Raw genomic sequence first — 72,089 nt, 5'->3', positions numbered from 1 at the left:
TCAGTATGCCACGCTAATCCTTAGGGTGCAGTAGTGGCATGCAGAACTTGGCAATAACTAGCAGCTCTCTAATTAGACTCAAGGCCTACTCAATAAGAGGGGAATCATGCCTGGTACTAAACACCTCGCTAATTTTCCAGGGCTAGTGATGCCATGGATCTTGGAAGAGAATCTTCAACCATTACTTTACTAAACCAGCATAATCCCTCACTACATTCTAAATATTTATCCTTATGCCCACAGGTAAGTCTCATCTTCCCTCATCAAGGAAACTTCTAATGGTAACAGAGACAGTTGCAGAAAATCACAACCAATCAGAACGCAGAGCGGTGAGCCAAGTTCCAGCTAATACATGTACAAACATAACTCCTGCACTTTAGGCTCAGGGGTCATTGTGGGTGAGAGGAGGAAAAACATGTAAGAGCCAGAGGAACAGGAGGTTTGCTCTAAGCCTCCTAGGAATGTCAGAGAAACTTCAGTCATGAAGGGCTCCAACATGGCTTCCTAAATACAACCTGAACAAGGATGAAGTCAACAGATATGCTAATGTAGAAGAGAGAAGGCTCTACAGGCAAAAAAAAAAAAAAAAAAAAATAAAAAAAAAAAATTACAGGCACCAAGGGAATGCTGGGAGATGACCAACTGATTATCTAATAACAAACTTCAGCCTTAAAAACATATACATATAAGAACATTATAGGAACTGAGCAGGTTGCATTTGTATATTTAGTGTATATAGTATATATACTAAGCACACACACATATATATATACATATACATACATACATATATATATATATATATAGCATATACACACACAAAGCAATTAAAGAAAAAGTAGCCATGAATTTGAAAGAAAGCAAAGGGGGTGGTACATAGGAGGTTTTGGAAGGAAGGGGGAGAATGATGTAATTTTATTATGATCTCAAAATATATTTATTTCTATATTCTTTCATAGTATTTGTGCGGGAAGTGCTGCCAGCATCCTTCTGGCCTTCGTTTTTATAGAGGAGAAAATAGAAACGCAGAGAGGGTCACAGTGATGGCTCTGCACTTCCTGTCTGCACAGTTTAAGGTTACAAACGATGATGCCAATGTGCTCAATGTCAATTTTCTTGCTACTGTGACAAAATAGGTGCCACACGTAACTTAAAGGAGGAGGAAGGGTTTGTTCTGGCTCAGGTTTTACGGAAGGATGCAGTGAACCACGGCAGGGAAGGCACAGCTGCACAAGTCTGAGGTGTCTGAGCTCTGTGTCTACAGGCAGGAAGTGGAAAGCAAGGGCAAATAAACCATCAAATCTCAAGGCCTGTCCCCGGGGAGCTCCTCTAGTGAGGTGCCCCTTCTAAAGCTCTCCAGCTCTCAAAACCGTGCCTCCAGCTGGGTACCAAATGCTCAAATTAGTGAGCGATGGGGACTTTTTTGCATTAGAACCATGACACTAATGTCACTCGGTGGTGTAGTTTCTCATATCACTCAGCACTAACTGTAGATAGCCATCAATTAGGAAGTAGCTTTGTTGTGACATCTACTGAGTACAGTTTCAGGTTGACTCAGATGGATGCCAGGATCTGTCATCCAGTCAGAGTATGGACAGACATTGAAGAAGCCAAGTGGGGCACCAGAAAAAATATAGCGATACAACAGGGTGCAGACCTCATTGCCTCTAGAAGTGTCTCAAATGGGGGTGCCTGAGAGAAGATTTAATTCACAGAAAGTAAGATGGTGACTCACACAGACTTTAGGCAGGGGAAAGTATTTTCTGTTTTCTTAAAGTTTGCTCTGAAAGAAAGGTGGAAAGCATACCACACTGAAATACAAAACCAACTCCCCAACCAGAAAGAAAGAAAGAAAAAAAAAACCTCTGCAAGAAAGAGGCCACCCAGAATGTCTAGTCTCTCCACGGTGACCTGAGGGGGAGCTGTTCAACTTTCAAAGTGCCAGGTTAGCTTTGGATGTCCCAACCCATTCATTTTGGCTACAATGATGATCCCAGAATTTTATCAGTTTGAGATGTTGGCTCAATGGTGTGGGAACCTGAAGCAGTTTGACTACTCAGAAGATTTGGGCATGCACACACACATGCATACCCACCCACCCACACACACACGCACCCCTTCCCCCAAAACACACACACACACACATCCATGTTCTGACTTGTTAATATTCTTTGATTTTGACTGCTGGGATTAATGATGGAAATATTAAGACAAATGCAAATTGGAGCAAAATAGCTAAATCCTTTGGAAGAAGATGTCATAAAAAGAAATGAGACATTTAGCTAAGGTTCTGGGGATGTCTTTAGACCAAAGATGTAAATGAAACAAAAGCGATTCTTATTTCTAATAGTCTTTTGAAACAGGTGTTTTTGTCAAATAGAGTATTTACAACCAAGCATTTCAATTTAGAAAGACACAGAAAAACATGCTTATAAGTTTAAGACTGTTTATTTGGTGATTTGGTGCCCCCTCTCCCCGATGTGTGTTGCCTCTCTATTCAGTAAATATATTCCAGAGAAACATAAGTGATCTCCGCTTAGCTCATGGGTTTCATGAAACAGTTGGTGTCTAATAACTTTATCCTCGGCAGAAATAACTTCCTGCTTGAAAAGAAAATAACTTAAAAGTTCTTATAAGGAAGATTCACAAGGCTTCTTGGAAATCAAGCAATTCTTACAAAACATTTTGATGTGTTTAGTACAGAAGAATGAGGAACATATGGGTTGCATTTTCCTTAAAAAGCACATGGTTTTTAAAAATTAAGGAGTAATGTTCTTGGTAAAATAGGTTTTGCCAAACCCAAACTGTTTAAAAAATGGTTCAAGATGTTCAGTAAGGCCAAAAGGCCCCAGGCTTTCACAGTCCTAATAATAGAATCAATCAGGAAAACCAGAATGAAGTCACTAAATTCATTTTAACAGTGTCTTGAAATAACCAACCAAAATAAATCTCAATGTAGTAACAATCACAAGCAATTAGAATATAATAACTTTTATGCCCATACTGAATAAAACCCCAAGCGAGTAGTTAAAACCATTCTAGGAATTCCGGAAAGTTGGCAGCATATTTTGTTTGACTGAAATAATTGATTGCATCTATAAAAGTAATGAAGAGACTAGAAGGGATTGTACAGATAAATTACTTTACCAGAAATAATTGAAGAATTTCACCGTGGCTTCTTAAGGGATGGAAGCGGACACGATTGTTTAAAACCCACGGATTCCTTTGGAAGATGATGTATGTGGATGCAGTGACCATGAAATTTCATTAACCCCGAATGAGCACCACTTGCCTTATCTGGAAAGGAGCCTACTCCATCGATTTGTGGATTTCCTAGAGGTGATTAGATAAAACAGTTGGAGACATCAGACTACAGACTGTATATGCAGGATCAAGCGGACCAGCTTTTAGGATGCAATCAGAAAAGGACTTCAGTGCCTATGCTTGATGAATACATTTCAAAAATACTTCCTTTGAAATGATGTACTAGGCTCACCTACAGTGGGAGTTCATGACATTGCGCTCACTGGATCGTGTGTGAGTCAACTGTGTCACTATAGTACGATACTTGAAACAATTAGCTTCTAACAACAAAAAATTTATCTGTCTCATGGTTGTAGAGGCTCCGTACCAGATGGAGCCCATTGCTTTGATCCTTGGTAAGGATGCTGGGTAGTAGTGGAAGAATGTCCAGAGAAGGAAAAATGCTGGCCTCATGTCTAGAAGCAAAAGAAAGGAAAGGAGTCTGTAGGGACCACAATCCTTTCCAAGAGCACTCATTCAATGTCCTAGGGACCTCCTATTTGGCTCTAGCTAAAAGTTCTACTAACTCCTAATAGCAACACCCTGGGGAGCACATCTTTATTATGTGTGCTTTTGGGGGTCCCTTGCCATGCAAACTAGAGAAGATCTGATTTTCATGAAGACATTTTCACATTCTCTTTTATTGCATGGTGTGTGTGTGTGTGTGTGTGTGTGTGTGTGTAAGTCAGAGGATAGGTTCCAGGAGCCCTTACTCCTTCTACCATACAGGGCTCTGAGACTGAACTCAGGTCATCAGGCCTGGCAGCAAATTCCCTTATGTGCTGAGCCATCTCACTAGCCCTCTTTATAAAGGTCTTAGTTTCTTGGTCTTGTCATGCATGTGGACATTATAAGGAAACCAATAATGTTTCCTGCCTTTAGTCAAATGTTTCAGGTTTGAAGACAAATCACTAAGCAGTATTAAAGTAACATGTTTATTTTAATCCCCCGAATCAGACTCAATATAATAATCATTTACAGCTTAAGGTATAACAAGGCGATCAGCACTAGTTGAGTCAATAGCGATTGGAGTTTGGCCTTTTCCAGTTTCTTCTTTTTCTCTCCAAGTTTGTGGTGCTCCCTCTTGTTGAGCAGAGCTCTAGCTCCTGAGCAACTTGACTGAGGTGGCTCCTGCCTTTCCATGCCTCTTGATCTCTAGCACACTGTATGTTGGTATGGGGAAGTCAATGGAGAATGGGAGGCTGCCTAGTTTGCGTTTTAAGAACTGTAGTTTGGAGAATTATTGAATCTATGCAGGGCAAAGGTGCTATTCTGACTTACATCTAAATTACTCAGTAATGGTGTGGAAAGAAAAGACCACTTTGGAAAGGGAAAGGACAGTACAAAAGAATAGAAGATTAACTTCGACATGTGTTTCAAGAGAAATAGAATCGTTTACTAGACCAAATTTTTCTACTTGGACTTAGCAACATACCCAAAGAAAATTTGTATTTAGAATGCCTTTGTAGGATTATTTTTCAGTCTTCCTGCTCTCTCCCTTACACACATCCAGACAGGTCATTTTCTTACTGTTGGCTCTCACCTTGTCATTTTCCACAAGCCATAGAAACTTGGCCATGTGGTTCTTAGCCCTGATCACGTTTTCTATCTGCATCTTGCAGTATTAGCTTTCTCGTAAGGAACTGCTCCATATCTATCTCTTGCATGACAGTGACCTTAACATCTTTTGTTCATGACCCACAATAAGAAAGACCTGAGACCCAGGAAGTACAAAGAACATACAGACTTGGGCAAAAAACAAAAACTATTAAATTATACCCTTGTGCAATGCATTTGATATTTCCATCCCATTTTATTTTGCTAATCTTGGCCAGATATCACTGAAATAATTTCATGGCCACCACTGGGGATTCATTTGATATTCATAAAACATTTCTTTGCAAAGCCTTCCTTGACAATCCCAGTACACTGTTCCTTCATTTGTCTAAACTCAGACAACTTTTATCACTTTTTCAACTTGCTTGGTTTATACCAATAATGTACATTGTTCATTTAATTTATTTTCCTGTCACCAATTACATTATAAATCACTCAAGGGAGAGAGTGTTGTGTATTTCTTTGTGTTTCTCTCAGGAACTAGCATAGCATCTCAATCAATATTTGTTGAGTGAATTAATTAAATTCGTACATAAAAATATCCACATATAATCCTAATTGAGAGGGACAAGAAAGAATGGGAGAATTTGAAAGTTATGAAAAGTAATTCTTTTGTTGTCTTAGCAATATTTTATCGAAATTCTTTGCATTCAATCCGACCACACTGTCCCTTGACATTCAAGGAAGCCATTCAGCAATCAGCAACTCAGATGTGTGAGTTACATATTTTTTTTTCATTGCCTACAAGTCAATTTAATTTCACTTCAAGCACAAGTTTCAACTCTATAGTACACATGTTTCCCTGCTTGACCTGGTGTTTGTGTGGTCTCAGTTTTCCTTGGAGTTCAATGAAATACTGTATAGTTCAGTGGAGAGAGAGAGAATTCCGTGCAACTCTTGCATCTTCAGGGTTCGTAGTTTATTTTGCTGTTTCTTCTATGCCATGGCAAAGCAGATTCCATGGGAGTGACCACATCCCACTCTCCATTTGGCTTGTTGGATTATTCCTTCTCTGAAATTTTGCCACCTTCTCAGGGTCCTGTCTGGCTGTTGGGATCCCCTTCAGGAGTCAACATATATCTTCTCTCATAATTATACCTTCACCTCAAAAAAAATGAATCTAATTGTTTTATTTGTAATTATAGTAAAATCTAATTTTTCTCAAACACCTTGGTACAAATTTGTGACTCACTGGAGCTAGCTTAACCCCTCTTTTTCTGAGGGTTACTTTTTAAATAAATAGATCAGAGACAGGAAATAAAGTGATGGACCCATATGTTGGCCTAAGCACTTGAGCAGGACCTCTGACACTTGTGAAGGAAAAATTATTAATATTTTCCAAAATGTTTTTCCTCTTATACTTAGGAAAATGAAATAAGGCACTCATATATGCCTTTGTTACTCACAGAAGGTCATAGAGGCAGAAGAACTGCTTTTTCCCAGGGCTTTGAAACAGAAGGAATGCTTGCTTTGAAAACCATCACACTTAAAGGACCCCCTGAGCCCAGGTAGGAGAGAGGAGTGGGATGGGTTAAAAACTGTGAGCACAGGCCTCACGTGAAGTCAACATGCCTGGCTGCTGAGGGAAGACAGGGCAATGATGGAGCAGTGTAGTTGTAAGAATTTTGCTGAAACAAAGGAAGAAATCTACTTTGTAATAAGATCATTATCTAATATTGAGGCTATGGGGCTAGAGATGGGGTTCAGCAGTTAAGAGCACCTGCTGCTCTTGCGGAAGCCACAGCTTTTGCTCCCAGCACCTGTGTGGCTGTGTGGTGGCTCACAACCATCCATAACTCCAGTGCCAGAGCACTTGGCATTCTCTTCTGTGGGCACCCAGCAAGCATGTGGTGCCCATACAGACATGAAGGCAAAGCACCCATACACATACATGTACACAAAATAAAACAAATAACAAGACGGCAATAAGTCATGTAAGTCATGAGTAGATTTTACTTAGTTTAAGTGAGGAAGGTTTAAAGTACTCATTAAAAATTGCATTTGTGTGACACGTAACTTAGGGATTTCCTAATGTATGTATGAATATATGTAAGTAGGCCAAAACATTTGCCAGGTTTCACTAGTTTACTAGAATGGATGGTTTTGTCAATTTGTTGGCAAAGAACTTTTGAGTGGTGAGCATGTATGAGCTAGAGTTTGGGTTTCCAAAACTTGCACCAGCGCAAGCAGAATGCGTCTGTCTCTGACCTCTTCTAATGCCTGTGGTGTTCATTCGTCTTCTTGATTTCTTCTTTCTGAAAACCCCGTAATATTTCAGGAGAGATAACTGACGCCTGGGTTTTGATGCTGGTGGCTACGCGGACAGCACCCTGGATTGATTCCTCTGCAGGAAATTCTGATTTGTGCTTTCTGGCAGCGAATCCAAATGTAAGACCCACTTAAACCACTCTCGTCAGACACTTACCAAGCGCTTGATCCGAACATCTGTTTCTTATTCAGTGGAAAAGGCGTCGTTCTTATTGAGCCATTTTGTAGGGTTGGTGGGCTGAGATCATTTCTAAACTAGAAAGTTATACAAATATTGCTCCACTTTAATATAATTAGTGCATTCCCATAAGCAATACTCATTAGCTAAAATTATTTGAAGCGAGATGAAATCTCCTCCTGAGTGTTATCTGAAGATTTTCTCATATAATTAACGTTGTTGTGATCCCAAACTTGTTTCTTGGAACCATTCAAAATAGAAAAAAGCATGACTCGTGTCATAGCTGCGTTATTAATATTTGTTAAGCTTACAACCTGGCACACTTGGTCTTTGAAAAAGAGTCCTATTAAATCCAGCTTTCTTACAGTTCCCAGGAAGGGATAATTTGTTAATTATACTTCTCCAAATGGCGATGAACTGAGAGGAAAATGTCATAATCTTAAATGTTGGATAATTTACAGCAACAAGACATTTGAGAAGCTGTGGAAGAAATTCACAAAAATGCAATACTAGAATAAAACTTTTTTTAAAAAAATCAGATCTATTAAATAAGCATTCTAAAACTACTTGTTTTAACCATGAACTTAGATACATATGCCTCTGGTCCTTTCTCCAAACACAATTTTATAAAACTAGAGTGCTCAAATTCTCAACCTTCCTGATGTTAAGGTTTGAAGTTCCTGCATCCTGCTAGTTGAATCAAGTGGTTAAATCTCTTGCATCTTTGTGGAGCCAACTTGACAGAATCAGTTTGAACAGGGCAATCTCCTAATGACTTTTTCCAATATAATATTTTAATTAGTTATTTTTTAAGAATAAACTGTTTACAGTTTTTATACTCATGGAAGGGGAGCCATCCACTGGAGTGTGGTCAGCCTACCCGGGACCACATTCTAAGAGGAAACGAAGGCTTCCTTTTTCCGAGAGCCATTGTCTGTTAACTGCTCCTCAGTGAGGGTTGGGACTTGTGAGCCTTTTCTGCCTCAGTGCTGGAAGGTTGACTGCTTTGGTTAGATGCAAACAACTGCAGCGCTGTGAGTTGCTAAGAGCAGAACCCTTCTCAAGTCCAGAAGACCCTGCTTCCCTTAGGCTCTCCCTGACCTCGGGCTCCTACAGGCTGCCCACGCCCTCTTCTACAATGGCTCTTGAGTCTTGCATGGGAGGGTGCTACAGGTGTTCTGGATATGGCTGAGCACTCCACTGTCATTGACTCTTTATACTTTAACCTGTTGTGAGTTTCTGGGTTAACCACCATCCAGTGCACCGAGGAATCGCTCAGATGAGGTCTGAGAGCTGCACTGGCCTGCTGGGCGAAAGATACAGATTTAGAGGGCAGTTTGATACTATGCCCATTTAGTAGACTAATAGGAGTCGGCTTATCTCTGGGGCTTGTGGGCTCCACAACCGTGAGTTGTTTGAAACTTTGTAGTACTACCCATGCATTTTTCCCCTTGTGGAGAGGATCTTAAATCTAAACAGAATGTGCTTGATTATTCCTAAGACATTTGGGTCACTATTCCATTCTAACCTCGCCACTCCCCAGCAGCCTAACATAGCCCCTTACAGTCCTGTGAAAGTCAGCCAGCAGGGAAGAAGCTTCAGGTCAGTACTAACTTGATCTCTCTGGAAAGTGTGTGTTCGATTCCTCAGTGATGTCTCATCCTCAACTGGTGGGTGATCTAGAACAGTCATGATAGCCTGTGTTTGGAGGTTTTGTGGAATTCTGACAACCAGTAATTCAAAAGGAGGTATTTTGCATCTACCACTGGGTTCAGCGAAGAACACTGTCCCTTTTTCAGGGTAACTGCCGTTGAACTCCTATATGAATCTATGTATCTATATATCTATCTGTGTATCTATCATCTAAATATCTGTCTATCATCAAATATTTTCTGCATATTTCATATATATATGTTTATAAAGTAGTAGATTTCCATATGTCCTTTTCAAGCATCTTTAGTGTTATTTTTACTCCCTGTTACTCCTTCTTTGTTCTACCCTCTCTTACCTCTGTTTACCCATGCTAGCCAAGTATGATAAGAAGAAAAATTGTGTGTGTGTGTGTGTGTGTGTGTGTGTGTGTAAAGGATGTTGCTCTCAGAAGACTGTACAGAGAAAAGACAATACTTAGATTGAGAAAAATGTAAGAAATCAGAATTTAAGAGTATACTTGCTTAAACCTCGAATGCTCCCTCCCTCCCTCCCTCCCTCCCTCCTTCCTTCCTTTCTTCCTTCCTTCCTTCCTGGCTCTCTATAGAACATAGCAAAATGATTGCTCTTGTTTCTTACATTCTCAGTTGCCCTAAAAATTTGTACCAGAGGAAGAAAGCCGTGTTCATTGTTCATAGTTGTTCCACTCAGAGCTTTAGCTTTCAGTCATATGGATGGTTCCTCATTTCCTATAATTAAACCACTTTAGACAGAGGGGTGGGATCTACTGGTGAGGTTCGTCACTGGTCTTCTAGAACCAGCAGAGGATGAGAATGAGGATGGAGGATAGAGGAAGTTGTGAAGAAATGGTTTCCATTTCCAGAGCCCCAAGAACTGAGAGATAAGAGGTCAAGGTTCTGTTCTCCTACGGAAGTAAGTCCAGCCAGCTGAACACTACAGAAGCTCACTATGTGTGTGAGAGTGTGTGTGTATTTGTGTATGTGTGAGAGTGTGTGTATGTATGTGTATTTGTGAGTGTGTTTGTGTATGAGTATATATGTTTGTAAGTGTGTGTGAGAGCATGTGTGTATGTGAGTATGTGTGTGTGCATGTCTGTGAAAATTACATTAAAATAATATATTTACATAGAAAGGCCATCTTCACAATCATTTCAGTAAAATTATGTAAGAGGTACTAAAAGATAAAAGAGTAAGTGTGAATGCTATTTTGCTCAGGTTGCTTAGAAACAGAAATATTTTGACATTTGTAAAGGTCTTGTCCATGAAAGTTCTGTGTATAAATGAATTGTTTATTGCTTCTCTGTTGTGGGAGTTCCTTCTGTATATGTGTTGCTTTTTTTTTTATTGAGAATAAGAAAAAAAAAGTATCCGCCTCCTCCCAGCCTCCCATTTCCCTCCCCCTCCCCCCACTCTTCTCCCCCCTCCCCCCACTCTTCTCCCCCCTCCCCCCACTCTTCTCCCCCCCCCCCCCACTCCTCTCCCCCTCCCTCTCCTATCCAAAGAGCAGTCATGGTTCCCTGCCCTGTGGAAAGTCCAAGGTCCTCCCCCCTCCGTCCATGTCTAGGAAGGTGAACATCCAAACTGGCTAGGCTCCCATCAAGCCAGAACATGAAGTAGGATCAAAACCCCTTGCCATTGACCTTGGCTTCTCATCAGTCCTCATTGTTCGCCATGATCAGAGAGTCCGGTTTTATCCCATGCTGTTTCAGTCACAGTCCAGCTGGCTTTGGTGAGCTCCCAATAGATCAGCCCCACTGTCTCAGTTGCTTTTTTTGGTTAATGAATAAAGAAACTGCCTTGGCCTGTTGATAGGGCAGAGTAGAATTAGGTAGGGAAAACTAAACTGAATGCTGGGAGAAAGAAGGCAGAGTCAAGAGAAGCTATATAGTCCCACTGGAAGACAAATGCCAGAACTTTATCCGGTAAGCCACAGCCTTGTGACAATACACAGATTCGTGGAGATGGGTTAATTTAAGAATTAGCTAGAAATACGCTTAAACTATTTGCTAAACAGTATTGTAAATAATATAGTTTCTGTGTGATTATTTCAGGTCTCATCATCAGAAACAAACTAGAGGCCTCCTATTACACTTCTCTGCTATTAATTATTAAATGGCATTGTAATTAATTAACATAATCATAATCAGATATTAATCACTCTCGTGATTGCTTTATAGAAAACATCCTTATACGTGGAACAGAGGAAGTTATTCTCTTATGATGATATCGAAGCATGATGAAATCAAGACCCTGAAAGTACTTAATTGGCTCTTATATGAGTTACTTCTATCATTGCTGACCAAAGCAACGTAAAGAAAGAGGCAAAAGCTTGTTTCAGCTCACAGTTTGGGGCAATATAGTTCCTCAGGGTGGGGAGGCATGGTGGCAGTAGGGTGAGCTATAGTCTCATTAAGTGTGTCACTGGTAGCAGAGCGATGTATGTTGGTGTTCAGGTTGCTTTCTTTAGCCTATGGGATGGAGCCCTCCATACTCAGCGTGGATCTTCCTACCTTTGCTCAGCTTCTCTGGAAATATCCCCTCTTCCCCCCAGACACACCAGACACACCATACCCTAGGAGTCCTAGTTGATTGGAATTCCAGTCAAGTTGACAATGGAGATTAACCGTCACACATGGTAACAAGTCACTGCATAAGCCCTTGTCTTTGAAGTGGTCTCTCATCCTGAGACAGAACCACGTGCAGATGTGCCATTTAATGTTACAAAGTCTATAGGGAGGCATGCATATAAGTGTGTGAAACCGATACAGGGAACATTGTCAAGTTTCAGCAACATGGAGCATATTGTATTTCTGTTAAATTTGGAAAATAAATAGAATGTAGAGATAGTGATGAAAATAAATACATGCTGTGTGATTTTCTGTGACCAGTGTTGTGTCAATTTTTTTGTTTTAATAAAGAGAAAAACTGGCTGTGGTCCCATTCCCATTCTGTCTCTAGTTACTTGTTACCTAGGATTAAGACAATCTCCTCAGGCCTAGTTTCCTCATCTGGAAATGGAAGAAATTTAATTAGATGTTAATGTGAGGCTGCCTCCAGCCCTGCAGTTCTACAATTTATGCAATCATTGGAAATAGCAAGTCATCATATTCAGAGATGGTGCTCTTTGGGAGCGAACTAGTTAAACTGCTTGGAGCAGGAGCACATTATTATAAATGATTTCTTGCCTCTAAATATGGTTACTTGATTCATCTCAATGATTGTGAAGAAAACCAGGTCACCATGTGGGTATTTCTTTGACCTAAATGTTGAAAGCGTTGAATTCTCAGATGGTCCATGAGTACCTATGTGCTTTGGGATGGGAAGTTTAATAGAGATTTTCTTCCTGATGAGTATGCGATTTGTTTTGGTGCTGATGGTGAGGGGCAATATCTGCATCAGCTTCATGTTTTTTCTCAAGCACAAGACTAGATGCCTGGGATTCACTTTATGGCACTGGCCATAAAGAAGTGGTCCACCACTTCCTGATGCCCTGTGTGCCAAAGACCATGCCACCTTTCTTGCCACATTCTTCTTCTCTCCTGCCAGCTGTGCCCCAATTCCTTAATTGTATGTGAATTACAGTACTGCAAAGCTTTGTTCTTTGCCCCCACCCCATCCTAATTGTCTCTACCTGCTGCTCTCCAGACACAGCCTTTTGAAAACATTCCTAACGGGGAAAAAAAAAACCCAATAGGAATGGCTACAAAATATAATTAATTTTTCTGTCTATTAATGCAGGAGGAAAATGTCTAATGGGCTACAGATTTCTTCCTATTTGAATAGCGTGACCGTGACGGATTAGAGAGGAACTCTTCCGTTGAAGCTGCATTTCCTCAGCTCGCCTCCATCAGAGCAAGGCCTGGTCTTGAGTGATGGTTGCCTGGTGTTTTATGCATGGAAAGAGAAATGATGTGTGAACCGGTAAAGGCTTCACTGATGGGAAGGAGAAGGGAGGTCTTTAAACCATTATTAAGGGTACGGCAGCAGGCTTCCACTTGCCTGGTTAAGCGGTAAGTATTTTGGGCTGTCTGCCAGCATGTTTTCAATATTTCTTTGAAGCTCTCTTTTACTTACTACAGTGGGGGTAATTAAAGCGTACCTTGCCATCTGTGCTCAGATACACACGTGCACTCACATGTGCACATACACACTCCGACACACTTGCAGGGTTCATCTTGCTCTTACACAAATGGATTGGGGGAGCCTGAGTTCTCTCCTGAGCCTTCCCCTTGAAATCATGGATATCTAGGGAAGGTGTTGGGAGAGCCAGTAGATATGATTTCCTGGTTTAAGGAGGGTGTTTTATATATCTGAGGAAGTGTCATAGGTGACTGGGAACTGTTCAGATTTTGTGAAGATGCTATGTCTCTTTGAGAATATTTAAAATACAATAATACCAGGCATAGTAGTATTTATTAATCGCAGTACTCAAGGCAGAGGTGAAGAGGCAGGGGCAGGGGCAGGGGCAGGGGCAGAGGCAGAGGCAGAGGCAGAGGCAGGTGTATCTTCCAGTAAATTCAAGGCCAGTTCCAGCCAGGACTACACAGTGAAATCTTTTCTCAAAGAATAAAAATAAAAACATGAAAATGAAATGGACTAATATCTACCTACCCAGTCAGACATACAGTTGCCATTTTTTTTTCTTCCTACTTTGGCATTTTAGCCTTCTAGACATTGTAAGATATTTCTTTTGGGCAAGAACTCAATGAATGAGATACACGTCTAGCCCTTAACCTATTTCTATTGGAGAGCTAAAAATTAAACTTCTTATAAATGACTTTTTATAAAGTAGTTAACACTGCTGGAATATATGTATATTTACTCCAACTTGGGGTTGAAGAGATGGCTAGGCAGTTAAGAGCACCAACTACTCTTCTATATTGGACCTGGTTCAATTTCTTATAGACACACATGCAGGCAAAACTCCAACAAACACTAAATAGACATAAATTATTTCTTAAAAAGAATGGCCCACCTTAAAGGGTGCTCTTTATCATTTTAATTTGAGCTGTTGGGTGCTGCTGTGTGCTCATCCCACTGTGTACCTGGAAACATCCTTTATTGACCTAACATCTGAGGCAAATCGTAGAGTTTGGAGACTTGTACCCTGTGCTTGAACCTGAGCATCGGGGTTGCCAAAGAGGGTTTGTAACTACAAATGCCAGGCTGAGAAGTATTTTACATGTTTAATGCACACTGTAAGCCACCACAGACGCACAGCTTAGCGGCAGAAACTGTGCAGGAGAATTGCTACAAATTAAAGACCAGCTTGAGCGACAAGTGAAACCATTTCTGTTTAAGATCACTTAAAACTATTTTTAACTCCAACAACTATTGAACTCTAATAAATTCTGATCTGAAGTCTGATGCAAACTACTCTTTCAAAGTCATTATCGTTGCTTGTTTGTTTCTGAGTAGGGTCTTCAACTGACTTCTCCTTCCATCTTCTGCATCTCAGGAATCACAGGTATATGACAACTGCCTGGTTTGAAGTTGGCTTGTTGGTCTGAAGTTTCTGTCTCTGTGGCTACCCAGGTGAATGTAGCCAGATTGATTTCACATCTGTCAATTCAACCATGTCAGGGTGAAGGCTGAGAATTAAGCCCTTCATAAACTTGTGACATTGAGAATCAAGTAGATGCACAGATGTGCTGAAAGTGTTTTAAGGGGTTTGCTTTACTTAAGATGGAGATGTGGGGCAGGGGCATTGGCTGTTTTAGAGCAGCTGAAGTATCCAGCCAAATCAAGCAGCCACATCGGATCTCTCTGCACGTCTTGCAGTCACTCTTGTCTACCCATCCAGTCACCAACACTCCCAGCAGGAGCAGCCCATTTGCCACATTCAAGGAAACCATATCGATGTGTCATGACCATCTAAAGTCCATACTGGTGTTACAGTCACTTTGACAGCTGTATATTCTATTTTTGTCACGTGTCTATCCTTACACCATCGTATGGAATAACTTCTTTGTCCTGAAATACTCTGGGCCCTATTGACTTTCTTCCCTAACCCCAACACCAGGCGACCGTTGACCATTTTGTCACCTTTTCATCTTCTTGGCAGTGAAACCCTACAGTCCACTGGCCTTTTCAATTAGCGTATTTTTACTATTTGATGTGCATTTGCAGAGCCTGCCTGCCTTTTCAATGGCCAGATGGCTCTTTTGTCTTTAGCACTGAATAGTATCCTACTGTGTAGATAAGCTATAGTTCATGTACTCTGTTACTGCACATTTGATTCCTTTCTTTGTCTGGCAGTTATGAACACAGGTGCTATAAATATCTATGGGAGGATTCTTGTGAAGATGTACATTTTCAACTCATTTGAGTAAATATATATATAAAAGTTTACTGGGTCATTTGATATCTTTCACCTTTCAGTTCCATGCCATCACTATAGACAAGAAAGATGCCCCCAGGATATGAATCTTGCCAAGAATTCAGGAAGCCTGCAAGGGTCTCCTTCATGTCAATGCTGATTCTTGGAGTGTAGAGGACAACCTCATTAGTTATAGTTTATAATAACTGAGAAGCAGGTGTTCAGAAATGAGACAGCATTGGCCTGGATTCCCAACAATGCTCTGATCCCCAATCAGCATCTCATAGGGAAGGGCATGAGCAATGGGTACTGGTCAGGCCTGAGCTGCTTCACCGGCCTAACAGTCTTTCTGCATTGTAACAATTCACAAGAATATTCTAGAGCGTTTGATATCATGATTTTTTAATCCTTGTATTTAGATATTAAACATAGCAATATGTTACTTGAATAGGGAAAAAGATTTTAATATGAATGCATATGCAAGAAACAAACTTTGCATTAAATGGGAGCCCTTCAAGAGTCATTGATTTTATTAAATCTCATTGAGATGAGTACTTTAAACCATTTTCTAAATAAATTTTTGTAAGTACAAAGATTATTAAGATCATTTCTTTCTGCTAATTCTGCGGCCACCTTGGATTCTGAGATGACTATATGGAACTCAGAAGCAAACAGGCAACAGTGCCTCAGACGTTTTTCCAGGAGGAAGAAGTCTAGAGTAATTCTTACACTTTCTACATATCGCTGCTCCTCTTTTCTTTTATCTTTCCTTCCTCTTCAGGAAAAAAAATATACATTGGAACAAATTAATTTTGTTAAATAGAGCACTGGTCATAGTCTAGCCTGAGGGAAGTGCTAACTTCCCAGACAACAATGACCAAGATGGTCATCTAATTTTACTGAAACAAAGGTGAAATTGTGCACTGCATAGAATCATCACAGAGAGTATTGTAGGTATATTTGTACTCCTGTTTTATCCTCCATGGCACACTAATCTACTAATGCTCCTCTCTCGATTTTTCTCTTTGCAATCTGGAGGAACAGATTTGGCAATGACTGTGTTCATTTATAAAAGCATCCCGAACAAAATTGAACCCCAAGGCTGATAAACCATAAAGATGCTGAACAGAGCTGAACGGAATGGACCATGCTTTGGGGCTTGCTCAGCTGAAGATGGTTCTAGAAGACTGATGGCTTTAAGCACACAATTACAAACACTACAGCTCTGTCAGATGGATGGAAACTTATGAAATATGGGGATTGTCCTTTATTAAGTAAAGAAAGGCATTTTGTAAAATGCCTGTCGAGATTCAGCAATTTTCAGAGGTAATTAAATTCCATTTATTCCTCAGCATAGGTAATAATCAAATAATCTTACAAGCAAAAACAGTTCAATATGATATACACAAGATAGTTCTGCAAAACAAAGAATAATTGATTTTTGATGGGGAAAATGGAAAGAGGTGAATCTTGTCAAATTCATGCAATGGTTAGTCATACAAACAGAAGTCATAATCAATGAGGAAATAGGAATGGATTCTTTCCAGAAATATATATATATATACACACACACACACATATATATATGTAGAGAGAGAGAGAGAGAGAGAGAGAGAGAGAGAGAGAGAGAGAGAGAGAGAGAGAGGAAGTTTTCTGAGACAGTGCACTAAAAACAACTTGGTCTTCAATAGGAGGCTGATGCGTATTTATCAGGGAAGGTGATCATCTGTGAAAGAGCTTGAGTGGTTTTCCTCTTGGTTACTCCACTCTTGCGAGCCTCATGGATTGTTAGACTCATATTACTTCCTTTCATTTATTTTATTTTGAGTGGTCTTGTCTTTTGTGAACAGGATCCTTTCTAATTAGAGCTTGTACTTAACGTATGCTACTAGAAATACTTCCCACCGAATTAAAAATTCAGTTAGTTGACCAAATGCTGAAGTATCTGAAGTTTCCTGAGTTCTGCAGGTTTTCTTTCGCAATCATTCCAGTGATGTTGGGGGAGCGGCCCCACTTACCCTTCCTGCTTGTAGTTGCTCTGTGAAGTCTTTATGCTCAGTTCATCAGCGGGCCTCAGAACTCTCCTGGCTCCTATGACTTCCCATAATCAGCACACTACCTTGAATTCCCACTTACACAGATATACTTTGACAATAGCAACTTGTAGCTAGCCCTGGTGGTACATGTCTGTCATCCCAACATTTGGGAGACTGAGGCAGAAGGTTTGTTGTGACTAAGGCCAATGTGGACTAAGCAGTAAATTCAAGTCAGCTTGAATTATCTAGTGAGACCATGTCACAACATACTAACCAACCAACCAAAACCTAACTTCTTATAGTAAATACTCCTCCTCCTCCACTACCATCACTGCCACTACTACTACAAAGCAGCTATTATTTAAATATTCTAAACAGCAAAATGCCCAAACTTTGGTAATCTCATAAAACAATTTGAATTTTAAGAAAGGGAATGAGATCTATTCTATTACATGTCCATAACCTGACAGTTTTTGAGAGATTAACTTGCTTTTGAGATGTAAAAGGTCAATTTGAGTTTGAATTTTAGATAAGAATATCTAGAACAGGTTGGTTCCAAGTATTTCGAGGTTTCAGGCAGGCACAAACATAAAAAGGGATGCTCACATGGACTGTGTGTAAATCTTTGAAGTTAAATATTGTCACAAGGGTGGAGCCTTCATCCAAATTGATTAGTGTCTTCGTAAGAGGTGGTAATAGATTGTCCAAATGCTCTCCAGTGTTCCTCCCATTGGCTGTGCACACATGTACAGCATTCTGGAAAGATGAATGCCAGCCTGAATCTTAAAACTCTGAGATCTGTGTTGTTCAGAGCTGCCCAGAGGGCTGCATTTTGGGCCCTACCTCTGCTCAGGGTCTCATTTTCTGCTCCTTCCTTTTGCACATCAGAAGTAGCCTCAGTGGTTCAGGTGCCTGTGTGGAGACAGCAGCCTGCATTCTCCCTCCCTCCCTCCCTCCCTCCCTCCCTCTCTCCCTCTCCCTTTTTCTCTCCCCTCTCCCCCTTTCCTCAATTGTTTCTTTTCATATGGTCAGGAACGAAAGTTTACAATAAATCTGTAGTCATGATTTTGATTTCGTGGTAGGAAAATTGATGCCATTTCCTCAATGAAAGTAACATCCCATTCCCTTGTATCTTTGAATCTGTTCTATCACAGGACACGGTAAAGAGAAATTAAGCTGCCATATGCAACCAAGCTTGCTCATTGCTGATCTCAGAATAAGAAAAGCCACCCCATATTATCCAAGTAGACAGGTAAAATAACAGCTGAGAAAGGGAGGCCAATTCAGAATGCACTATCTGAAAAGGCCCTCACCGGGTACGTGAATCCACAACACAGCACGAAACCTTGGCATTTGTGACAATGAGGATGGTTCTGGATGATATTATGTCAAGTGATGCAGCTCTGACTCGGATAAACAGTCTCCACATGATCATGTTCTTATGCAGAGTCTAAGAAACTTGGTCTTATAGAAGATGAGAGTAGAATGCTAATTTCTAGAAAATGGGTTGAGTAGGGGGCAAGGAGGATGGCAAGAAGTGGTTCAACAGGTACAGAGTTGTGACTACAAGAAAAATAAGTTCTGGAGAATATAGTGAACAATGAGAAATGCATTGCACATCAAAAGAGAAGTGTTCAAGTGGAGCCAAGATAAAGAAAAGGGAAGTTGAAGGTGATACATATGCTGATTGCCTCACCTTGATCATTATTCAGAATGTATGAATCAAAGCTTGCTTTGTACTCCATAAGTGTGTTTAAATGTCATATCAATAAAAATGAAATGAATTAACAATTTTATGGAGGTTCTCCAGGTTGGCTGCCGGTGAACAGAGCAATTCCTAACTGGCAGGGGAGTCTAAGACAGTGTTATTTCACTCCCGCGTCCAGAAAGGATTTCCAGGCCCACCAAAAGCTTCATTTTTGTGTTTGAAGACTTCCGGGGAGCCAGGATTTAAGCCACAAAGCTTGTGGCCGTTTGTTCTGTCAGCAAAGGAAAGCTAACGGTGCCCATGATGCTTCTGGAAGCTTCGAATGTTCCCGAAAGTGTCTCTGGATGCACAATGTTTTAGATAACAGTCATTAAAATGAATTCGCAAGCTAAATGCCATCTTCTAGGTAGAAAATTATGTTATGATAGATGTTATGTTAAGATAGTGTCTTTACATATGCAAATGTAGGCCCGCCATCAACTTGGCATCCGTTTAGTTGATGGACATATTAGTTATATTATTTACAGGGATTCATTCTTCCTTAATACATTTTAACGGAAATTTATCCCTTTAATTTAAACTTAGTAGCTTGTCTTGGTGATGCTTGATGAGATGTGAGACTGGAGCTCAGACTCAGAAATGATTGTCCTTCCCTTTCTTGTTTTTAATGACAAAATGATTCCCATTTAATTTGAATCATGACTGCAGAAGGAGGTCACCTGGAGTGTGTGATGAATATATTTCGTAGTTTATTAATTAAAAGATTATGTTCCTGAAGAATGTCCATTCTCTCTGAAAGCTTGGGATTAAATCATACGTATGTATGAGTTTATGTTTGCACACATATTCCATTATTCTGAGAGCTGCAGCGTTCAAAGAGAAAAGTAGAAAAATATCCATATAACTTCCAGTTTCTAATACATCAGTACTATAAGGAGTTCAAAAGTAAGATATTAACTGAAAAATATGAAATTCAAACAAAAACGGGAAGCAAAGAGGTCAAACAGATACTAGACTCCAAACTTCTTTTGAACTGCAGTATAAAATTAGAGGATCTGAGACTCAATGAACTGACTGCTCACCATCAAAGACATTTCCCCAACAGATTTTTTTTTCAAACCCTGGCAACTTTCCCTTCCCACCCTCCCACTTTCTTCTCCTTCCTTCCTGTCTTCTTTTAATCAAGTCTAAGGGAACTGATATGGAGTTCTCTAATAGCAAAGTATAATGGGGCCTCCGACACTGCTGTATGGAGAGGGCTGTCTAGTCTATTTTTAAAGTCTCCAGGGAGGGAGCGTCTACAACTTCCTTGTGAATCTCTGACTCTGTACCTGGCAATCTTCCCCTCCCAAGGTCCCCAGGCTGGCCTTCCTCCCTTGCTTAAGAATTTATTATAGATCAAATTATTTTAGGGTTCTGAATATATTGTTATATTTAAACGATATATTCCCCCAAAGGGGCTCAATTAAAAGAGTACAGGATGTCTGTGCAGTACATGCTGTCCTTAAAGACAGGTGTTCAATTAATACACCAGGGTTAATCCAGGTGACAAGAACACAACAGATCCTGCCACACCGATACCTCCCGACTATTTGGAAGCAAATGGGATGAGGTTTACCATTTCTCGGCTCTTTCTGGAACTACATGCTTTGATCCCAACCCTAAGTCCATGGAACAGAATCTTGGCTATAGCATTTTTGGGACAGAAGTGATGTTGCTGGTAACCCATTTCATACCGTATGGGCGATAACTAACGTCTTATGGCTTTTTTAATGATGTTGAAATGTTGAACCTGTCTTAGGTACCACAAGGGCCTGATGCTGGTACCTTTTTTTTTTTTTTTTTGAGCCCTTGGCCTCCAGCATGTTAGGCAAGTGCTCTACCACTAAACTACACTGTCATCCTTCATGTTGCTGGTTCTTACGGTAGTATCTCTACTGCTCAGTAACTATTCCACAAAATTGCTGGGGAGATAATGAGGGTCTACTCTTGCCTATAATCATGGTTAACATTCAGAAAGTGAAAGTAATCTACCTTTAACGTTTTTCTGTCTATTGTACCATGTTGCTTTTATGCTTTCGTTCCATTTCAGGAGAAGAAAGCATTACAATATAAACTGAAAACATATTTACAGTGAATAAGCATTGGTGAGGTTTTCTAATTTAAATAGTGAAAACATTATATTATATGCTTATGTTGATTATTTGTTATTTGTTTAATCTGATGTTGGGAAGGGACATACTCTCATTGCATTTAATAATTATAATTGAGTTTTTATTTTTTCTCATTAGAAATACCAATTTATTTTTTTGTGTGTGTATTTGAACTTTTTCCTTAGAATGAAAAAAAAGTGAAATGACTACTTGGGAAAGTTTCTCTCCCTTCCTTCTAAAGATAAAAGGAAAGCTGTCTTTGTGAAGAAAAGCTCATTTTTGTCTATTGCTACATTGAGATAAAACAATAGTTTATTTCTATAAGTTCAGCAGCTCCCCCTTTATTTCTCACTTCTACAGGGCAAGGCTTTGGAGGCCTGAGTGACTACATGGGATTATTGCACACGTTAGTTCTGTGGGAATAGAGAGCTTTGCTGGGTGGCCTGTCTCTACACCCTTTCCCTGCCTGAAGTGTTCCTTCAAGGGCCTTAGCACACAGTGGTTACAGGTGTGGCATTGAGGCAACAGTTGTCCCCTCTTGTCTTATCTACAATCATACTTTCCAAGACCTTCAGAAAACATCTAAAGCTGTGAATAGCACCACACTCTACCAATATCATGCTATTTTCTTTCTCTCTATATATAGCTGTAACAAATTCTATTGTACAAATTAGGCACCATAACAAATGAACAACAAACAGTACAAAAGAAAAAACACAGCAGTAGATTATATTAAAAGTTATGTGAATTAACACAACACTGCTAGATCCAACAGACAAGATCAGTAAGAGACTAATGGACAGGTGAAGACACACTGCACAAAAGAGATGGTCCATGTCCTGAGCAGGATGGAACAAGTTGGCACCAGGTTTTCCCCCATTTCTGAGAATGCTGCAGAATTTAAACCTTATAAAAATTTATTTCTGGAAACTTCCATGCTATCCTTTTAGAGCATGGCTACTTTGAGGTAAACTAAAGCTGCAGACAAAGAAATAGTAGGTAAGAGAGAGGCTATGGCCTCAGGAAAAAAATAAAAATAAAAAAAAGAGCCTTTGTTGTAGTTCTCTGCCAGTTCTAGATTAAAATCATGGCAGAGCAATGATTCTGATTTGTAAAGGAAAGATTATCCAGATAATTGTTTCTGTTCATCCTTTATGTGAAGAGCAGCTTCCCTCAGGCTGCTGGCTGCAGTTATAAAAGTTTCCATCCATTTGCATGCAAAATTCAAGAAGTCCTTGTTTTTTGCTGCTGAGTAGTACTCTAATATGTATATATTCCATACTTTCTCACCAAGACCAGCTGGCCTGGGTATGAAAAAGCCTGGGATAAAACCGGACTCGCTGAATATAGCGGACAATGAGGACTACTGGGAACTCAAGAACAATGGCAATGGGTTTTTGATCCTACTGCACGTACTGGCTTTGTGGGAGCCTAGGCAATTTGGATCCTCACCTTACTAGACCTGGATGGAGGTGGGAGGTCCTTGGACTTCCCACAGGGCAGGGAACCCTGATTGCTCTTTGGGCTTATGAGGGAGGGGGACCTGATTGGGGGAGGGGGAAGGAAATGGGAGGCGGTGGCAGGGAAGAGACAGAAATCTTTAATAAATAAATAAATTAAAAAAAATAAAAGTTTCAAGATTTCTAGAGCTGTCTGCTGGTCCGTCTGCTCCTCATCTGCTCTAGACGGTGGAGTGGAGAATAGGAGAGTGCCTTCTCCCTCTTGGGTTTCCGATGTCTCAGGATGGGAGAGTATTAGCACTAATATTACATTGCTTAAGTAGAATGGAAGTGTTCATTGCACCAAGCAAGTTTACCGACTGTTCCCTAACTATGTGTAGGGTCTAATATGGCTCTCATTTTCTTTAACAAAGGACAATTCCAAATATTTGAAATAATTTGATTCTTAACTGAAGTGTAGCATTCATACATGAACTCTTCTTACTGTTCATGTGGCCAAGCCATTTTTTGTCTCTGGTTTTCTCTCAGTAACAATTGATCCAGCATATCTATTTTTTTTAATTGAAAATAGATTCTTCTCTCATACGATACATCCTAACCAAGTTTCCCTTCCCACTTCTCCTCCCAGTCCCTCCCTCCACCACCACCCTTCTGCCCATTCTCATCCACTCTTCCTCTGTTACTATTCAGAAAAGGACAGGCCTCCCATGCAATCAACAAAACATGACATATCAAGTTATAGTAAGACTAAACACCTAACCTTATATTAAAGCTGGCCAAGGTGACCCAGTATGAGGAATAGGGTTCCAAAAACCAGGAAAAGGGCTAGAGACAGCCCCTACTCCCACTATCGTGAGTTCCACAAGAAGACCAACCTACACAACTGTGCCATATAGAGATTTTAGTGGAGGGTTGGGGGAGGTAGGTAGAGAGTTTATGTTTTCTGTTATTCTATTCAGTATAATTTGCTTATGCCGTGTGTGTGTATATGCTTGTGTAGTGTGTGTGAGTGTGTTTGTGTGCATATATCTATATTTCTTTATGTGTATGTCTTTCTGTGTACATCTTTTTTAAATATTCATTTATTTATTATGTATACAATATTCTGTCTGTGTGTATGCCTGCAGGTCAGAAGAGGGCACCCCATTGCAGATGGTTGTGAGCCACCATGTGGTTGCTGGGAATTGAACTCAGGACCTTTGGAAGAGCAGGCAATGCTCTTAACCACTTAGCCATCTCTCCAGACCCCTGTGTACATCTTTCTGTCTCTCTGTCTCTCTGTCTCTGTCTCTGTCTCTGTCTCTGTCTCTCTCTCTCTCTCTCTCTCTCTGTATGTGTGTCTATGTTGAGATTATGCTATTTAAAATTACATTGCTCCATACTGAAATCTCAAGTCTCAGTCAATTATTAATTAGACAAAGAACAAGAGATATATTATTTTTTCTTTACCATCAAGATAGCGTCAAAACATATTCTTAGTTTCCATAATTTTAAAATGAGAACATTATTTGATTTGCAATCATGCTGCCATTCTATATCATGACTCTATCATCAAGTGCTACATTTTGTAGTGGGGGTGAACCCCAGTAATTATATGTATGGCAAAGAAATCCCTCATAATCTTCATTATGAGTCAAAGCCATTTTAAACTTCATTTCTGTGTCTAAAATAAATAGACACAGAGAATATGGATTCAGGACAAAGGACCTGAACTTGCTTTTGGGAAGCATCATGCAGATGTGTGGGAGGAACAGGGATGTCTGGCTGACTCCATTTGAAGGTGAGCAGAGGTGAGCTGCCTTGCATTGTTACTGCCTGAAAGTGTCTTGAGGGAACTGGTATAAACACTTAAAAAAAAAAAAAAAAACAGAAAGCGACTTCTAAATGTTGGGGTTAGAAAACCCACTCAACATTTTTAACTGCTCTAGCTTTAATTCATAATTACAAGCTTATTCCAATCTCTGCATAATGAAACCACATTTTAGACCAACAGCTGTTATCTGCTTTTGCTCGTAGCCTTGGGGTATGACTATTTTAATATTCATTTTCTATGTGCAGATAAACTAAATACTTCCTACTGGAAGTCTATCAAATTAATCACAAAAACCTTAGTTGCTGTTCTTTCTTCCATGTAACTCATTTTTAAAACACTGTTCACTTTATGTTCCAGTTTCTAGAGGAGAGTATGTGGGGGCTGAGGGTGGTGGCAACCAGATCACAGAACGTAGCCATGTTGTAGTGATCTGCCGTTGGTTCCTTTCAATTTTAGGCAAAGTCAGTTTACGGCTTAGTATTTTGCTTGAGGAGATGATTTAATAGCTCTCTTCTCCTCTCCTCTCCTCCTCTTCTCTTCTCTTCTCTTCTCTTCTCTTCTCTTCTCTTCTCTTCTCTTCTCTTCTCTTCTCTTCTCTTCTCTTCTCTTCTCTTCTCTTCTCTTCCCTTCCCTTCCCTTCCCTTCCCTTCCCTTCCCTTCCCTTCTCTCTCTCTTCTTTTTCCTTTTCTGTTTTTTTCTTTTTTCTTTGCCAGAAGGCTTCGATTTTCACTTATTTAAGTGGTATTTGGTCCTCATACACAGATGATATGGCCTATAGGTAGAAAATTTCTTCCATTCTTCCAGGCACAATGTGACAAATGCCACTGTATCAAATGTGTGGGCAAGTTTCCTTCATGGATTGCAATAGACATAAAAATAAAAGTTCTGTAGCCCAATTAAATCTAACAGTATTTACTGTGAGGTAGATAGAAAGTCAATAGAAATACTCTCAAATTACATGGAAATAGGTGAGTTTGTAGTTAAGGTTGATTGATGTTAATATTGTTAGGCATGGTTCACATGAATTCTTTACATTGCTAGGGATTCTATGGGAAAATGACTAACCCCACTCAATGAAATAATACTGTATAAATTGTTGAAATAGGGACGGCAGGGCTGCGTCCCCGGCACCCGGCCGCCCGCATGGCTAGCTTATGCCCAGAAATAATTACACGGAAACTGTATTCTTTCAAACACTGCCTAGCCCGGCTAGTTCCAGTTCCTTATTGGCTAGCTCTTACATATTGTTCTAACCCATTTCTAATATTCTGTGTAGCCCACGAGCTGGCTTACCAGGGAGGATCTTAACCTGCGTCTGTCTGGAGCAGGAGAACCATGGCGACTCCTCACTCAGCTTCTTTTTCCCAGCATTCTCTTCTGTATACTCCGCCTACCTAATTTTCTATCCAATAAAATGGGCCAAGGCAGTTTCTTTATTAATAAGAAACTATTCCCACATCAATAAATGACACAATAATCAGCATTTTCATAACCAATGATCTCTGCAGAAATCCTTATTCAATCAGCAACAGTTGAAACATCAATATTCAGTATTAATAATCAATATAATAATCTAGACCACCAACTGGTCATGACCAAAATCTCATAGATGTTAAATCATGACTATTTAGATGTGGTTGATAGATCTGAGACTGAGGATGGACAATAATGATAGAAAAAAAATGTATGTCAACACAGTGTTTTCTATTTATGAGAATCAGATTTCTGCAAAGGCTTCTCTTGCCCTAGTGAGTACACCTGTGGCCATACCTGTCAGGATCTTTTAACTGACTGTATTCTTGTTCTTAGTTCAGGTAAGACCAAAGCACAGAACCCAGGCTCTGTGTTTTTGAGAACTGGATGGCATTCCTCTTTGGTGAAGTTGGGATGGTGAATAGGTCTGGATAGTGAGAGCAGACAGAAACACTCAATTCTCTTTACTGCCCGTGACTGCTGAAATACTCGTGCCCACGTCTTCTTTGTGAATTCTCCACCCTTTTGGACTTTCCCCTTTGTTTCTCACACTTCTTTTGATTGATACTTACAAAGTCCATGTTTGATATTAGGGAAATTCCATTTATCTTAAGATTAATTCTCATCCTATTTTTCTCTCATGTGTCTTGATAAAATGTTTCTTAATTGAAATAGAATTGCATCATTTTCTCTCTTTTCCTCCATCCAGTTTTTTTTCAGTTACTCTCCTTTGAACTCCTCCCATGCCCCCCCCCAAGTTGACAGCTTTTTTTCTTTGATTATTGTAACATAATATATACTTGCAATTATATTCACGAACGTATATAAATACAACCTGCTGAGTCTGTTTTTGTTGTTTATGGGTATAAGATTTCAGTTGCCCTCATGTCTTAACACTTAATTTTCCCATGGAGTCCCAACCCTCTGATATCATATTCATCGTATTTGATCTTTTTATAATAAAACCTTCCCCATTTCTTACCTTCCAGAGTCTGCCCAGCCAGTAACTTTTATGTGGCCTTTCTAAATTCTGAGTGGTACCCTGGGTTCCTCCCTATATTTGACTTTTATAATCTGAAGAGTAGTCTGTGCAGTTCACTGGGGGCATTCTTTAGTGCCAATTCTGTGTTTAGCACTCTGCTTGGTTTTCTCCACTTTTTTGGTTAAAATCTTCTAAGAGGTACTTATATGATGCTTTCATTCTTGAATGGAACATGACTTTAAGGTCATATACTTTAAATTTACAGGTGTTTTCTGTGTAAATTTATGGCAACTTACATAGAATTTACACAAAGTTTACTCAGTCATTAAATATATCATTTGATCCTTACAATTTATGGTATGTTCTGTTGCAAACTGAGAAGCCAAGGCTCAGAATGATCATGCCCGTAGTTGCCAACAGTTAACAGCTGAATTAAGAACAGGAGCCAAGTTTATTGACTCAATTTGATCTTTTAAAAAGAAATCGTATATCTGGTAGGGAGAACGTCAGCTTTCATCACTGGAATGATACTGGGTTTATCAACTGCATTCAGGGCAGGCCCCATGCTCAGTAATCAGCACAAACTGGATCCCATGTTTCATTTCTCTGTATATTTTTTAAGAGAGAAAGAACATGAAGTTGGTAGACAGGAAGAGGAGGATCTAGAAGTTAGAGAGGAAAAGGAATATGGTCAAAATATATTTACAAAATTCTCAAAAATAAATAAAAACATCAAATATAAAATAAAATCACCTCCCTGTTCCCACACTCTGCCTGCTTGCTTTTATGGTTTGTTTTTCTGCAGCAGCGAACAATGTGCTAGGTCAGGTAGATTTTGTGCATTTGAAATAAAATTTTCCATAACCTTTCTGATCACGGATGTCCAAGTTGGTTTTCTGACTCTTGTACATAACCCCCCATTTTACTCGGGATAGTTTAACACAGACTCTTAACTTTCTCCTCCACTCTCTTACTTTTCTTGATTTACATTAACTAGTCAAGAAGCTGACAGGAATTCTAACTAGTTCATGTGACTCTGAAGCAAAAACAAAAACCGTAAAAAGAGGGTTCACTTGGGTCAGTTAGTACCTGTGTTTCTTACAAAGCATCACAACCATAGGAGAAGATTAGCACTGGTTTCCTTTCAGAAGTTTGGGGAATGATTCTCTTGTAGGGTTTTGGTGACTGTGGGGCTCAGCCCTGCTCCCCTTCAGTTCTCGCACTTGATTATGGTTTTTAATTCCTTTTGTGTTTTTTTCATTGAACAAGTGCCATAACACCCCCCCCCCCCGATTAATGATGGGCACCCAATAGGCGATGGCAGAGGACTTGAGGACTGGAGATTGGCTGTGATGGCGGATGGCAAAGGAGCAGAATGGTGGGGAGGAAAGGGCGGGGTGTCTTCGTTAGGGTTTGCTGTTGCTGTGAGGAGACACTGTGACCATAGCAACTTTTATAAAGACATTTAATTGAGGGGTCTCGCTTACAGTTCGAAGGTTAAGCCCATCATGTGGGGGGCATGGCAGCATGCAGGCAGGCACAGTACTGGAGAAATAGTTGAGTGTCTTACATCTTGAAGGCAGCAGGAAATCAGCTGACAGTCATGTCAAGGATAGCTTGAGAAAAAGACAGCAAAGTCCGCCCCCACAGTGACACACTTCCTCCAGAAAGACCACACCTACTCTAATAAGGCCACTCCCTATGAGTTTCTGGGGGCCAAATCCATTCAAACTACCACACAGGTGTAAGGAATATAGCACTGCAAAGCCTCCTGGGAAATGAGAGCTAAGTAACAGAGGTGTTCACTGTTGTAGAATTAATGAGAATGGGCTGAAGTCTGAAGTGAACGCCCACCATAGGACTGTGATGACAGGTTCCATTCCCATGAGAGACCCTGAATTTTAACTTGCCTTCAGGTGGAAGGGGTGTGCTGTGTCTCAACCTATGATTCAGCCTCATCAACTGTGGAAGAACTGCTGTGTTCAGGCCTTAAGATCCCGGGGCCTCCATTTCTTGTCTTTGGGCTATCAGCTAATATCCACTCCCCATATTGAGAAGAAGTGATAGGATTCTTTTCCAGGCTCCCAGGTGAGGGCCCAGCTGACGGCCAGTATAAAGCACCAGGTAGACGTGTGGGTGAGACAGAATGTAATTTCAGTCATCCGGTTAGCTGACTTTTCTGATCATGAATATCATCTTAAAGTCCCCTGTTAAAAGGGGGGCACGATTGATATTTGTTGTGTTTATAAGTTTGGATCTCATGGGAGGTCTTTGGGTGTTTAGACACACCCTTGAAACGATTTGGAGAGACAAGCTAGACAGGTTCTCTTTTCTACACGTCTCATTGTTTCTGTCTCTCTGTGTGTCTCTGTCTTTCTCTCTGTGAGTCTCACACTTTCATGAAGCATTGGAGCAAGTGGTTTGCTGCCACCTGTTCCCACACCGGCTGCCTTGACAGAAGCACAAAAGCAATGGAGAAAAAAAAAATCCCTCAAGGCCGAAAACTTAAGAACCATAAGATTCAAACTAGATTTCTAGTTTTAAGTTGGTTATCTCAGATATTTTTGTAGTTATTAAAGGTTGGCTAACACACCCATACTGTTCAGGTTCCCAGGCAGACATTGTGGAAGACACAAACCGCTCTTGAAATATTCTTTCTGAAACCCTAACTTACATACAAGAACACAACAGATAGATATTTTATTTGCTAAGCAGGAAGTGGTGTGTTTGTGCTCATCTGTGTGTCTGTGTTTATCAAAATAACTAGAAAACCATTATCAGGCTTAAATATATAACTATAGTATGGAATAAAACCAGACTCTCTTAAGCAATATTTATCATATGAGTATACAAGTAGAATGGCTGGATGTTTTGGAAAAAAACAAATTCCCTTTGGGTCCCCACACGACTGTCCTAAAACTCATATTGTATTTCTTTCTTCACAAGTAAACAGAGAAATACTTTGCAAGTGTGAGTAGATTTCTTTGATAGTTCCCTGTGATTTTCGCAATTTGGATCACATGCTTTTGCTCTCCTAAACATGTTCGATAAGGGACATTTTAAAATCAGTGGATTGAAGCTTGTGGCTGAGGTCCCCAGGTAGCTTCGCCAGCCGGCTTTGAACTCCTTTATTATTGCACAGTTGAAAGAAATTGCTCAGCTTCTTACCAGAAAGGCCTTCTGCCAATTGTCACGTGCACATTTCTAAATCACTTACATATTTTAAAGGATTAAAATTAAAGATCAGATTAAAAACTTTCCTCTCAGCTTCAAAGAGAGAATCAAAACCTCCACGGAGCCTTAATGACAGCCTTCTTTGCTGTTTGGAAAAAGGAAGGAAAAAAAAAAACCGCTCAGAGTATTTCTTCAGTTCTTACTGCTTCTCTTTCCAACCCGTGTTGTTCTGAAGTAAACACGGGACCGGTGAGATAAACTGCGCTGTTTACCTTGGCGCTACTCAACCCTACAGTGATACTTCAGAAACTGCTTCTCAATACTTGCCTGTTTCTGAACTTGGCGTGGAACCCAGTCCTAAGGAAGGTTGTTAATTTGACATGTTATGGCAGAATTAAGTCTGTTGCCATAACAGTAACTTCTCTCTAATAAATTTCCCTCTCTGGAGATTTCAACACTTCAAAAGACGATACAGCATACCTTTTGCAAACCAGAAAATGATAAGGTTTCACGCTGGCCATTGAGCCAATGATTACCGCTGTACCCCAAACGTGTAATTACAGAGCGCTTGCTGGTGGCAGCTCCGAGTGTGGGGAGAAATGTCAGGTTGGGGTTGGGGTTCAAAGTTAGGAGCAGGTTCCTCGCTCTGCAGCTGCTATAATTACACAGCTCGGTACATGGGAGCCATTTATCTTCCGCCAACCTTGGTAATTAATTTTGTCTTCAGTCAGTGGAAGGGGGATTGATCTTCTCTTTATGAAGAGGTTTCTCACGCAAATGCTTTCCAGTGTTGAAATGTCAAATGGCTTTTGCCCTGTTTTGCAGGTATTTACTGGAATCTGAGCTCGGGATTCTTTGACTCCACGACTAATACAAGTCCGAACCAAGTTTATTGGTGACATCCAGTTTCTTCCTCGGATCAAAGTTTATGTTAAAAGTATATGCTGATGAGAAAGAAGTCTTAAATTAGCGGGAAGTTTATTTGCATGCAATGAAAGCAGCGCCACCCATGGAGGTGAGGGCCTGTTCATTACTCTCACATCTACTTTTGAAATCTTCTTGAAAATTTTTATCCATCAGAATTCTTTGACCAAAGGCATCCCAGCAGGCTTGTAAAGTTAAGTGACAGTTTTCAGACTTGTTGCTGTTCAATGTTACAGGAATTGCCAGATAATGGGGGCCTTGCCCTCTGACACCTTCTCTGTTGAAGTATCTATTGTAAGTGCCTTTGGATGTAAAACTTTCTCTCCAGAGTTTAGAGACATCATACCCTATTTTTTAAAATTTTTTATTTAGTTTTAGATGTATGTGTATGTGTGTGTAAGTGAAAACATGTGCACCACATGTGTGTAAGTACTCATGGAGGCCAGAAGAAGGTGCCCTATCCCCTGGAACCATTTGCTGTGAGTTAGCCCTATATGGATTCTGGGAGGAGAAGCTGAGCACTCTACAAGAGTCTTGAGCCAGTGAGCCACCTCTCCAGCCCCTTTCTTTTCTTTCTAAAAGAGGACATTTTCATAAGACATGAGAACAACGTTCATGAACCAAATTAGAATCTGTAGGTAGGTATTTTTATAGTAATTTATAGACAACAAGTAATTTTCATTTAATTTACTTCTTGTGTCTTCAAAGCCCTTGAGCCCTTCCCTTGTCAGTCTGTTTTGGTTGATGTTACAAGAGAGCACAGGTTGAGCAATTAATAAACAGTAAATGTTGGATATTTCTTTTTTATTTGGAGGCTTGGAAGTTCAGGACCAATGGGGGAAGATATTTGGTCCTGGGTCACGGCTGCTTTCTGGTTCTTAAGTCATGCCTTTGCGCTTTATCCTCAGGTGTTGGAAGGGACAAACTCCCTTGGACCAATTTCACAAGGTCACTACACCCAGTCATAAGGGATTTGCTGTCATATCCTGGTCACTTTACAAAGGCGCCCTAGAGACCCACAGTGGGTAAGACTTAAGTATATACATTTGTAAGACTTCGGGGGAACGTAAACATTTAAACTTCAGCAGCTTGTAAGGGATCACAGTGGTTGAACGAAAGTATAATTTATCAGTGAATTTACTGGAGGAAATCAGATAAGCAGTATGTGTGATAGACAAAATACGATTACGCTTGAAGTTCAAAAACAATATTGGAGGCTGCTGGGGATTCGATAGTAGTGAGAAGGCCAACGTGAGCAAGCCCTCAATTTTACATTTCTCCTCCTAAAAGTTCCCGCTGATTTTCATGTCTCCTATCTTCTCTGGAATTGTCTGTTTTAGACCAGGAAGGGAAGTTCTGCTTCCATTTGCACTTATTAAATTCAAAGTGAGTTTGAAGACCCAGGTATGCTTCTTGGTAAAATGCCAGTCCCTGCGGAGGGAAGGGGGCAGGGCTCCTTCCTTCAAGTGCCCTAGATCTACGGACTCAGCACTCATTTCTGTTTTAGAGAAGAGCATAGAAGGGGTGGGAGGAAATGGTTTTGCTGAGGTCACGCAGCTGGTTAGTGATGCGGAGGTGAGGGGCTCCTAGAGCTGGGAACCCAGCCCAGCATTTTCTATAAGGCATTGGTTTTCTAGTCTTCTTCGGGCAGAAAGCTACCAAAACACCATGGAGCACATTGCAAAAAGAGCCTGAAACATGTCACATTAAAGTAACTCCTCAGCTTAGTGCAAAACCAAATTGTCTCTTATACTGGATTCTAGCCGCTGAAGTTTAATTTCATGCAATGTGCGCATCCTTGATTTAATTTCAGCAATGAAGATGTTGGTTAGCTCAAGAATGATCCAGATTTTACGTGACCCAAAGCTTGAATAATTTGTAGAATTTTTTAAAAACAGTGTTCCAATTTACAAACAAAAACTGATGTGAAATTCAATATTTATATCAGATAATATTAGAGTGGAGAAATGGAGACCCATGTCCTATCTTCCACACCATTGAGGTCTTTTAGCAGAAAGACAAAGGATGCTTCCTGACTGTAACCTGACTTCCCCACCTAGCATGGCTCCCTTCCCAGGGCTCATGAATTGAATGCTTGAGCTCCAGATGGAGACACTATTGTGGGAAGTTCTGGAAATTTTGGGGAGACAGGCATAGTTGGAGGAAGTAAGTTAAGGGAGTTGGCCTTTGGGGGGTATTGCTAATCTTCACTCTTCTTCCTGAATTGAATGCTTCTTCTCCACTGAGCCCTTATAATCACGATGGCCTAAAAACTTGAAAATTGTGAGCTAAAAAAGGCTTCCTTCCACCCTTAGCTCTTTTTTAGCAGTTATTTCATGAAGATGCAAAAGTAAGAAACACCCCACCCATGGTCTTACAAAAGCTTACATCAGTGTTTTGAGACTCAGGATTCCTAAGTTTTGAGTTTTATTAGGTTTATCTGCCAGTCTTTAGTGAAGTTAAGAACAAAAGTATTTCCATAAAGCAGACATTCTATAGGTCACTGTTGCCTGGCTATAGTGGCAAAGTAGTTCCTTTGACACCTTTGTACCCATTTTATGAAGGTGACAGCCAATTTGCTTCTTATTTTTCAAGAGATTATTTCTCTCAAGACTCAAATCCAGAAATAGTACAATGAAAGACCTTGTGTGTGTGTGTGTGCATGCACGTGCGGATTGCTCAGCTTTCCCATCCACTGAAAAACCAAGAAAGCAAAATCTGTCCAAGATAATGATGTTTTGGAATTCCTTTGGTGAAGTTCTAGCATCTCCCCTGTATCCTTTTATCACATCTGGAATGTTCAGACACTAGATACCAGCTGTATACGTTTGCCATTATCTGGACAATCTGAATCCTGGATACCCAGCTGCATCCTTTTATCATCATGTGGAGCATAATGATTACAACCCAGCTCTTGATTCATTGTTAATGTGCAATGCCTTCAGTCAACAGAAGATTTATGAGACTACCTAGAACTCTCTAGTCAACCCAACAAATAGGAATATGCAGCCATAAATGCATCTGAGTCCATATTCACGAATCCCATGGCTCTCGACTCTTCTTAGAAATGCATACTCTAAATTTAAAACAATGTCAAGCTTTTTTAATACATAAAACATTTTTTTCAAAAAACTCTTGCTATGTGTTATTTTAATATGCTAGACAACCCCCCTTACACTGCAAGTTAGTACAATGTCAACGCAACAAATAGAATTAAGCTAAACTTAACAGACAACATAATGCATATTAAAAACTGTCTGAGAGCCAAAGTTAAGAACATTATACATTTATTTGGAACTGACTTCATATGGTGAATCATAACACATCTCAAGTCATTAATCTTGTCCATTTGTATTTATTTAACTAGTATATATAGTTTTGCAGTATCCATTGTTTATGCTGATTATTGTAGATGCTATTTTGTATATGTCTAAAATTGGTTTACATATCAGGATGATTTATTTGAACTAGATCAACACCCAAATTCATATGTGCTACGGAAATCAGATCTGATTTTCTTTGTGGCCAAGTTGGAAAAAAAATTGGCAAAATCGTTTAGTCTCAGAATTTGCTTTATGAGTGATTTTCTCTGGGAAAAGAAGAGGACCTTCTGCTAAATTGGGGACCGGGGTAACCAAGCATCTCTGGGAGGAACAAAGGAAAAGAACAGAGGGGCTAATTGTTTAATTAGTAAATGTCTGCTTGGTTAATGACATATTAATGAGTTTTTAAGACCGTCATATCATTTACCATAAAAGACCCATGTGCCTATCCCTGGATGTACTGTATAATTAAGTAATGTGGCCCACAGGAGTTCGTCATTTAAAACCTTGTCATCTTTCTCAAGTTTGCAGAGAGAAAAAGCCAGCACAGAAGGCACCTGCCAGGTACGGTCAGGGTAGCATATCATTCTGAACTAAATTGTCTCTCTGCAATGGTTGCACAGTCAGGTGTCTGACTGGAAGCTGGGGGCTTTTTTTTTTTTTTTTTTTTTTTTTTGACAACTGAAGGAGTTGCTGAGATTCCACCTTCCACTATTTGCTCCTTGGCAGTCAGTTGCTAGCAGGAGGTTGTGAATTTGCAGTGCCTGGCCCGGAAGCTGCTTTAGAGTACTTAAAGGAGTATGGCAGGATTCGAGAACTGTGCTAAGGAATATGGCAGTCACTTGCCACATGAAGCTATTTCAATTAATTAAAATGAAATACAATTAATGATGGCTGAGTATTTTACTTACCCCAGCCATGTGGCAGGCGCTCAGTGGACATGGCTGTCTAGTGACCATCTTTCCGACAGCACTGATGGAAGGAGAACATTATCATGGCTTGAGTCGTAGTCACTGGACATCGCTACTCACCTGGTTATCTCTGCATCTGCCTTGCATAGGCCAAAGAAAGAAGATGTTTGCCCAATCTTAGGCCAACCCAGTCTAAAGGCCAAAACTCATATTCATTTTTAATATACGCCATGCTTCACACCAGAATGTTGGCAATTTTTTGTTTAGACAGGAGAGTGGACAGTCACCTTAGTGCAAGGTACACAATTTGGGGGCAAATTATATGATTCTTGATGAAATAGAGGGATTGATACCACAAACCTCTGCATCTGATTTTAGACTCTCCAAACCGAATTAGACACAGAAAATGCAGTTTCCCAGCTCCCGTGTGGATCAGCATGGCTAATTTTTCACGGATGCAAATTCTGTGTCCAAAAATTAAATGCTTTCATTTTCTTGGATAGTCTGCCAAAGTAAGTTCTCTAAGTGTGTTATTTTTTAAAAATATATTCACATTTTTCTCTTTCTTGAGCTCTACCCTTTGGTCTGGTGGATTTTAATATTTCCTGTGTTTTCCCTCTTCTCCATCTCTCTGGACCCCCACAATGGCTAGCTTTGCTTGTAACTTGGGATAAGGGAACCCCACCTGAGGAATTGCTTCTATCAGATTGACCTGTGTGCATGTCTGTGGGGCCTCTTCCTGATGATTGGTTGATGAACAAGGGACAGTTAAATTGCCTTCCACAAGTGTTCATTTTTTCTTATGCATTCATAGGTGATAGTGAGGGAATATTTCTGTCTTGCATGACTACGACTTGCCTCTTGCTGGTGGTGTGTTGTCCCCTACTTTGATCCAGGGCTTGGATATGAGTTTTAATTTGAAGTTAGTAGACATAATTCAAACAGAGGTATCAACCGTGCTTGCCCTGTTGGACTTGCGTGTTTGGTCTCCTACTTTATATTCATGAAGGAGCCTACCTCATGTTGCTGGTTCCAGAGGTTGAGACACACGCTAGGTAGAACATCATGCCCCAAACCCAACATGGAATAGCTAAAACTTAGAACCTGCATGAGAAATACATGTTCATTTCTGTGTGAAACTGAGCTTTTGATCTGTCACTTGAAAATGAACCATCTGCTGCTAGATAGAAAATCTGATAATTCATTTTCAAAGACGCTCAAGCCAGCTTAGGTTGAGCTATGAATGCATTGAAAACACTGCACCCCTGTGAATGCCCATACAACTATGCCAACCTCTACCCTAGAACTAGAAATTTAAGAGTAGAAATTTATTAACAGTCAAACTTGCCTGTAAGGTTATAAGTCTGCTAATCTTTAGAATAAACAGAATATAAGGTGGGGATAAAATTCCATGCATTTTTTTGAAAAAATGTAAGAACTAGATGGGCTTGGGAGATGGCACCTCTAATTATTCAGATAATGGGAAATGGGAGAAAGGGTCATGAGTTCAAGGTTAGGAAGATTGTTCTCTGCCTCAATCAGTATGTATTCCATTCAAGAAGGATGGCCAACTTTCCAAAGTCATTAGCAACCCACTTCACTTTTGCTCCTCTGTGTCTCCATTGCTCTGACTGTGGAATTCAGAGCACGATTTCTCATATCAGCTAAAGCCTCCCTTTGAATTCTCAGTAAAGCAGTGTGGGCTTTGCTGGAGCAGATCCATATGGCTTTTGGTTTGAATTGGCAAGGTTGTCTGGTCTTTTTGGGTTTAGTTATTAATAGAAATGTGACATCTGGAGCCAGAGAAAGAGAACTTTGCCTCCTCTCCTAGCTGAGGAGAGGGCCTAGGAAATCAGGTCTAAAATAAATAATAAGTAATCAAGTGGTTGCTAAGGTAACAAGTGATAGTCATAAAAAAATCCTGCAAATATGCTGGTCCTTCTTTTTTCAGAGTAGTGGTGCTTGAAATGTTTCCGTTGTCCTTGCAGTTATCGTTGACTGGTGAGTTAGCTTGGACCATGAAGAATAGTGGCAGGTGATGTGCTATACACTGTTTCTGGATAGAAGTCCTAAACCCTTCAGCTTGTATTTTCATTCCTCTTGATGTCGAATCTGATTGCTTTCTAGATAACATAATACAAGAGCCAAGTCCACGTGGCAATAGGTAGAATACACATTTGCCATCACAGCTCACTGAAGATGGTTCTATTGTACCCATACCTAACCTAGCCTGACTCTTACCATTCTTCATGTACAAGATGATTGAAATCTAATAGATACTGATCAGACCCAAGACAACATGAGAATAGCATCAAACAAAGGATGCAAAATCACCTTTTTGGAATCCTGAAAAGAGGAGACATTGTTTTTGACCAGAGTGATCTAAAAAGATGCCATCAAGGTTGAATAACATAATAAATGTCTAAATAGAAAAAGATTTTGAAAGGCAGATTATTGGGTAAGAAATGAGAGGAGAATGGAGATGAGACCCGCAGAGATGTTTCAGAAATGGAATATTGATCAACCCACTAGTAGACAGTGGAATAGGATCATTTGAGTGAAGAACCTTATGCTATGGGCTGGTATAAGTCAGTGGCAGAAAGAAGACACATGGATGTAAGCAGGAGAAGATCTTAAGAATGAACAATATTTGATCAGTGATATCAAGACTATAAAAGTCATTAGAGTTTTATTTGCGAAACAAGTGTTAGAGAAAAGCAATACTGTCCAGTTGTAGTGACAGACACCTGTAATCCTAGAATTTGGAAGGTAACAGCAGGAAGATAATCTGAGCTATGGAGCTAATGAAGCTAGCCTGGGCTATATAAGATTTGTCTAAAAAAAAAAAAAGAAACCCTTAAAAACAGCAAAGTGGAATGGGGGAGATGAAGAGGAGGAGGAGAGGAGGAAAAGAAGGAGAGGAAGTAGGAGGTTATTCTGGAAGGGTCTATATGATAAACCAGGATGGCAGCAAGCTGTTTCTAAATTCTAGAATATCCCTTCCCTCTTGATCTTGCTAGAAACTCTTCTAGTAGTTAGTCAAGTGATCTGAAGCAAGACTTGGGAGTTGATAATCAAAAGGAGAAAACAGCAGTTATTACTAGAAGGAACTAGGTGTCTTGTGGTTGTCAGGCTCCAAGTTTTGCTTACGGATGTGTGTGTGTGTGTGTGTGTGTGTGTGTGTGTGTGTGTGTGTGTGTAATCCTAGGAAAATGACCACAAAGCCTCTCAGAGCATCCATTCCTTTTCAGCAACATGGTGGTAATACCAGACATGTTTCCTAGCCATCTGGAGTGGTGGAAACGATAATCCACTTGTTCTAGCAACTTCCTAGGCTACCTAGAACACCAAGTCATTTGTTTTCAGCCAAAGATATGGTTACCCTCCAGCTCCTACTGAGCATTCAGCTAGCTGTTTCTATGCAAAGCTTTCATGTAGAAGGCAGACATTGACAAAATGTTAAGCTGTCAAAAATAAAAAGAGGAAATTGTTGAGTTCTCTTTCATTTCAACCGTTCTGTTTCATTGGCCCACAACCTCCATGGAGGTGCTGTCAGCTCCACTTTGAGAAGTTTGACTCCTCCTTAAGACCTCAAAGGAGGTTGGTAGGAATGGGCACCGAATGAGGATGCACCCAAAATCAATTTGTGGGAATCCCCAGAACAATTTTTGTTTGCGTAAGCAAAACTTTTCTAAAAGCTTGACCTGTTTCTTGCTGACTCCAAATTCAAGTAACTATCCTTGGGTTCCTGTCCTAAAAGGTAAAATAAATGTTCCAAAGGCAAATAGGTGTTTTAAATATGACATGGAACTGATCGCTTTCTGTAGGGCAAGGACTGTCAGCACACAGAAAAAAGCTATGCTTCCAGATTGAAATGAAAATCAGCCTGTTATAGCTATAACTGCATGCCTCATTCTGACAGAATCCATCATGTCAGAATCTAGCAAATCCTTAAGAATTTTCGGTCACCTGATGGAAACCAATCTCATTCCCTACTCAGATTATTTCCAGTCTCTTGCTGTCTCCTCTTGTTTCTCCTCCTGACCTCACGTCTATCCCCACATGGACAGCCTCTGCCACTTTTCTTAGAACCACTCACTTTGAAAGAGAGTGTACATCTTGTGTAGCTTTAGAGACCCTCGGCCTTTATCTGCCACTTATATCCTGGCACCATTAACTCTCTGATCTCACTTCTAATTGTCTTTGCCCTTTGTCCTGAGGCCCTGAGAGCTCACCATTAGCAGCATAGGAACTACAGTTGCCGGGATCTCCCAGTATCATGACCTCCTCTCTGAACTTCTTAACATTCATCCTCCATATCACCTCCTTCATGAAGTTCCCTCAACACGCTCTTAGGCAAAGTTGTAACCCACTACCACGTACCTAATTCCGTCTCTTCTCTCCCCATCTAACAAATGCAGATTTTATATGCTCACCTCACCTGTTGTCTGTCTTCCTCCTGTAGCAGATGAACTCCACGAGGGAGGGAGGCCTATTTATTGGTCTATGTCTGCATCCCCGATATCAATTACGATACCTGCCATGCGTAACTTCCTACTAATGTTTATTGAGAACCTAACAGAGCACAAACAAGTACAGCTGGGGCAACTGCTTTCACAGGTGAGCCTGTGTTTCCTCAAATGGGAAACCAAGAGAAAACGTTGAGCTTCTTGGTAGCCTTGTGTGGGAAATACTATTGTACAAGGCAAACGCCAATTAATATTAAATGTTATAATCTAGGGAGAGTCTATGAAAATCCCAGAAGTTCAGGAGACTTCACCACCATAAAGACTAGAAACAGATGTAAAATACCAAACCACAGGCCAGACAGGTGAGCCCTTTTAGGAAAAATTAAATGACAGGGTTAAGGCAGATCTTTTTTTTTTCTTTCTTAAATTCTTAGTAGTCTCTTTACTTCTTTCTGATGAGATAAACTTTGCAGTCTCATCAGTAAAACACTAATAAAGAAGCTCTTTCAATGAGGCTCTGATACTTTTTGAAGATTGTCCTAGCTGAAACTCTTCTTAGTAATTTACCCAGTGGCTTAGGAAAAACCTCAATCATCTGGGTTATTGTCTTAGCCGCCATCCGTCTTGTCATTGTGATAGAATGCCTGCATCAGCAGCTTAAAGGATTAAAGATTCACTTTGGTTCACTGCTGCAGAAGCCCCAGGCTATGGTCACTTAGCTCACGCTCTTGGGAAGAGCATCAGGCCAGCAGGAATACACAGCGGAGGAGCAGCTCATTGTCAGGTCAGTGAGGACACACAGAGAAAAGAAAGTTGATTAACTTCTCCTTTCCCGCTTTCTTGTGTGGCACCCAGCCCACGGTAAGACATCACTTGCCTTTGGGGCAGGTCTTCTCCCTCAGTTGACCCTTTCCATAAATGCCTTCCCTTCCTGTTCCACACAGAGATGTGCCTCACCAGTCTCCTAGGTTATTCTAAATCCAGGAAAGCTGCTGAAGATGTTGCCACACTCATATCACAGTGGAGCTTACGCTGAGATTAGATATAATCATGAGCCGATCCAGCTCTTCAGGATGACACCACTTAGTAATTCTCCTTCTCTCAGCTTTGTCTTCCTCATGATTTGACTTCAGTCTCATACTTCATCATAGTGTCAAGATAGCTTCAGAATAAGCCTTAGCTACAGTTAAGTCAACATCAAAGAGGTACAGGGGCTTCCCGAGGCACAGCTTAGAGTTCTTCGATTAGCTTGACTGGCTTGCCATTTTGATTTCTATCTAGGCATGGATGTGTCAGGAAACAGTAGGCTGTTGTGTTGATGGCTTATAGATTCAGATGTTTTTGTTCATGGTCTGTTGCTCTGTTCTTCTCTCACCCACAACAAGGCAGAAACGTTATAGTGGAAGGACAAAGGAAAGGAAAGAGACTTGCTTCATGGTGGCCAGAAAGCACACAGGGTAGGAGGTCTGAGGACAAGTCTCTCAGTACCTGTCCCAGTTCCCAGTGCACTATTCTGTCTAACTAGGTCACACCTCATCGTTTCTTCGACCTCCCCCAATACCATCTAATGAGATATTCTTCAATGGGTTGACCCAGCAATCATGTCCCAGTCCTTCCCCGCAAACCATATGTGTGAACACTGCAACAGGCTCAAAGCTTTTAACACATGGCTTTCCTGAGACATTGCATCTCTAATTGGTCACAGTGGGCACTCTGTATCATGCAAGCTCTTGTTTTCTTTGGGAAGGCCCTTGAGCTGGTGAGATGGTTCAGTGGGTAATGGTACTTGACATCTAACCTGAGAACCTGAGTTTGAATCTCCAAGTCTACATGGTTGGAGGTGAGAACTTCATCCTCAAGTCATTCTCCAGCTTCCATATGAAAGCTGTGGCATGATATCCCCTAATAATAACTGTAGTAACTATAAATAAATAACTATACAAATTTATTTTAAAACATTTTTTGGAGTTCATTATTCTTAGCAATGTGTTAGAAGCCAATAATTAATAATTTTTATATGAAAGTGCATGAAGTGACAGTATCCATGACTCATTTACACTCAGTTCTGCCAGATTTTAAGAAAACTACTGAAGTGTAGATATTCTGAATTTCCAAATACACCTATCTGGAACCCAAGCATTGAAGAGATAAAGGCAAGAATACTACTCCAAGTTCTAGGCCAGCCCAGTCATCTTAGAGGGCTCTGTCTCAGCAAACAAGCAAGCAGGCCATTCAAGAAACTGGGGACACTGCCCATTGTGGGCAAAATATTTTATTATCATCATCTCTTCTCTCCAGAGTACAAACTCATGAGAAGGAAGTTTTAGGATTATTCCTAAACTGTAGGAATCAAGCAGATAATTCCATCAGAGGTGACGATTGTCCCTTGTAGGAGCCAATGCAGCCACTTCTGGTGGTCATACAAAGGGAGTATGTTTGCATAACTTATCTTTCAAGCAGCTTCTATCCTTTGCAGGCGCTATGGGTTTCCAAGTGGTCCTGCTGATTAGAGCTCTGGGTAAAATCTGTGCTCGCTGATAACCTGCCTACCTTGGCTTTCCGCTGTACTAAGCCCCTTTGGTTGGCTCTCTTTGCCAGTATACTTTCCTGCCTTCAGAAGCCAAGTTTCCCTGCCAAAAGTATGTTCTCAGGCTATCATCAGAAATGTTCTATGTTCACAGTTCACACTGGCAATATTTTAACCAGAAGTGCTTTTTGAGAATCCAGATTTTCATTAAACTATTTCATACTGCATGCCTTTGTGGTTAAATTTCTCAATACTTTAGTGAGTGTTTAATACATATATGTCATCATGATCTTAACATATTCAAGGTGGCTTACTTCATTTTCTTATCCCCCCCCTCCCCAAGGCATGACATCTTCCTATGTCCTTCAAGATTGGAAGGTGCGGTAGAACAGAAAAATTCTAGTGTATAACATGTTGGAGAAATGCTTGTAGAGTCATTGGTGTCTTAAAATATCATTTAAAATATCTGTTATCATTTGTCTACAGAGCCTCCTCTAGTCATGACAGCCCTTAACATTCCTCAAACTTAATTTCCAAATAGCATGCGTTGCAAAATGCTAATATAATGGATGCGTATGTGAGACAGTCCTAGTCCTATTGGGGGACACTGTGTCTGTCATTGTACAGTACAAGTATAGGCTTGTACTGAGGGCTTCAGGATTATCAAGGCAATATAAATGTAGGCCTTTGATCTGCTCCAGAGTCTCAGGAATGTTTTTCTTTGGCAGTAAACAGTTTGGGCTATATGGGCCTTACTATCTTTGTCAAAATGACTCAGTCTTGTCCTTGTGACACGGGAGCAGATGAAGAAAATATGGGAACAAAAGTATTACTAGGTTCCAATAAAACGTTATTTATTGCCAAGAAAGATTTCCCTTCTTTTGATATGCTTCCAGCATTTTAAAAGAGGAGATTGGGGCTGTGGGATCTTTAGCAGGTAAAAGGATTTGCAACACAAGTTTGATGGCTTGAGTTTGATTCTTGGCAGCCTCTCAGAAAAGAGAAAACTGAGTCCCGAGAGTTATTTCCTGAGCTTCACATATCTGCTATGGCATTCTCACATACACAACACAACACACACACACACATATGCATATCACACACACAACTGCTTTCTTGAAAAAGAATTTATAAAAGTAGGAAAATGAACAGTCCAATTAGTAGGAGATAAAAATGCCAAGCATTGGAACACATTTGGTTCATGGACCACATGGGTCAAACCTAGTTCTAAGTGATGCTTGGTGTGGTGGCTTGAAAGAAAATGCCCTCAATGGGAGTGGCACTATTAGTAAGCGTGACTTTGTTGGAGTGGGTGTGGCCTTGTTGGTGAAAGTGTCACTGTGGAGGTGGGCTTTGAGGTTTTATATATGTTCAAGGCACGCCCCATGAGACAGACCACTTCCAGTTACCTGCAAGTCAAGGTATAGGATGCTAGGCTACTTCTCCACCACCACATCTGCCTTGCATGCCACCATATCCCACCATGATGATAATGGCCTAAACCTCTGAAAATGTAAGCCGCCTCTCTTAAATGTCTTTTCCTTATAAGAGTTGCTGTGGTCGTGTAGAAATCCTCTCTAAGCTGGTTGGTAGAGTCAGTGATGCTCATGGCTATGTCTGTGGTAGATGCAGACACACTCTTCTTTATCTTTTGTGATTTTGTGAAAATTCCAAGGACTAAAACTTACTCAGTCTTCCCGATCCTCAACACAAGTTGATAATGATGGTTAGACTTCCTTTTTGCCTTTGTTTCTGATTATAAAGTCTTCCCATCCTTTTAGAAAAATGCACATCTGGGCCACGGCACTGATATTTACTCTCTGCTCTTTGAGAAATGCTTGCATTTTTGCTGAATGTATTTTTTTAAAGTAGTGTCTTCTAGTTCCCAGATTTTAAAAAGGGGTTTTAGGATTATAATCTAATTATATTTTCTCTCCTTCCCATTCCATTTCCTTCTCCAAATGCTCCCAATGTCATCTTCAAATTCATGACCTCTTGATCTATAATTGTTGTTATGTCTGTCTGTCTGTCTATCTATCTATCTATCTATCTATCTATCATCAATCATCTATCTATATATGTCATAGACATGTTTATGTATTCATAAATACACATATAATAAATCCAAACTCCTCAGTCTGTGTAACGTTAATGTAATGTATACATGTCTTCAGGGCTGGCCATTTGGTATTGGTATGCTCTTCCCTACTGTTATGCTCTTCCTTACTGCAGTCTGCTGCCTAAACACGACCTGATCAAGGATGACAGCAGCAGACAAGTTAACATGAATAGGGGCGATATCAGAAGGCCTCAAACCTAGACAAAGTTTCCAGCCTTCTGAAAAGCCCTTTGTAGGATACCTGGCTGGCCTGTGTGAGTACATGGGACATTCCTGAGACAAATCACCTGGCATTTGGGCATGTGCTAAGAAATTGATCAGTTTATGTGCCAGGAAAACAGGCAATCTATAAATCAGATATGATATTGTGGTAATTGTAAATTTAGACTCAGCGCTTGTCTTTATATTTAGTAGCTAATGGCCCAGTAAGTAATCCTTGCGTCACTGTGGGCAGTGTCGTTGTGGGGTATTGAGGATTCTAATCCTTCCTTCTTTCTCTCCTTGAGTCCCTGTGAGCAGCTGTGCAGTGTCCTTCCCTTCTACAGTGATGCCTCATTTTCCCAAAGGCTTAGAACAGTTGACTCATGGTATGGGAAGCCCTTCTGTAATTGTGTTGCTTTTATTGGTTAATGAGCTGCCTTGGCCTATTAGCTCAGGCTTCTGATTAACTAACTCTTACATCTTAAATTGACCCATTTCTAGTATTTTATATTTTACCACAAGGCTCGTGGTTTACCGATGAGGTTCCATCTAGCATCCGTTTCCTTTGGCGGCTACATGGCAACTCCCTGACTCTGCCTTCTTTCTCTCAGCATTCAGTTTATATTTCCCCATCTAGCTCTATTCTGCCCTGCCACGGGCCAAAGCAGTTTCTTTATTAACTAATGATACTAAAACATATTCACAGCATACAGAGGGAAATCCCACATGACTTCCCACACCAGAATCAAATCAACACCTGAAGTGCAAGCCCAAATAAAATGTTAGTTTAGAAGTGAATAATTATCTCAAATATTGTCATGGTGTCAAAAAGTTGGCTGTCAGTAATATTAGAAAAATATTTGAGAAATTACTACTGATCCTTTCTCTTATATGTGCTAGACAAACAAAGTTAATAAAGATTTATTCTGATAAGAGTTCCTTTGATAGGTCATTCCATCAGTCATTGTTTGGTTTTTCTGTTTGAAAATTTAAACAAAATAATTTCTGTATCATCATAAATTATACTTCATCATATACTATACTCTGCTGCAAAGTCAAGAAAAGATGATGAACTAAAGCGATTTGAAGAAGCGTCCCCTGTTTCATTCAACCTGTGTTTCTCGAGAGCTTTCTATATTGGGTAACTCGCCTTACTTATTGACTAAGTAGTGCCTTATTGGATATAGTTATTTATACCATTTATTTTCATGAGAAGGTTTCCAAAGAAAACTCTTAACACATCCAGTTTGGGCCTTTCCACGTGGAAAAGTGCCAAGCAGTTAACCTGACTGCAAATGTATCACTACAGTGTTTGGCTTCTGGCATAAAGCAGGGACTCTGTATAAACACATCATAAAAACAGATAAAACAAGAGCAGAGAGCCCAGAAGGGTAGAGCTGTCTTTTAGATAGCACTGCCAGAGGACCAGGCCCACTGAACCAGACTTCAAGACAACAGACATTTATTGAACTCCAGTTCTGCATCAGGCATTGGGATGTTGCTTTTGGGGATACAAGAGTGAGACGCTTTTTCTGCCCTCAAAGAGTTGATGAGAGGAGACTGAGACTCGCAGGGCTGCCAGACAAGACAGGATGCATTATACATTCAAAGAGAGAAAAGAGCTTAGGGAAGTCAAGGGAGAGAGTGGCTATGTTGGACCATAAACATTGGGAACTCTACATGCAAAGGATGGGGCTTGAAGTACTTCTGCAGCTTTTGATAAGAAAGTAAGAGGAGCTGTGTGGTGGTGACACATGCCTTTAATCCCAGCAATCAGGAGGCAGAGGCAGGTGTATCTCTGTGAGTTCAAGGCCAGCCTGGTCCACCAGAGCTAGTTCCAGGACAGGCTCCAAAGCTACAGAGAAACCCCGTCTTGAAAAAAAAAAAAGAAAAAAGAAAGAGGACGACTTAAAGGACAGGATAGAGCAAAGAGTACATATGAACAATCGTTCACCCCCACCTATGTGTTGCCATGGTAAATGGCTTCGCTCTTTATCATTTACTCAAGAAATGCATTGTGACCCTGAAGAAGTTTCTGTAACCTTCTTATTAAGTTTGTTGCTAAGTGTGTATATATAACAACTTCGGTGAGCAAAGATGCTAGAGGGAATTGGAATAAAAAAATTAGAGCAGAAAAAAATACAACAAAGAATTAGAGAGTTCGAACTGGAGAACTGAGAACTGGAAATAAAAAGCCCGATGATGTCATCCTGCGTGTTGGCCGCTTCCGCTTCTGGCCCACGGGTGCGGTTCCGCAGCATTTTATTCCCAGAACAGAAGTTCTACTTTAGGTGGCTCCAAGACTTAGAGACAAAGGAACAAACAAGGGAGTTCAGAAGGTGATTCCAATGTGACCACTCACATAAATGAGAGAGAGAGAGAGAGAGAGAGAGAGAGAGCGAGAGAGAGAGAGAGAGAGAGAGAATGCTAAGTGAAATCTGAAAAGTTGACACTAACAGAAGAAGGTCTGTGTTGTGTGTGTGTGTGTGTGTGTGTGTGTGTGTGTGTTGCAGGAGGTGAGATTAAACCCTCAGGGGCTGTAATCCTGAGCAGTCATTTTCCTGCTTTAGAACCAGTATGCTGTCGGTTTCCAAGAGCTTGGTGAAAGATGCAAGAGTCTGATTTTAAATCTCAGAGTTGGGATGCACTGGTCTTGGGATAAACTAATATAACTACCGATACTTTCTGGTCAGACAGCACATTCTGAAGGGGCTTTAGATGAAAGATCTTTTTTTGATAGAACTGCTATGTGTCCTTTTTATGGACAGCCCAGGTTTTTGATGTGTAAGATGAGATGAAATAAAAATTGTGGCAGCAAATTTATAGACATGTGAAATAATACTCCACAGTAGGGCATTCTTTATAATTATCAGCATAAGTAGCACTATCCACCGACCTTAAATCACCACCAGTGCCATTTTTACTGTAGAGGATAAGAGTTATGGTTCGTGGACTCTGTAAATTTCGTGTCTTGACAAAGGTGATCTACCTTCTAGCCTGCCTGTCTCAGTGATCCATAATCACCGCTACTCTGGTGCTGGAAGGATGTGATAGAGGGCTCCTAAAAGGCTCTCGGTAGGAGCAAAGTGTTGTTCACATCTAACAGGATCCCTGTGGGATTTGAAAGTGTGAGGATGCTAGTTTGAGGCATTCGGAGCCTAATCCAACTGACGGCACCTCTTATGTAGCAAGCGTCACTATCTTGGTTCCTGCAGTTTCTAATTAAGATATTTGAAAGTTAATAGACATATGCATATCCTAGCACCACTGGCTTATTTATGATCATGTTACTGACTGAAACCAAGCCCCCCATGAATGCTCTGCTACTGAGTTGCACTGCTAGCTCATAGCTGACCTCTCAATATTGTTCTTTGTCAGTACAGTAAGGTCCTCATCCAGTTTCACTGGGATTCCAAAATAGGTCCTCAGGTACACAGTGCATGACTCACAAAGGAGCGACTTATCCTTCTGCCACGATCTACTCAGCTGTAAAGTCAATTCATTTCTTCTTTCCCTGGTCACTTTCCTGCAGCTGGTATCCAGCTAAAACACTTGGCAAACACCTGCTGTTTGTGAGATTTTTCATATTAGATATGGTATGAGCTTAATGAAAGGAAGATGTCTGGAAAGGAAGCCACTGTTTTAGCTTACAGTGTCTTTATATCCTAAAGCTGTTTCTGCTATTAGCGCCATCTAGGGCTGTTATTAATAACATGGACATCCATGGATGTTATTAGTGACACCAATGTCCAGGGCTGTTATTAGTGACACCACTGTCCATGGCTGCTATTAGTAGTAAGACAATCTACAGATGTTGTTAGTGACATCACCATCCATGGTTGTTATTAGTGACACCATCATCCATGCCTGCTGTTAGTGACATCACCATCCATGGCTGTTATTATTGACACTATCATCCATGACTGCAATTAGTGACACATCATCCATGACTACTATTAGTGAAATCGCCATCCATACATACTATTGGCGACATCACCATCCATGGCTACATCTTCCTAGCTGGCCTGCTGGAAACCAGCTCCAGCTTTATACCTTGTTCTGTCAAAGTAAAAGTATGGATTCCTTCTCTAACAATTATCTGCTATCCTAGGCTCTCTTTAGTGCCTGAGTTTCTTTGGGCTTTTGTGTTTTTTTTTTTTTTTTTTTTTTTTTTTTTTTTTTTTTTTTTTTTTTTTTTTTTTTTTTTTTTTTTTTTTTTTTTTTGCTATCTCCTAACATTCTGGACCCTACTGGCACCAGCTAAGGTCAGTGGCATCATTTTAGAGGCATCAATGCTTCTGTAATATTTTTCTTCTCCACTAAGCTAATTGACTCAGGAGCCAACTGTTTAGCAGAAGACAACTGGCTCATCTCTCTCTGGCCCAATGTGGATCCTGTTCTTGAGACGCATTCAGAAGAGTTGAGTATTATCTTTCAGGGGTGCGCAGGGAGGGAGGTGAATGGGAAGCCAGGCACACGCTCCACTACAAAGTTTGCGTTTGTTGAAGTAGAGCCCGGGTGTGGCTTTATGGGACAGATCTGCTGAGCTGTTACCCTAGTGTCCAGAAAGAAGAGACAGATGAGTGATGAGGTACGCATTCCTATGGCATCCGCGAGGCTCCTTTCCAGCCACACATGCATGCTTTGGGTTTCCGTGGCTACCATCCTTTTGAAAGTGGACAAATAAGAATCATTTACACTTATGATACACATCCCCCAGTGGTTCCACAGATGTAAGTGTTGTGAAGCTGCTAAATGAACATGATTAAGGTGTGCATATTACACGGCACAATATAGCTAATTCTTTTTGTGGGGAACGTACTTAACCGCTACCCTCAACAGTTTGTCAGCTTCTATTCACTGACTGCAGTCACCATGCTGTACATTAGATTTCTGAATTTATTCTTCCTCTCTCATTGGAACCTAGTGTTGTCAATGAGAGGAACTCGTGTTTTTAGGCTGAATGAATCGTGTTCCATCATATACATTTAGCATCAACAGTACTTTCTTATCGTTCGTTTACTATGGACACTTGGATTTTTTTTTTTAACCCTTAACTACATCATTTGTCAGGTAAGTACACTGTACACCAGGCACAACAGAAAACTCTAAAATTATAAAGATAACTAAATTAGGACTGATTTACGTCTGTTACTAAGGTTATTTTGAAGTAATCTGAAGCATAAAAGTAGATTACTATTATAGATTTTTCTAGATCAATAAGATATGTTTTAGTCAAATTATATATTTTTATTAATGAAATGTTACCATTAAATTACTAATTAATTCACTCAATGAGTATTCCTATAGCTTCTTCTGGTTTTGGAAACAGGGTTTCTAAATGTTGCCCTGTCTGTCCTGGAACTCACTCTGTAGGCCAGGCTGTCCTCAGACAAACTTGCTGCCTGTTTCCCAAGTGCTGGAATTAAAGGTATGTGTCAATGAGTACTTCTTGTATTCTTCTTGCCTTTAGATACTGTCAAAGGCACTAAACACAGGCCTGTCAATAAAATGTCCTGACCCTACTATCACGGAACTCCAGTGGGATGAATTCAGTTAATACTTCAGATAGTACTGGTCATTTTTTCCCTTCGGAATTTTTTATGGGTGAGCAATCATTGTATTTTAGGATTTTGTACATTATATCTAAGAGTTACATTTTATTTTTGAAAACACTTGCTTTTAGAATACATAATAGATTATTAGTCTCGATTATTTCTGATAGGCTTTGTGGCATAAACAATCAATTTAGACACTTGGCTTTCATTTTTGAATTAGGATTGCTCTACCTTATATCCTGATTTATACTTCTGAAAACATTGAATTTGTTCTAACATTTACAGCGTCTGGAATAAAGGTATTTCAGAAGACCAAACAGGAGAGATGAAATCCAGAGACTTTAATGGTGAGTGGGAAAGACACACTGAGTTCAAAGTTGCTTTTCTGGCTTCCTATGCATCTGAAGAAGAAGACCAGCAGTGTTTCTTATATCATTCTATCAGTTTTAATTTTTATATCCCCCTTCTTCTCTCTTTTTTCCCTTCTCTTTTTGTCATCCCTCTCTCTCTCCCTTCCTTTCTTTCTTCCTTTTGACATAAGGTGTCATGGGGCTTGAAGTGGGTTTGAACACACTCAAGGATGACTTCAAGGTCACTCAAGTATGACATTGAATAATTTGTGAAGTGGTAGGGATGGCCCCAGGGTCTTGTATAAACTAGATAAACACCTTACCAACTAAGCCATATGCAGCCCTATTTTAATCTTTGTGAAGAAAATGCTGAATATTATGTAGCTCTTGAGGTATGTAACAAAGTTAGAGGTTTTAACTCCCCCTTTGAGGAGAAGAAAAAACATAGGTTTTTATTTTTTTCTTTCTTCTTACTTTATTTAACTCTTGATTAAAATATTGTCTGCAGGGTATATGCATGTATATAGACTACGTGTGCTGTTTCAAAAGATGAAATACATGTTTATTCTAGGTCCAGAGTGGCCAACTTTGTCAAAACACTGGACCGTGCAATGCTTTGCCCAGTACAGCTTTAGAATTCTTTCTGAGCCTGCTGCTGCCTCTGATCTCGGTCCGCAGTTTGCAACAACAAAGACGCAGCTTGAGAGATTTCCCTTCAAATCCACATCAGCTCAATGTGGATCAAATCCTGCAAGCTGCTTTGATGTTTCGCAGTCAATAAACATGCCTGGTAAATTTGGCTGCTTCTCCCAGCATTAACCAACTGGTCTGTTTTGGACTGACTGAAAGTTCAGTTTCCAAGGGAGTCCCTGTGCTCACACATGCCAGGCAGTGCACAGCATTTGAGCAATATTTATCCCTTGAAACAGATACATGCCTGTGGTCATCTCACTGGTCACTTCTGCATTAAACTTGACCATTTCCCTTTGTGGGGTGACAATACCTCAAATTAATATTAGACCTAAGAGCGTTCCAGAAAGGTATTTACCTGCACTAATGACAGCTTTACTATAAAACTTTGACTTTTTTCTGCAAGATAATCAAGACCTTTGACTGGCTGGGGTAAGAGCTTTGGCAAATGACCGAATCAAGTCATTTATCACATTTGATGTGCACACACATAATATATTCTTGTGATAAATACACTTAAATTCCATACTCTTCAGCATTTTAAGGTATATAATATATCAACTAGAGTTTTTATATTGTACACTGGATATCTTGAGTTTTCTCCCTGCTCAACTGAATCTTCATGACCTTTGACCTATGACTTTATCTATACCCCTCTTTGCAGACCCATGTGCAACCATTCTACATAGTAGTGAATATGACTACTATCAATGCTTCATATAAGTGGAATTTGAATGCTATAATATGCAGATATTGATGTAGTCTTTCTTTCCCAAGTACAGGTCAAGAAGGTTATCTCATGGGAAGACATTTCCCAAAATAAGGTAGAGAAATATTTGCAGCCATTTTCTTAAAAAAAAAAACCTCTTAAACTATCTTAGCTCTTTCTGGGCAGTGGTGGTGCACACCTTTAATCCCAGAACTTGGGAGGCAAAGGCAGGTGGAGCTCTGTGAGTTTGAGGCCAGCCTGGTCTACTAGAGCTAGTTCCAGGACAGCTAGGACTGTTATACAAAGAACCCTGTATCAAAAACCAAAATCAAAAAACGTCTTAGTTCTTAAAAAGCACCTTTTTTTTGGCCATTGACTTTCAGTCAGTGATCACTGTAGTAATTTAAGGAGTTATACATGTGTGACAATGGTTTTCTCTATGTCCTCAGGAATGCGAGGAATATTAGGTATTATATATCATTAGAGCAATTACTTGTATACCTTCAATAGAAAGCGACTCAATGGATAGGATTTCGTGAAACAATTGTTTGGTATAGAACAGATTTAATTACACTTCTTAAATTGTCCAGAAATACACCTGCGACACTATACAAATTAGAAACAATGAAGCGAGCTAGGTCTGAGTTGAGAAACTCCCATAACAGGGTGCAGGTCAGTTGTCAAGAAGAGAGCTGTAATAGTAGATAAGTAAGCAAATCACTGTGGAATCCTTGTCCAAGGAGCATAACTCATTAGGGAAAGTGGATTCCAGAAAGAGCTACCAACAGAGAATTGAAAGATGGGAGAACATTTCTTTCTCTTTAATTCCATAAATAATAGCTTTAATGAACTGAAAGAAAGCAAATCCCATGAGCCATAGGAGCTTTGTAAATAAAGAAACCAGCCTTCCCGGGAGAACAAGGTTAGGATCTAGTTTTAGGTTGGCAGGTTTCCTGGGAATAATGTTTGACTTCCAAAGTTAGCATGTTTGGACTCACTGTGCTTCATTTTTTTTCAAAGTGGTCACCAGATAATGCCTTAAATACCTCATTGACTGGAAGGTGTTCCATCAAATATTTATTTGAATCTCCAAGAAAATATGGCCTAAGGGGTAAAAATAGACAAATGTGTCATTTACCTTAATGGAAATAAATTTAGTATGTTCTGATGCTATCCAACTGAGCTACAAGAAAGGAATGGAAATTATGTGGGGAATAGACAGGGAAGAGTAAGACATCAGAGAAGAAGAGGGAGTCCTCATGGTTCCACCCTAAGGTCACAAATGGGGAAGCTAGGAGATTTAGGAGGAGTACATGAAGTGGAGCCTGGATGAGTCTATGTTAATAAGTATGTTACTAACTGGGCCCACTTGGAGGGCTGATATATTCCCCTTTGTCTGCTATAGTCTGTGTGCATGGAAGCCCTCCTCAGACTTTCTTCTGGAAGACTCAATACCTAACGCAATGGTATTTTGGAGTGATGTTTTGGATGTTGATGGATGAGTCCCCATGCATAGAATAAGCATTCTTGTAAGACACTTGAGTGAGATGGAACTCCTTTCTCTACCCTGTGAAGTCATAGCAAGAATAAAGTCATGTGTGGATGACAGTGTGACTCCATCCATCCCAGATTCCTAGGACTGTGACATCCTTGTCTTGATTTTCCCAACTTCTAGAACTTAGGGAACTATATTTCTGGTATTTATGCAACTCAGCCTATGATATTCTGTTATGGAATACCTATATCAACAAAGAGTCCTTTTCAGTGTAGCTATGGTTAAATTATTTCTTTGATCACTTCTCATCCCCTCTATCATACTCATTTCCCTATCATTGCAATATTACACGTTGATATATATTTTGGGGTTGGAGGATATGATGGCTAATTTTGATTGTCAGTATGAAACAGAATAGAATAAACTGAAAAGTGCTTCAATGAGGGTCTAGATCAGATTGACATGTCGGCATGTCTGCAGGGGATATCTTTATTACAATAATCGAAGTGAGAAGACCTGTCTATTATGGGTGGTACCATTTCATAAGATGATGTGGGATTCCTGTCTGTATGCTATGAATATAATTTTTCACCATTGTCTAATAAAAAAGCTGCTTTGGCCTATGGCAGGGCAGAATAAAGCCAGTCAGGAAATCCAAACAGAGATGTATAGAGAGAATAGGTGGAGTAAAAGAGACACCGTGTAGCTGCCAAAGGAGAAAGATGCCAGAATCTTACCAGTAGGTCACAGTGTTGTGATGATACACAGATTAATAGAAATGGGTTAAATAAGATGTAAGAGCTAGCTAGAAATACACCTGAGCCATTGGTCAAACAGTGTTGTAATTAATATAGTTTCTGTGTGATTATTTGGGTCTGGATGGCTGAGAAACCAACGTGCAGTCTCTGATTTCAATAAGCAGAGGATCCTGAACTTTATTGGTGAAGAAAGTGAGCTGAGCACAAACATAAATTAATTCTCTCTCTCTCTCTCTCTCTCTCTCTCTCTCTCTCTCTCTCTCTCTCTCTCTCTCTCTCTCCCCCTATGGACATATTATGAGTAGGTGCTTTAAGTTTGTGCTGCCTTAACCTCTCTACAGTGATGGACTACAACTTGGAATTATGAACAAAATAAAACTTTTCTCCATGAAAGTACTTTTGTCAGTGTAGTTTATCACAACAACAGGAAACAAGTAAGTATAGCATGAATTCTAATAGAAACCTGGAGTCAGCTATCTGGGGTTAAAAGCAGAGAAGCAGAGCAGCCAGCCACTAGTTCTTACCTCTATGAAATACTCAGACCAAATGGGGTATCCTGTCTCTGCAAGTCCTAAGCCTGAATGCCATGAACTCCTGTCTCCTCCTGCCTTATACTCCTCTCTCCACCCAGTCATATTCCTTCCTGTCTCTACGTCCCTAGAGCTGGGATCAAAGGCCTGTGACTCCCAAGTACTAGGATTAAAAAGGTGTGAGCCACTCCTGCTGGGCTCTGATTCTCTTTTAGACTGGATCGATCTTGTGTAGACCAGGCTGGCCTTGAACTCACAGAGATCCCTCTGCCTCTCTCTGCCTCCCAAGTGCTGGGATTAATGGTGTCTGCCACCACTGCCTGGCCTCTATGGCTAACTAGTGGCTAGCTCCACACTCTGATCTTCAGACAAGCTTTATTTGTTAAAGCACAAACAAAATATCACCACAAGTAAGACAGAGGGCTTCTTACTGTAATCATGACATGAGATAAGCAAAAGGAATGTGCTGATAAATTTTATATCACATTGACTATGGATGTTGTATTGGTTTGCTTTTGTTTAATGAATATCTGAACATGCTGCTTTGTAAATACAAGAGGTTTATTTCATAATATCATGTGGAGTATACATCCATAATCAGTATTCTTACTATTTTGTCCTTTTTATGATGGCCCCAAGTAGATGGCATGCAGTGAGAGCAAGTATAGGAAAGAGAGACGACACTGAAAAAGCCAAGGATTCTACTACTCCTTTCAAGGTAATCTTCTCAACTGAACTAAGGACCTTACACTAGGCCTTGTTTCTTAAAAGTTACCAGATCACCACCCCATCACTACCCCCTGGGGGACCAAGATTACAACACAGAGAAGAAGTATGAATAAGCAGCCAGAACAATCATTGGACAGACCCAACTCACACACTGCTGCATCTGTGCATTCAGCATCCATGCTCCATCTCCTGAAAGATGAAGAAAATCCACAAGGTTGTTCAGCTTGATAATTCTGCTATTTTCATTCCATTTCCTGAAAGTCAGGGCTGGCCTGTGAAAAGCTGTTGAACAACATCCTCAGTGTGAAATGTCAGCCCCTACTCTAACCTTCTCCCCCTTTTCAGAGCATCAAGTGAAGACTCACCTGGAGGTTCATTCTTGACTGCCCAGACCAGAAATAATTACACAGAAATTATATTATTTAAAACACTGCTTGGCCAATAGCTTAAGCCTATTGCTAGCTAGCTCTTTTATCTTAAATTAACCCATTTCCATTATTTTATATTTTACCTCAAGGCTCTTGGTTTATTGGTAAAGTTCCCAGGCATCTGTCTCCTTAGGCAGCAACTACATGGCTTTTCTCTGACTTCACCTACTCTCTCTCTCTCTCCATCTCTATTTGCATTTCCTGCCTGGCTTTACTTTGTTAAGCCATTGGCTGAAATCAGCTTTATTCATTAACCAATAAAAGCAATACATATACAGAAGAACTTCCCATACCAATCATCAGGTTGTACAGTGGCTTTCTGACTTTGGTAGTTGATACAAGAAGGGCATTTGTATACTATTAATAATTGTCTGCCCAAGTCCTGCCTGGAAAACCATGATTGTTTATGGAAAGTATCTTTAATAAAGATGATACAGTTTGGCTTGGAAAAAGAGATTATAGGACATAAATGTCTAGGGTACAAACCATAATGGATTCTGATCAATGTTCATAAAAGACTATTGGTTTTCTGAATACTCATATATAGAGAGTGGGAATAAATTTATTTTTTGTAGTTGAAGGCCTAGTTTTATCCTAAAATACAGTGTTTGGCATTAGACACCTTTGAACCAAGCCCAGGGAACTTCTACAGTGGGGACATGGTACCTGACACATTCTAAACATTTGTGACGTTTTCTCATTCATTTCTGTCCCTAACACTTATATTTTTCCATTTTGAAAGCAAAATCTTGTGTTTGTGTAGAGGGTTGTTAGAAAAAAATGAAAATTATAGTGTTGAACACCAACCCTGTAACAAGAGAACCACCCACCTATGATACTGAAAAATATAGTATTTTTCATTTTTAATTGGTTTTATTGAGCTATACATTTTTCTCTGCTCCCCTCCCTGCCTTTCCTCTCCCCTTCAACTCTCTCCCATGGTCCCCATGCTCCAAATTTACTCAGGAAATCTTGTCTTTTTCTACTTACCATGTAGATTACATCCATATATGTCTCTCTTAGGGTCCTCATTATTGTCTAGCTTCTCTCAGATTGTGATTTGAGGGTGGTTTTCTTTGCTTTATGTTTAAAAACCATTTATGAGTGTGTACATTGATAACTGTCTTTCTGGGTCTGGTTTACCTCACTCAAGATGATGTTTTCTAGCTCCATCCATTTTCCTGCAAATTTCAAGATGCCATTATTTTTCTTTGCTGTGTAGTACTCCATTGTGTACTTTTTTTTAAAAATCCATTCTTCCATTGAGGGACATTTAGGTTGTTTCTAGGTTCTGGCTATGACAGACAGTGCTGCTATGAATACAGTTGAGCACATGTCCTTGTGGTATGATTGAGTATCCTTTGGATATATACCCAGAAGTGGTAGTGCTGGGTGATTGAAGAAGGCTGTTTCCTAATTTTCTGAGAAATCATCATACAGATATTCAAAGGGGATGTACTAGTTTGTACTCCCACAAGCAACGCAGGAGTGTTCCCTTTACCCCACAACCTCTCCAGCATAAGTTGTCATCAGTGTTTTTGATCTTGGCCATTCTTACAGGTGTAAAATGGAATCTCAGAGTTGTTTTGATATTTATTTCCCTGATGGATAAGGATGTTGAGCATTTCCTTAAGTATTTTCAGCCATTTTAGATTACTTTGTTGAAAATATAGAATATTTTTGTTCCACAGTAAACAGAAAAATAAGTCAAGACTCAGAATGAAAAAACTAATCCAAGATGTAACCCTGAGAGTCTGGGAGATTGAATTCTGTTATCATACACTTTTCCCATTATGTTCGGTGGTCGCCTTCTCTCTCCACAAGAATTTACAATCTTCATGATACAAGCTAGTATAAAAGAACATTTGATGTTTATAATTGTGAAGAAATGCATTAACTGAAGGACAAGTCTAACTATGAGATAAGTAAAATGTTCTAATAAATATTTCTGAAAATCTAAAGCTATCAAAGGATCCCATTATTACCTTTAGACCTACGTATCATAATTTTTTGGTGATTTCTTTTTTCATGATTATATTTTAAGATATGACTAAGAATTAAAGTGACTCCCTTTTCAAAACAGTGATTCCAATTTTTTCCTCTTGCTCATATATAGATATTAGGGGAACAAAGTTCTGTGCTTAGAAAACTGATTTTACTTGTTTTCAGTACAGTACTAAAAACATTGGAAGAACAGTGTCAGCCTAAGTGAAAAATGTCTAATTATCCATGTCACATTTCTGCCTCTTTGAACTTTTCAGTTTTCATTTTTGGGCAAATTACAATATGTGACAATCCAGCATTGCTTAAATTCTGTAAGAACCATGAACGATACATCGGAGGGTAAGCAATACACTCCTACCATTAAGTTCCACATTAATCAGGATAATCACAAAGTCAAACACATGAAACCAAGATTCTGCTTTATTGTTTAGGCAATTGCAGTGAACAGGTCATAAAAGGAAAAGCAGTGACCTATTGGAGAAGGCAGATTCTGACAATGTTCCATTTAAAAGTTCTTTGTCTTCCTGACGTTGGCAGTTGGGGCTTTCTGATATGGTCACTGATGTTAAAACTGATGGGGAAATCCGGCATTTTATTGCCATAACTTGTTTCATTTGGAAGATTTCTTCTTTCAATGGCCTGCTGATGCTATGAAGTGTTCATGTCCTTTCTGTTCTCAGATTAATTCTTGGAGGAAAGTTGAATTTGTAAGTGTTGCCCAATGATGTGCCTTACACAAAGTGTCTTTATTATTTCACAAGTTAGACAATAGGCAGGGCAACGGAACCCAGTGAATAACTTCTTTGTTGTTTCTCAAACTGAATAAAAAGCCTTGACCTTCAAGAAATGCACACCTGGGGGTGTTAATGAGACAGAGTAGAATGACCTGAGGTTGGGGAGATCAGGGGTCTGTCCCCCAACTAGCTCATGGTTTTGGAAGGAAATCTCTTCTTTTCTCTTGTTTCCCAAAGTACTTTTCCTATATGAAAATGAGAAATAAAGCAAGAAATGAAGATATTCTTTCTAGTCCCATAGAGCTAGTGCCATACATAGTAGGCACATAGGGAAATAATTTTTAGCCTCTGAGGGTGTTAATAAAATTTCGATCAAAGTTGAGAAGCAGCAACATGGTAAGGAATCATATTTATTCTTTCTGACAGACAGATCACTCTCTGCTGTCTTATCATGAATTACTCTGAATTGAAAGTTGCATTTTGAGGTAGAGAAGCTGATGTTTAAATAAATATTAGTGTTGCATGGTGGTTCTAAGTGTGGACTCTGGAGGTGAATATTGCTGGGGTCTGGATCCCAGCATCTCTTTTCTGGCAGGTCATCCTGTGACCATTCTCATGCACTGCAAATAAAGAGACTTCTTTGCCTTGTAGAGAATTGGTAGCTTGAAGGTAGCAGCAAATTCACAAAGAACAGAATTCCAGTTCTTTCTGGGTTCTGCATCTAAGGCAGACATGCTCACACTTGATTGCTTTCTGACTAGAATTTAGGGTGTTTGACAAATCCCTCCACGGTACCAATAACGAGAACATATTATGTCATCCCTGAACAAATTCTTGTACCACCCACCTGTCTACACACCTTCTCAGCGGTTGTGTTCCCTCCTCAGCTTGAGGCTTTTAAGGATCAACACTGTAGAACTGGGTTCACAGCAGCCATGCAATTAGCAAGCTTTCTGAAAAACTACCTCCATTTGTGGCTGCTAATGTATTTGCTATAGATTTTAGTGACAGAAATAGTGATATTAATGTTGTCAACAGCTATGTCACTGCTTGCAGGCATCATGTAAACCAAAAGGTTACATTTTAAATTATGAAAGGCTAGGTTTTTAAAAAAAAGTCCTTCATTTTTCTGACTTGTCACAGTAGAGTTTAAGATTATATTATAGGTACTCAGAATTAATCATAACATGTTAGGCTAGGTGGATATGAAATATACTGTGGGAGGACTATGCAGTGTATTTGAAGTATTTCCATTTGTTATGCTATCAGTTAAAAACATATTTTATAAATAGTCCCAACATTTACCCAGATGTCTGTTTTTCCTATCAAGTATATCTATTTTTTCTACACATCTTTGCTTTGAAATTCTATATTAAGAGTGCAAGTGAAGTAGAACAACTATTTTCAATTGCTGCTAGCGACACACACACACACACATGTATGCACACACACAATGCACTCACACACATGTACGCATATATATACACACACACACTGCATGTGGGAAGTATTGTATACTGTTAGGAGCCTGGATATTTAACATTGCCCAACCTTATAGTGTTGCCACTATGCCCACTTTATAAATTGAAACCTAGAGATTGAGCAACTTGTTCAAGACCACTGGAAGGCAGAGCAGTGTCACCAGGGTAAAATGAAGTGGGTTTGACTTTTAAAATCAACACTTCACCTATCATTTACACCACATCCATTACCATGCCCACCGCTATAAATCATAGCTACTATTTCTGTGTTTTTGACTCCAGTTTTCTTCTTAAGACCAAAATGAATGTTTTTTTTTCTTTTCTCTGGAGAACATGAGAAAGTAGTGCAGATGAATCCGTGGGTGCTCTGTGACCTGGGGGAGCAGTAACAGGAATTTACTCTGGGAATTAACAGGCTGAAATCCCTTCTCTTGGCTTTTGAGACTTGATGCTGCTTTCAAAAGGTTTGTGTGTTGGTAAAATTCTAAAATTTACCCTCCGAAGTCTGGGCCCAGTCTGCTGCGTGAGATGCTTTCTTTCTTACATGCCTTTGGTCAGTCAACTTCCCTTCTCACATTCAACATGGATGTGCACTGGGAGAACATGGTTGGAAGGACATGGAATTTGAGTAAGCCTCCCATCACTTCAGGATGAAGACGGCTAACCAAAATGTTTGCACAGTGACTTGCTTTGTGTGCTTATGCATGTATCAGATGTCTCCCAGGTACTTTCTGCGTACAAGCCAGTCTTCCTGCCAGAGGCTGAAAGTAAATAGGACGATAAACAAAGACTTTCAGGAGGCCATCTTGATGCCTGCTGCCGCCCGGGAGTTTAGAATTGACTTCTGGGCTGTTTCACACAGAAGGGTGTCATTATCCTTGGGCCGAAACCCAAATCACATGAAGAATTGTGTTTTGATGCATCATTACAGTGTTACTCAGTTTCTGCTGATAGGTTCACCTCTCACCGCATGATAGAATCTGGGAGGATGTATTCTATCAGAATCTCAAGTTCTTTGGTTGTTTGCATTGTAAAGCTTTAAGCTCAGACCAAAGATGAATTTTCAACTATCCATAAGAAACCAGAAATGATTTTGTAGTTCGGGGGCGATTGCTTTGAGTATTTGTTTCAAGTAAAGCTTGCTGAATGATGCATGCTAGCTATTTAAGCATCTTATTAGGTTCTTGCACTGACTATGGTTTGTTCTTGGTGAGACTGATTATGGCTTAGAATGAGGAGATCTTGGTCTTTAGAGGGTGAAGTATTTGAATTCTGTTTATCCTATTGTTATATTAGGGAATTCAGCTATTAAAAGAATACACGAAACTTTGCACTGTAATCAGTCCATATTTGGAGAAAATTCATTTGCAGCACACTTTAAATTCCAGTGCCATTAGTTTATTCCAGCTACACTGAAGACAAGTAAGAGGAAATGAATGCTATTGTGTCTGTAGATGGAATGCTAAGATTCCTGGGTATGAACAAGAAATTCTTGACGAATTATGGATTACTTCCTGAAGTCAGTTAGACAATAATGGTGATTGTAGATTTCATTACATAAATGGTATTAACTTCTGACCTTTGCACTAATTTCCCTAAATTGAAAGATTTTTTTTTTTAATAGAGAACCTGCCAGCAAAAATTTGCACAGTAGAAAGAAAGTAGTCATGGAATTTGTTTATTGTTGTTTCATTCCTTTTGGTCATAGAATAAGTTTATAAATGCAGAGGTTTGGTTTTGGATGGGGTTCATTTGGTTATAGCACAGGAATGGCTTTAGTTGTAGGCTGCCTAAATTTCAAAGAATTCAGCCTCATTGCTCTTCATTGATTTATACTCAAATTTGGGATTTGGTGATCTACAAAGCCAGACCAATAACTTCACCTAGTTAACTACCTGGAGTTTTTAAATTCATGGATCTTGGAGAAGGACCAACAACTGCCACTTTACTAAAGCAGCTTAATTCTTAGCTGCATTTTAAGTATTTATCCTTATATGCACAGATAAGTGTGGCTCTCATCCCTCATGAAAGAAGCTTCTGTTTGCAACAGACAGAGATCATTACAGAAAATCTCAACCAATCAAAATATAAAGAACAAATGATCTGGTGGTGCCCAGCCCCAGCTGATAGCTACATCTACAACACAACTCCTACAACTGACGTTCCGGGAACATCACAGAAGCGAGGGTAGATTGTAAGGGCCAGTGCAATGGGAAATCTGCTAAGAGACTGCATTTCCTAGAAATGTCAGGGACACTACTATGTCTCAACAATATGGCTGCCTAAACAAGACCCGAAGAGAGATTACACCAAGAGTCACATTAACAAGGAAAGGGAACATCTCACTAGATCCCAGCCCTAGACAAATAAGTGCAGACAACTAAGAAATGCTGGGGGTGGGAGAAATAGTCTTCCCCAGGGGAGAGCACACCAATAGCCTATCCAACATTAAACAGTGAGCCCTGAAAACATACATACAAATAACACTATACAGACTGAGCGGGCTGTGCTTTTGTGCTTAGGAATATGTATATATATGTGTGTATAATATAATAGCAATTAATGAAAAATTAGGCCATGAATTTGAAAGGGTACAAGGGGAGGTACATGGCAAGGTTTGAAGTTTGCAAAGGGAAGAGGTAAATAATAGATGATATGAATATAATATCAAAACCAGAAATATTTTCTCCACATTCCAAGGGCTTTGAAGTTCCCAAAGTTCAGATAAACTTAATCCTCAGCAAAGTTACTCAATTGTCTAATAAGTACTGAGGATTTTTTGTTTTTTACTCTTTACAGTATAATTAATTTTACATTTTACGTCTTTGTGATTGTTTCCCGTCACCTCTAATTAAATCCCTTGCCTTAATGCCCATGTTAAGAATGAGGCAGGTGCGATCTAACCTTTGGATTTTATAAGTAACTTTAAAAAATGACAGCAATTTTTTTTAGTTACACTGACTGACCCTTAAATCTTTTTAAAAAGATTCTTTTGATTTCAGAAGTAGACTAAAAAAAAAAATCCCAAGATATCCATGTGAACAAGCACTCATGTGTGTCTGTCTGTCTGTCTGTACGCATGTAGGTGTTCTTGCCCCTGGAAGATAGAAGTTGACACTGGGATGTCTACCTCAAGTTTTATCCACCTAATTTTTTTCTGCGAGAGCCTTTCACTGATTCTGGTGCTCATAGTTTGATTAGCTTAGCCGGAGTGCGACACCCATGGATTTGTCTCTGGATCCCCAGTAGCAGAGTGATAGGCGTGTGATACCAAGCTCTGAATTTACATATGATCTGGGGATCCGAACTCATGTCTGAATACTTCAACAGCAAATGCCTTAACCACTGAGATATCTCTCTAGCCCAATGCTTTCTCTACCCTGCGTTTTAGAAAAACTTCTTGCTTTCACTAGATTTGTTATTATACTTTGGATATCACTGTGAGTAAAAAAGGAAAACTTGTTTGAATTCAAAGCCATTTTCTTTTCTTTTACTATTAATATTACCAACTTACATGTATATAGTAGGGATTAGGCTACTTTGTTAAGCACATCCTCTACCGCTGAATTACTCCCCAATTTACATCCATCTTAGAGAGATAGAAGTAGCAAGCATAATCAAGTCAAACCAACTGCAAGTTTCACAAAATGAATCAGCTGAGAGTTACACCATATTGAGTCACACCATATGGAGGAGTCACACCATATGGAGGAGTTACACCATACGGAGTTACACCATGTGGAGACTGAGTCCACTGGCATCTTGGAAGCTCTTGGGTCCCCATAGGATTGCAGAGAAGAGAAACCAGAGAAACTCCAGAATAGAGGGAAAGGTAGTGACCATAGGACCATGAATGAGCCAGATCTCATCAGAATGGAAGGAGAGAAGAGCCCAAGATTTCAAAGGGGATCAAAAGACAGACTGACAGACAGGGAACATGAGGCTCATCTCTTTCCAATTTGCATGCTTACGTCCCCAGCTCTGCCTGGAATATTTTCTGCCTTTACCATCACAGTTACTAGAAATTGGAAAAGCAATGAAGGCAAACCCATCAAGTGCGGAAGGGCAGCTGGGTTTGCAACGTCCTTGTTTCCAACGGAACTGAGTAAGCAAGCATCGCTCTTCCTTCTGCCTCTGTAACAGAACAGCCATGCTCATTTGAGCAGGAGCCGTGTGTGATGACTTCCGAGGGCCTGGGAATTCCCGGGGTAGGCCGGAATGCTCCAGATTTCAGTGATTCAGAACTCCAGTGCGTTGCTCTCAACCCTCTCACCCTCAATTTGTCTTCCAATAATAAATAATGTAAATAATGCTAAAATTAAATGAAAGACCATTTCACAAGAAAATAAACAAAACCCTAAACATTAAAATGACAGAGGGGTCCCGAAACAGAGTGGGAAGCCCTGGAGTGGTGGCCTTACTGTGGTAAAACTAAATCATCAGTACCAACAGGGTCTAATAAACCATTCAGCGTGATGAAAGGGTACTATTCCGTTATGAAGCCCAGAAGGCTCTGCCTCTGCTAATACCATGAAGAGAATAGGTTAAAAGACTTTAAATGGGATTGCCAGGGCCTTCTGCAAAAAAATAAAAAAAAGAAGAAAGGAAGGAAGGAAGCAAGGAGGAGAGGAAGAGAGAAAATGCAGGTTACAGGTAATTTGCCTTTATTAATGTATACAATGGGATAGTAGTAAAAATGAGAAGTATCTGTGATAGTAAACAATTGAGTTAATGAATTAAAATTATGGTATTGAATGACAGGTTAGGGATAAAAGGAGCTGACCCACTGATGTTATACTTAATACGCATTTTAGAGCAACAATGAGTTAAACCCAGGGCAGATGCTTGTCCTGCTCCCTATTTACAAAGCAGCGTGCTCTATATCTGGTGCAGTTCTGCGAAGGTGGGTATTGTGTCATTCACGTTATCGGCGTAAAAATCCACGGAACGCTTCCCAGGAAAAATGCTACTCTTTCAATTCATTATTTTGACATTTGTCTCCTCGTGTGAGTCTACATAGTCTCTGACCTGTAAATGTTACCTAATGAACTGATTTAGTAACAGTACTTGAAAGTGAACTTTTTTTTTTTAAGATGTGAAATTAGCTACTTTTAAATATAATCTTTTGGCAATAGTTCCCTGACACTGTAGCCTCGTATGTTTTCAATTACATTGAATGAAGTTTAATGGAAAATGATCCCTTATTCCCATGGTACCCTTTTCTATTGTTCCTTTGCTAGTGCTCAAGAATAAAGATGCAGCGTTGAACGGAAAAAAAAAGTTATTTATGGTATTGTCCTCTTTTCTCTGTGCCTCTCAAGTAGTATAAAGATAAATGCTGCGGGTTCTCCATCTGGGCATGTTTTAGTAGATGAGAAGTAGTTAATCATGATGACAGACTTTCCTGGTGCGACTCCAAATACTGCCAAGTTTCTCTTATGGCAAAAGTTGGCGCAAGTCACTACTTCCCTGAAGGGCATTGTGACATTTTTTTTTTTCTCTTGGGGCATCCTAAAGGGCTTGGGTTTTGCAATGGATTGAATGTGTTAATGATTCTGGCCTCGTTTTCTGAATCTGTGATTAAGTCTATACTAATTTGTTTTCTCAAATAATAGTGTTTCTGGGCACAACTGTGTAACTCTGTGAATGTGCTGTTATTGGAGTGGAGAAGCACTAACCAGCTTTCAGTTCTTTCTCAGAACCAACAGATATTGATGTCGCTGATATGAGGTGATAGGCAAGAGTGATTTTTGAAAACATGTGAAGAAAACCTCCAGGGAAAAAATATTTCTATTCCCTTAATCAGAAACCTTTAACTTTGTGGGTTTGACTGATCATTGAATAAGATGCCTACTGCTCTCAGAGCCAATGCTGTACACAACAACAGCAATTGTATTCAGTCTTTGCAAAATGCTGTGCATATGTATTGTCACAGCACGGTTTTTGTAGTTTTATGTAGTTGAATTCAAAACGTAAAGCTTTTCATGTGTAATTGGATATTTGTGGGATATGAGTATTTCTGTATTTAATCAGCCCTACTAAGATCCTTGATGCTGAAGAAAATGATAAGTCAGCCACAGTCCTGTCTCAGCATTGGTCCATCTAGCCACGACATCTTTCTTTTACAAAACATCTTCCTCATTGCGTGTTTAAGGTATATTAGCTCCTGTTGATCAGAATGTTTCCATGAATTATGAAACCATCAAACAAAAGGATGATGTATCTAATCTGTATGTGTAATGGACTTGTGATCTTGGATGAATGTTGGAGTTTGATTTGTGTACTTTCAACATGAAATATTGAATTTTGTATCCCCATGGAGACATGGTGTCTTAGGTAGAGATTCTATTGCTGTGAATAGGCACCATGGCAACTTGTATGAAGAAAAAAATTATTTGGAGATAGTTTACAATTTCAACCCATTACCATCATGACAGACATGTGCTGTAAAAGGAGATGAGAATTTGACATCCTGATCCTCAGGCACCAGGAAGTGAACTATGTGCCACATGAAGCATAGCTTGAGCATAGAAGACCTCAAAGCCTATCCCAACTCTGACACACTTCCTCTAGCAAGGCCACACTTATTTCACCAAATTCTTACCTCCTAATAGTGCTACTCCCTGTGGTGTCATTAAACCAAGTTGAAATGAAATCATAGGGAGAGATGGTATAATCTGTTCAAGCTGATGTCCACATGAAAAGAGGAAGTGTATAGTTCAAAACAATAAGTTTTGTATAATATATATATGTATATATATACTCATGCATGTATGTATATATATATTTGTATAATGTTCATTTGTACTCATAATAGATATGGAAATAGCTGGTGTGTGTAAACTAATGAATAGATAAAAACAAGTGGTACATATTGACTATGGAATGTTACTCAGTGAGTGAAGGATGAAGCAGTATTGCTACTAACAAAATGAGTTGAATTGGAGACTATTATGTTAAATTAGACTTGGCATAAAAAGATAAGTAGTTGATGATCTTACCTGTATTGAATCTAAAACCCTTGATCTGGAACTTGAAAGTTGAAGGGTAATTACCAGATGCTGGAGAGACTAGCAGGGAGGAAGACAATGGCTATTGGGCTACAGTATGCTATAAGCAAGAGGTTTGGATGTGGTACAATATGGTAGAGTCACTGTAGGGAGACTAGTGAGTTGGATGCTGTCCAGAGATAAAAGAAAGGATTTGGAAGGATTTTGTCATAAAGGGTTGGTGAATGTTTGAAGAGATGCGTTGGTTTAACTTAGATAGCTTAGATATTATACCATGTATACATGTATATACATGTGTCAAATGTTCCATTAATGTGTGTATTTTTAAAGTTTTCATGTCAGTTAAGATTAAAAAAAAAATAGAAGCTGAGCCTGGTCGTTCATACCTGTAATCACAGAATTCGGGAGGCTAAGGTAGGAGGGTTACCACAAATTCAAAGGCAGCTGGGTTATACTGTGTGCTCAAAGATAGCCTGGACTGTTAATCAATCAATACATTTGTTTCTAAGAAGAGAAAAAGACACACTGAAGTGGGTACTCAAACCTTAAGCAAACACCTTGGGATGGTTATAAGAGACCCTAAAAAGGAGAACTTCACCTGAAAGCCAGGTGTTGGACTCTCATCAGCGACTGAATGGGAAGCACCTTGACCTTGAGTATCGCTCCTAAGGAACTTTGAATGAGTCCACTTCCTTTGTTTAAGACAGTCTGAGGTGTTTTGTCAAGGCAGCCCGAACAGACTGTGCTCATCATTAGTATCTTTGCTAGGGCATTTGGAATCTTAACTTCATTTGCCTCAGATGTATCTGAAGTCTCCAGGCCACGTATCTTGAATAAGATCACTGTTCTTGTGTTTGGAGCATGCTGCCGTGTGATGTCCGCCATGCTTTAAATTATGAAGCAGTGTGTAGTTAATTGAGTGTGCAACGGTATACAGAGTGGAGTGAAACTCTCCTCACTTTGGGATGCTGAGTTCCTTTCTTTGGATTCCTCTTGTGCTTGATGAAACTTGTGATTTCTTTGTTATGAGTATCTTAGAAGGATCAAGTGAGCTTCTTATGTATGTGGAACTGCTTTAAAGACCCCCCCAATGCTGTAGAAAATCCTACAGCCAGTAGCCTTTAAGTTACCCGCCCACAGGGGCATGGCCTCTTATACTATTTATGCCAATGTAAAGCTGCGTCCGGCTGCTGATTCAGTTGCTGTTGCTGTTGTCTGTTCCAGCAGAGGATTCTGATTTGTGAGTCTACCCCTAAATAAACAACCATTTATTATTCTCAGTTCTGAAGTAGTGTGGAATTTTTTTAAGCATCCTTCATCACCCCAAATTCTATATAAATTTTATAGAAAGTTCTACTCATAGTCCTGAAAAGGGAAAGGTACCAGTTAAGTAGAGAAAGAATCATCAAAAGGTATGGACTATCTGTTCTGTCATCCCCTCCCACCCCACAGCACTGTGGACAATCTCTGAGATAGAAGAGACATGCTCACCACAGTCCTAATTCCTCCTTATGCTGGTGATAGGGGCACCTGGGAGCTTTAGTTCAAAGAGTTGGAGCCTCCTTTCAGGTCCTGCCTGAACTTCTGCCCCAGGCCCATCTGGAGCTGACCGTTCAGAAGTACGCGATTATAAGGAAGCACAATAGCATAATGGGGTTAACGTTTTTCCGTGGATGTGTGACATCAGGTGTGACATTTGTCTGCCCTTTTCCTGCTTGCCGAGCTCTACCAGTGTTATAGCAGGCCTTCTTGTGAACTTGGATAAAACCTAACATATCAGCGAGGCGATCTGGGCCTCAGTTTCCTCAAATGAGGAAGTGAGAAAATATTCTTCAGAGTCTGGAAAGATGTTCTCAGCAGTTGAAAGCATGTACTACTCTCACGGAGGACTTGAGTTTGATTTTCGGGCACATCATAGCTGCCTGCAACTCCAGCTCCAGGGTATATATCCTAAGCCTTTTCTGGCATTCATGGCTACCTCCACTCATCTACACAAGCCTACACACAGACATGCTCATATACACAAATTAAAAATAAAATAAATCTTTAAAAAAGATTGTATGATTTGAAGCTCTGTACAGATTTGAGTGATACTATCTGTACTATGTGAACTTTGGGCTAAATTGTATTTCTGCTGAAACGTTGCCCTAGTTATTAATTTCTAAAGCATCACTTATAAAATTCATCCACAAGCCAGGCGTATTGGTTTTCTAAGATTTCCTCATTACTCTTGCTTAGAAACCGCCTTTCCTGCTCTAAAGGTCTTCAGTGGACTTTCTTATTGATTGTATTTCCCCTGTGCATGACGTAAGCCCCCTCTTATTTTCACTTCTTGATTGCATAATTAGTATTGAGAATTTTAGTGTACAGATTTTCAAGTTTATCAGGTGTCCTTCTACCTATTTCTTCTTTAACTTGAAAGATAAAATGACTTTTTATACTCTCTGCTTAATTCATATTTTCATTTTCATGTTCTACTTACTATGTTTTATGCTCATGTTTTAAATACTTTATAGCAAAGCTATCATATGGAACAAATTATTGTAACACATTCAAAATTTGCGATTTCGACGGGTGAACTTGAAAATTTCAACTTAGGTTGGCTACTAGGATTGATATTTCTTGAATCAAATTACCACATAATCAAAAAAGGTTTTAAGCGGGTAACTTTGTTTTAATTTAGACCGGCATAAGGGAGCCTGCAAGCTGGACTACCAGTCACCGCCTATTTCTTCCTCTCAGAGAAACCCCAAGAGGTCACTTCATAAACAAGTAATTATTGAACACACCCAAGAGGATCTGGATCTTATTCCCAGATCTGCCATTAAGCAAATTGCTTAATACCCTTGTCTTCCTTGGCACAAGGTTGTGCTGAGGATAGAGTTAGAGAGAACAGATGCCTCAATACCCTCGAAAGCCAGCGTGCTCTGTGACTCCAGCTCCTCACGACTATCCGTAATAAACACATTACATAATGCCTATGGTGTGTGCCTTTTCCAGCCCCCAACAAAATCATGCTTCCATTGTGAAAACGCTCTATGAAACCAAAGCCTCATTGTTTTATATATAATGGAGGCTTTATGATTTAGCAACCAGTCTCGTAATACAGTCAGTTTATTTTAGGTAAGGTTGGGTTTAAAGAAGCCATGTTGTCTCCTGCTTATATGGCAGATGAAGACTACACTGCCAGAGTACAGTTTTTTTTTTTTTTTGATTTGGTTTTGATAGAATTACAAATTAGAAGACACAAATGAAAGCGGGATCACATTTCTCAACTGTGTGATCTTGGGTAAAAATGATATTGACTTGGGTTAGCATTGCTGTTCCTATTTTCTCAGCCCCTGGCCTTCTCACAGGCCCCTTGAGTACCACAGTGGTGCTCTTGGCCTTGTCATCAAGGGTTCTCGAGGCTGGTCTCACCTCACTACTGCTCCCTCAGTTCTTCCAGGAAACATAGTCTTTTGGCGCACAGAGAGGCATGCAAACAGTTCCCTAGATAGTCTGCTCACTCTCACCTTCTGCTGTACTAGGAGATTATGAGAAGGTCATCCAATAGAGTCTTGATGGAAGCATAGGAGATGATGCTGCCGGAGGCATGCTCTGTGTGAACCACTTTGCTTGGGGAAATCACTTCTCCTTGCTAAAGAAAATGTTTTCTTCATCAAAAAATTTCATTTACCTACAGATATATGCACATGCCTATTCATACACATATGATTCATACCCCTCTCTCTCTCTCTCTCTCTCTCTCTCTCTCACACACACACACACACACACACACACACACACACACACACACTTTTCTCCTAACAAACATACAGAACTCAAAAACCCTCAACAACCCACTCTGGTATTGTGTTCATCCAATCACTCATTCCTGTGATACTTTCAAAATGTGGGCTGATCTGAACTGGTAGACATAGTCTCCCAATTTGTGCATAAGCCTCAGGACACAGGCTTCCAAGTACATGTCATAGTCTGCAACTGTTTATGTCAGAGAGAAGCTTTCTCAAAAGATTGCAGAGATCCTAAGAGCATGGGAGAAACTCTGGAAAGTACCTTATAATGAACATCAAGTTCCCAGGAATACGTTATGGAACGAGACTGGAACGGTGGTTCTAGGACTCACCACTAACGCAGTGACAGATATGTAATAGACACGTAGTATGGTACTTGTGCCCTAACAAGGTTGCTCTTTTTTATAGCACATTGCTGTACTGGAACAGGGAGCAACCTGAAGCTGGGAAGATGAGTTGGAAGCCTGGCAGTCACTCAGGTGAGAGGTAATGTCATTCTGAGCTAGGAAAATTCAGTGGGTTTGAAGAGAAATGGAAAGAGTTGCGAGGCACAAGTTGGTAAAGCAGGAATCCGCTGTTTAACTGTGTATAAAAAAGTTAATGAGACGTCTGAAGGAGCTAAGAGTATTTCCTGATAGAATTCGTTTGTGTGAACATGGGAGACACTTCTGAGAACAAGAAAGACAAAAGAGTAAGATTAGAGAGAAGCGAGACGGGCACGAGAGCTCAGACCCACACTTACCCGGTTTGAGGGACTCATGGGAAGCCCAGCAGGGATTACAAAGTGGCTGATTACATACAGGCTGGATGTTCAGGAGTCAGATCTGACCTAGAGTATAACCCGTGGGCTTCCATCGGTTGCATGGGAGTCTTCTGAGCAGTTAGCTGCTCAAGGAGAATGGGATCAACTAGAAGATGGCATTGAAAAGGCTCTGAGCAGCTGGAGAAATGTCTCGTTCATCATCCCCAACAGGCTTCTCTACACACAGTGGAGCCATTCAGGACTTTTCATGGAAATCTTGCGGAGAGTGAACAGACTCAGTAGAGATTAACTTCTCAAAGAAAGATGCAGCAAAAACAGTCACTAACTTTAAAACCCCTTGTTCCATCAGATGCTGTAACGTGCTTATTTCACACAGTGAACGTAGCATGCACAGGTCCTAGAGAAGGGACGCTTAGAAGTCAGAG

General features: G+C 40.0%; 1 long non-coding RNA gene across 2 annotated transcripts; it reads left to right on the top strand.

The window, feature by feature from the left end:
* The first annotated feature begins 30,540 nt into the window (after positions 1-30,540).
* LOC126501740 (uncharacterized) lies at positions 30,541-71,392 on the top strand. Of its 2 annotated transcripts, XR_007591789.1 has the most exons (5): positions 30,541-30,861; positions 30,980-31,169; positions 31,987-32,103; positions 50,472-50,533; positions 71,310-71,392. It is a non-coding gene; the product is annotated as an uncharacterized lncRNA (long non-coding RNA). The 2 variants fall into 2 exon arrangements; XR_007591790.1 differs by lacking the exon at positions 50,472-50,533 and having other exon boundaries at positions 71,310-71,374.
* The last annotated feature ends 697 nt before the right edge of the window (positions 71,393-72,089 follow it).

Source organism: Alexandromys fortis, unplaced genomic scaffold (genome assembly GCF_014885135.2).
Source record: "Alexandromys fortis isolate MF-2015 unplaced genomic scaffold, M_Fortis_MF-2015_v1.1 scaffold_5, whole genome shotgun sequence".
Taxonomy (NCBI): Eukaryota; Metazoa; Chordata; class Mammalia; order Rodentia; family Cricetidae; genus Alexandromys; species Alexandromys fortis.
The sequence above is the reverse complement of the archived record's forward strand: the minus strand, read 5'-3'. Positions and strand labels throughout refer to the sequence as shown.